The sequence below is a fragment of the Perognathus longimembris genome, chromosome 22 (genome assembly GCF_023159225.1).
Source record: "Perognathus longimembris pacificus isolate PPM17 chromosome 22, ASM2315922v1, whole genome shotgun sequence".
Classification (NCBI taxonomy): domain Eukaryota; kingdom Metazoa; phylum Chordata; class Mammalia; order Rodentia; family Heteromyidae; genus Perognathus; species Perognathus longimembris.
Genome location: NC_063182.1, coordinates 9,577,505 through 9,648,995, shown reverse-complemented (window position 1 = coordinate 9,648,995; position 71,491 = coordinate 9,577,505). Strand labels below are relative to the sequence as shown.

Below are 71,491 nucleotides of genomic sequence, written 5' to 3'. Positions count from 1 at the left end.
CTATTCAGGAGGCTGAGATCTGAGGGTTGCAGTTCAAAGCCAGCCCATCCAGGAAAATCCATGAGACTCCTACCTTCCGTTAACCAGGAGAAATCTAAAAAGTGGAGCTGGGGTTCAAGTAATAAATAGAATGCTGGCCTTGAGTGGAAAGGCTAAGGGACAGCACTCTAGCCCTGGGGGGGGGGGGGAGGGGACACCTCACAAGCTTTATTACTCCATACTGCAGTAGCATGCCCCCAAGGCCCCAAAGGACCTTCTGAGACATGCCTCAACTGGGAGGTGTTCTGTTCCGGTGAGTTTTAAGACCAGGATGCGGGTTCCATTCATCCCTAACATCATCAGCAGCTGCACACACCTGAGCTTTGGGCATGCTGCTCTCTTCTCCTCCATCCCCCCCTTCCTCTTTCCCTCCCTCCTCCTCCTGCCCTAATCCTATCAGTTCCAGTTCTCCAGGACAGATAGCCTCTGAGTATGGTCTTGAAACCAGATACCACTGCCTGCCCGGGAACTCCTTAGAGGTTCTCCGGGCCCACTCGACCCACAGAGTCAGAACTTCTGGAGGTGACAGAGAACCTGTGCTGCAGGTCATTCTGCTACATGGTACAATTGTGGTCTGCTGTTCCAGGCTTTCTCTTAAGGGTGTGACCCCCAGAGGGACATTCCTGAATCCCAGCTCCCAACATGTACTCCATGTCTGCTCTTATTCTCTCTCATCATCATCATTTGTAATGTAGATGATTGTATTTATTTAGAGTCTGTACCAGGCCAGGAGTTCTAACAAAGGGACAGTGGCACTCTACATTGTTCCTGATGTCAACCGTTCATCAGCAGAGCCTTCCTTGCTACGTTCTCCTAACCATAGCCTTCCTGCGAGCCCCTTTTCCCACTGGTTATTTGCAAGGTGAGGTCTTGTCTTATACCTGCTCGGGCTTACTTTTGCTGTCCTGTGTCATTGGGATAACAGGTGTCAGTGTGCCCCCCCATTGTGCTTTCCCCGTAGTTAGGATTGATGGGCACCCCCAGTACACCCAGCTATTGTCTGAATGTAGTCTTGCTAACCTTCTTATGTCTGAGAGGGTCTTGAACAGTAAACTAGCCTGCCATTGCCTCCCAAGAAGCTAGGATTGCAGGCTTAAGCCACCGTGCCCAGCTTCTCGAAGGTTCCTGGAGCCCCCTGTGCTGCCTTTTGCCCCTAGCTGTGAAAGACTGGGCATGAAGACCGCAAAGTTTCACATCTCACTGTCCAGGGTGAGGCTGTGGGTCCCTATATCTCAGCTTCATCTTCCTTTCTGATGCAGAGAAACCAAACAGATAAAGGGAAAGGGCAGGGGAGGAGAGTGAGGATTCCGTTTTTAAGATTTGTTGTTCATTAAGTTTGGAGAACACAATTCTGTGAGGCAGAAGCGACTCTTTTTTTTTTTTTTTTTTGGCCAGTCCTGGGCCTTGGACTCAGGGCCTGAGCACTGTCCCTGGCTTCTTCCCGCTCAAGGCTAGCACTCCGCCACTTGAGCCACAGCGCCACTTCTGGCCGTTTTCTGTATATGTGGTGCTGGGGAATCGAACCTAGGGCCTCGTGTATCCGAGGCAGGCACTCTTGCCACTAGGCTATATCCCCAGCCCAGAAGCGACTCATTCTTGACTCTATGAAGTTTTCAGATTCTCGGTAGACTCTGACTGCGTTTGCTTTTCTCACTTTTCAAGTTCAAATCCAAGCTGGGGCTCGGCACTGCTCGGAAGTCTGGCTGGGCTGTGCTGGTATCCTGGTAGCTGGTTCTTCAACTCCAGGCCTAACAGATGGCAGCAAGATCCACTTTCTGGACAGGCACAGTGGTACATGCCTATAATCCTAGCTGCTCAGGAGGCAGAGGAAGGAGGGCCATGGGTTCGAGGCCAGCCCAGGCAAAGTTAGTGAGATCCTATAAGCCATAATAAAGGTCTGTAGTCATGGCTTAAATGTTGGAGCACTTGAATCCCTGGGTTCAGTCCTCAATACCACCTTGCTGAAAGTTCACCTGCGAATCTCAGCTCAGCACTCAGTCCTATGAGTCCACTGAGCATTCAGATTCCCAGCCTTGGAAGTCTGTCACCAAGGAAAGGCAAGTCCAGTGAAACCACCCGGCCGGGCTGAGACTCGAGCGCACCTCACTGTGGGGTTGGCTAATTCCCCAGTCCTAGTGATGAAGCTCCTACTGTGTGTTCAGGGGCAGACAGGTCCCCTTTCCAGTCTCAGCAAGTCTATAACTCTCTACAACAGACTCAGTATCTCTTTTTACAGATTTGGAAACTGATGAGGAGAACTGAATTCCAGAGCTAGCAAGCAAGGTAGTCTTTGAACCCACAGTTGCCTGGCTATATTTATGCACTTACTCCAAATAGGCCTTTGGTAATGGATTTTTAAATGATAACCAGCATTCAGACATAGTGCCTGGAGCTTGTCAGTTAGGTGTTAAGACCACACTCCCCATGCCATGGTTTCTTACAGCTTCTATTATGTCACTACTTGTTGCTAATGGAAGCAGCTTGTGTCTTACTCCTACCTCCTCACCCTTGGCTCCTATCTCCACCCCAGTGCCTAGAAGGAAATCCATGGTAGATCTGCCCGTGGCAGGCATTTGGTACTCACTGATCACCCAGACTCTCTCAGAATTGAGTCTCATGTAGGCTTTGGGGGATGACATTCTAGAGGCCTGGTCCTGAGCTGTTCCTCCTGATGTCAGTCCACCCCAGGAGCCTGTACCTGAGGGTCAGTGAGAAGAGGGGTACAGTTAGTTTTGAGGATAGTCTCTCTGGGTTCGTTGATACATAACTGTCCATTGCATATTATTTTTACCTCAATACCCTGAGTCAAATAGATCAAGAGATCTGCTGAAAGCACACAACCCATTTTGTTGTTGCTACAAGAAACCTTTCAATAAAAATAAAAACTAAGCCAGGCAACCAGGGTAAATGTAGTGAAAACTCAATAGCACCGCTTCTAAACATCTGTGGATATTTCAGGTGACAGGAATTGGCTCTGTGCTGCCCTGCCAGGTGTCGTCGTTCTTAGACTTCTTGGTTTAACTGTTTTGTTTTGTTTTTATGGGTCATAGGGCTTAAATTCAGGGCCTGGGAGCTGTCCCTGAGCTCTTCAGCTCAAGGCTAGTGCTCTACCACTTTGAGCTACAGCACCACTTCCTGTTTTCTGGGTGTTAATTGGAGGTAAGAGTCTCATGAACTTCCCTGCCCAGGCTGGCTTTGAACCACAATCCTCAGATCTCAGCCTCCTGAGTAGACAGGATTGCAGGAGTGAATACCTGGCTTCTTGGTTTAACTCTTTAGACCCTGTTGTCTCACTGAGATCTCTGCATCCAAATATGGAGTAACAAACCAGGGGTCCACACCTGTAATCTTAACTACTCAAGAAGCTGAGATCTGGAATATCTCATATCAAGACCAGCTCAGGCAGAAAAGTTCACTGGACTACATATCCAAAATATCAGCAAAAATTAGGGAAAGAAGTGTGACTAAAATGGTATCACATCAGCCTAGCAAGCATGAATTCTAGAACCACACCAAAAAAAAAACAAAAAACAAAAAAAACTTCACAGGCACCCTCAACTGTACCCAGATATTGACTAAGACAAGTCTTGAAATTTTTCTTTTGTCTGATATAGCATTGGTATCTCTTGTGGTACCCTGGCACTACAAAAAAAAAAAGTCTTCAGAACTGAGTACAAGGAAGCTCAATTTCTCTGCAATCAGAGGCTGAAAATGATTGCTACAAAGCTAGAGGCCCCTACAGAAAGAGTAGTAGGTACATAGAGACTCAGATAGAGCTTTCATTTCAGGGAGAGAAGAGGACCCTAGTTTAGAGATCCAGGTCTGGATTTGAGTCTCTGGAGGCAATGCCCGGAAACATTTGGTAGGGCGGAAGCCTCCTGTCCTGTCCAGCCACAGACCAAAGATTTGGAGAAAGCCTGCTCTGTCCACTTGCTCGACACTTGCCTGACCTCAAAGGCTGTGCCTCCCTCCCACAACACCATCTGCCTTGGGTTCCAGCATCCTCTCCTCTTCCTGTCATTCCTTTCCGATTGCTCTCTGCTCCTGAATCTGTCCTGCCTCTGAGGGCCATGTGGCACCGTGGCCTGGCCCCTGCATGGCAGTTGTGGGGCAGGAAGTTGGAACCATGTTCCTGGAAACAGAGTTCCACCGCATGGCTGGACAGCAGTCCAGGCTCGGTGCCAAGAATCCTTTGTGGTACCAGAGCTCCCAAGACTCCCTCCAGCGCGCATGCCAGGAAGGAGTGGGCTGGCACGAGTGAGGAGGGGGCCAGAGGATGCTTGTGAGCTCTGCCTTCCCGGGCTGCCACGCCTTGGAGAGGGGGTGATTCCCTGGGCCTTTGGAAAGTTGCTTTAGCCACTCGAGAGAAGAGAGCAACAAGGGATAGAGATTCAGACACTTGTAGGGTCCCTGGCTTCACATTTCAAATAGTTTCTTTTCTAGGCTTGAAACACAAATTCACTTGTCATCACTTGGTTCCTAACAGAGTAAGGAGAACAAAAAATACAATGGAAAATTAGATCCTGTGTCACAAAGTCATGGGTATAAATAAAATGAAAGGCGAGCTTGACGTCAGCAGTGAGGACTGTCACATTCCACCCCACTTCCTCATCATCGAATGTTCAGCTCATGTTTCTCCCTCGGGGAGCGGAAGCTGTTCGTGTAAACAGGTGGGGCTCGGATGAGGGAGACCATGTTTCTCTCTCCCAGTCCCATGGGTGGGCTTCTCTCCCCAGACCCAGTGCTTCCGAGGTCAGAGGTGACTTTCCCAGATGTCCCCATTCTAACTCAGCTCCTGGTCTTCCACTCAGATGGACCTTGTTAGGGGCAGCCAGCTTGTCCCTTCGTCCCATTTCCTGGGATGCTGCTTTTGGGGGGGGGGGGGACATTTCTCTTCCTGAGGAGGAGAAATGAGGACACGAGAGGGAGGAGCTAAAGGTCTCCAGCATGGGAAGGGGGGGTGGTGGATGGGAACCCTGCTGCTTGCTAGAATTCAAGGTGCCGCCTGGAAGATGGAGGGCAAAGTCCATTAGTAGCACTAACTCACATTTCAAGCAAGCACAGTCTAGATTACAATCATCTGAAGTAAGCCCATGGTGAGTAATTTTATAGTACAAACATCTCCTGAAAGTTTCTTTATAAATCTAACTATTCCTCTGTTGGGTTTTCCCCCCCAACTGTTAAGCATCTTGTGCTCCAAAACCCAAAATAGATATTGTCTGATGTACAATTCAATATGCCTTGATTGTCAAAGCATGCTGAGGGATACTGAAAAACAGTGCCACGTGTGACCCGAACCAGCAAGTACCAGGAGTGACGGTCACCATGTTCTGCTTTAGTATCTTCATTCTTGGGGAAGCATTGCTGCATGTCCCTGCATACACACAAAAACATAGCCAAATGATATGCTGGGGGCATGGTTCAAACGTTAGAGCACCAGGGTAGCAATCACAAGGGCCACGAGTTCAAACTTCAGTATTGAAAATTTTAAAAAAACATACCAGATGTTAATTTTTTTTATTTTAAATCACTGCATTTAGCAGATGTTTGTGAGCTCTGCTCTGGCTGGAGACTGTTGTAGTGTTGGAATACTGAAATAAAGATCACCCCACTCCTCTGGCCATCTCCGATCTAATCAGAGAAGGACACACTTCATAGCAGCACAGCGTAAGGGAAAGAATGGCCTTTGGCATCTGTTGACGAAGTCCACCCACCCTATCTCTGCAATAAAGTTGTCTGTTTCTACGGTCTGCAAGCATTGCACGAGATGACCCATTGCAGGTGCTCTGTACATTTCCTGGGTCCTGCTAGGCCCTGCTAGATTCACACAAGCTCCTTTCCTTTCTCTCCCTGCTCCAGAGTTGCATCTGCTGCCTCAAAAGTAAACATGAACACCAGACAGAGTAGTGCACCCCTACAGTCCTAGCAGAGGTAGAAACAACATAGTCAAAAGCCAGCAAGGGCAAAAACGTGAGACCCTACCTGAAAAATGAAGAGGGGGTGCAGTGCTTGCCTAGCAAGCAGGGAACCCTGAGTTCAAATTCTAGTACCAAAAAACAAAAAACAGGGAAGAAAAGAAAGATGACAAAGAAAAAAGAAAGTAAGCATGAACTAAGAAAGAAAAATTAGTGCTCCATATATACACCAAGTAGCTCTCATTCTCACACTCCAACACACACACACACACACACACACACACACACACACACACACATACAATATTAACCCAGCCTTCCCCATAGGTGTGACTATTCCAGGGCACATATTTCAGTGTTATTTTTAGAAGTGGATTTCTGGCTTTGTTCCCCCTCAAGAAGCAGATTGAGTTGATAATGGACTGAAATGGCATTTGGCCATTTTTCCTCTCCGTGTGTACTCAGTAGAGCACAATTTAATAGCACCAGGACCTCAGGTCCTTCTCATTTCATGTCCCATTATGGCACCGAGAATGACTCTGTGGCCTGAATTCTGGGAGACCTATTTTAGAAGACGTGTTTCTATAAGGATTTCTTTGTCTTTACCAAAAGACTCTCCTGAGGAAACACTGCTCTTTAAGAACTCTGCCAGGACTGGCCCAGGGCAGAACTGCAACTGATGTTCAGGGAGGTACTTCCCCAATAACCTCTGCCATCCTTTTTTCCTGCACCACAGCAACTTCCAGAACCTTCTGGAAGTGTCCTACCTAATTTGATTTTGGGTAAGCCCCCTCCTTCCTTACATCTCAAAACTCACTCTTCCTGTAACCTTTTGTCTCCTAGAGCTCCTATCCCATAGATGCATTGGTTTGAACCCATGAGGTACAATGAAACTCATGCTAGCCAAGTGAAGGGTTTTGTGGTGTGTTGTTGTTATTGTGGTTCTTGCTTATTAAAGAACCTCTGATCGTGCTCAGTCCATTTTAGGGCTATTCTGCAGGGAAAGGGATGAAAGAAGGTAGATACTCTACTTACACGTTCAGCACTTCCTTCTCCATGCCGGGGCCTTGCTTGTACTAGGCTCATGGGCACTGCGTGTCAGAATTTCAGGAGCTTTGAAGATAGTTGTTAATCACTGCCACTATTAAATTACATTAGATTAATTTATATGTAATTACCTTAAATTATGCAGGTAGGTATATAACTAAATAATTTATGTTTAAAAAAAAGAAGGTAATTAATACTTGATCATCCCATCCTAATTAGTTTGATACTTCCTCTAAGGATGCTCCTAATGTTATTTGTGTTTGTTTGGTCTGTGTGGTGGAATATTACTGAGCTATGATAAGAATATTTTACATCACAGTACTTGGCAGACACCTCAAAACAGGACTTTGCTGCTTCTCCCACTGAGCCAGTCGTGACGTGTTTATCAGCACACTGCTATTATGATCCCCAGAAATCTCAGGAACTCATAGTCAGCTATGCGCCTCAGGTTTAGAGGAAAGATACCTTGAACCTTCCAAAAGCTCTTCTTGTGCCTTTGCCAAACCACATTACCTAGGTAACTTCTGACCCCCTCCTGCTGTCTCCCTTCCCTGGAAAGAGACAGGCACCCTCCCCCTTACACACACACACACACACACACACACACACACACACACACACACAGTGTCAATATACTCTGATGAGCCTGGCAGCACCAAAGCAAGTCTGGGAAACCTGAAGCCTAAAACAGAAAAGCAGAGCAAATAGAGTACCGCTGGCACAGTGCTCACCCTAAAACCATGTCTTGTCACCATTTGGTCCCACAAGCTGAGACCTGAGCTCTCTTCATTTCTCCGCGCTCAGCATCTTCTTGGCAGACACATAGTGAAGGACTTGGGTGAAGGACTGAGCAAGGAGGAGCGAACCTCAGGCTTTGATCTCTGGTTTTCAAAACCTTTGGCCTTTTTATGTTTTCAGAGTGAGTCAAAGGGTATCATCCTTAAAAGAATTCACAGTGATTTGCACTTTAGAGAGCCAGGGTCACGTTTATTTTAGTATTCCATACTTGTTTGAGAACAGACCATGAGAACACACACACACACAGACACACACACACACACGCACACACACACACACACACACACACACACATACACTGCTAATTTGATCATCAACAAAAGTGATCCCAAATTCAGAAACTACTCAATTACAATTTCCAACTTGACTACTTATAAAAGAGCTGAGATTAGGTCTTTCAATACCACACCTGCCACAGGTAGGTCAACACATGTGTCTGTCAAAGATTTTATCCTGAAGTCATCTGTAAATCCAGGCCTCCTCCTCCTCCTCTCCTTCCTTCTCCTCCTCCTCTCCCTCCTTCTCCTCCTCTTCTTCCACCTCCTCTTCCTCTTCCTTCTCCTCCAGCTTGCCACTTGATCCTGCTACATGGGGGCTATTTAGAGTTCTATCCTGTCCATGGGCACCATGGATTTGCTAGAAAGTCAGATTAGCGGTCGGCCTTCAACATCTTCACAGATGACACAAGAGTACAAAGAAGACAAGGCCATGGCTCACGAGGTCACATGTGATCGCTGTGTGGGGAAGGCTAGAAATTATGACGGAGCTCTGTTCATCAAACAAGAAGTTCCTGACATGGGAATCATACCATCACCCCCTAAACAATTATATTGGCTTTGGGCTTACTAATTTCTGACTAAACTGCTACATGACATTAAACCGTATTAATTTGCTGGCTAGTTGAACAGAGACAGTGAGAGAATGAAGGCCAGTAACCACATTTTGCAAAACAGCTGTTCAGCAAGTCCTTGAGCCAGACCCAAAAACTGGGAGATGAAACTCTTTCTTAGAAGAAGGCCTTGTAATGGGAGCTGGAAAATAATTTGTACCAACTCCTTCATGGCAGTTATTTCAGGAGAAATGAAGACTTTAAGAAAATCAAAGTATTGGGTTCTCAGTAAGTTGCCATTTCTCTTAGCCTTCTTTATACTTGCTGAAGCACAACAATATCACGTTGAATTTACAAGGAAGGTCAGGGTTTGCAAAGTATCCCTGTCCATTACTTCAACTGAGTCATGAGAACACACTATGGAAGAATCCTACTTCTAAACAAGTAGAAGTAAAATCTCCCCAAAAGATGAAAGAACTGTGGAAAGAGCCAATAAAAGGGCAGGGCCTGCTGGACAAGCCATCCCTCTAGTTCTCTCTCTTACTAATGCTAGGTTTCTCAATGGTACCCAGGACACCCTCCGTGGTTTTTTGTTGTTGTTGTTTTTGCCAGTCCTAGAGCTTGAACTCAGCACCTGGGCACTGCCCCTGAGCTTCTTTTGCTCAAGGCTCATGCTCTACCACTGGAGCCACAACGCCACTTATGGCTTTTTCTGTTTATGTGGTGCTGAGGAATGGAAGCCAGGTCTTCATGCAGCAAGGACTCTACTGCTAAGCCACATTCCCAGCTCCTGCTTTTGTTGGCTGCACTGTGGTTTGAAGTGAGGGCCTCGTGCTTTCTAAGCAGATATTCTGAATACCAATTGAGTCAAGTTCTATCCCAGGACCCTTGTGTGTGTGTGTGTGTGTGTGTGTGTGTGTGTGTGTGTGTGTGTGTGTGTGTTTCCAGTCCAGGCTCTTGAACTCAGGATCTGGGCACTGTCCCTGCGCTTCTTTTGCTCAAGGCTAGCACTCTACCACTTGAGCCACAGCGCCACTTCTAGCTTTTTTTGTTTATGTGGTGCTGAGGAATCAAACCCAGGGCTTCAACCGTGTTTACTGGTATTGGAAGTAGGAAATTCAAAGGGAATACCAAATTTGAGAGACACAGGGTAAAAAAAGAGAAATAACTACAAAAGCAATACTTGCAAAACTGTTTGGTGTAAGTGAACTAAACACCTGGGGGGGGAGGGAAAGGGGGGGAGGGAGGGGGGCATGAGGGACAAGGCAACAAACAGTACAAGAAATGTATCCAATGCCCAACGTATGATACTGTAACCTCTTTGTACATCAGTTTGATAATAAAAATTTGAGAAAAAAAAAGTGTTCTATAGTTAAAATGAGATCTATGACTCCATACTTCATCTTTACAAAATTATATGCAATATTGACCTCAAACAATTTATTTTTTATCTTTGTATTTTCTGTAATCTTCAATGGCTTTTAAAAGGCATGTTCTGTATTTTAAATGTCATCTGTCATGTGTTCTATTTGAGAGCCTAATTTTTGAGTAGGTTCTCTAAAATGTGTGCCCCTAATAACTATAACCCACAATGGAGAGAAGTTAAGTTATATTCATTCAGTCAGTCAGTCACTTCATAAGTATTTCTTTGCACTCCCTAGATTCAAGATACTGGACAATATAGTCATAGTACAGAGAGTCGATGTTTATGTAGTAATGTCAGTTTCTACTTTGTTATTTTTAATGCCATGTGTTCATATACTTAAACTAAATAAATACAGAGAAATCTTGAAAAATTAGAAAAAAAAAAAAACCCAGGGCTTCGTGCATGCTAGGCAAGCACTCTACCACTAAGCCACGTCCCAAGCCTGAGACCTACCATGGATTTAAGCTCAGACAGTGCTCTGTGCTTTCTCTGGTCTTTATGTGCCTGCCTCATGGTCAAAACCAATGGCAAATGGCGGCTTTGAGAAAGAAGATGGAAATGATTTTCATGTAACTTTTCCATAAGTAAGGTTAATGCTCCTTTTATCTGTCTTCTTTATTTGAGGTCCAGTCTACTTAGTTCTTTGCTCTGGTTAAAGTAAATATGGGAACCAATTCTTTGTACAAATAAGTTTTAGCCAAGAACTGTTCTGAATGGTTAGTCATTCTTTGAGCCACCCACAGGCTTGTAGCCTAGTGTTGGGGATTCAGCTTTGGCCTTGAGGGGGGAAGGGCAAGGAGAGCTATCCCAAGATGCTGCCCTTCCCCTAGCCCTGGGGCAGTGTGGAAGCAAGCCACACCTCTCTGGGTCCGGAACCAGAAGGGGTAGCTTTGTGACCAGCCCCCCAAGTTCTCACCAGCTAGCACGTGTGCTCCCCTTTTCGCGGGATTTGCCCAGGGGGTGGTATTATGGGAGTGACATTGGCCCATGAGGGGGTCTTAAGACAAGCTCGCCAGCCTATCACAGTTCTTGTCAGCATTACTATATTAACTGTTAGCCACTCCCCTATTAAACCAGATTGCTCTTGAAGCTTTCTCCGAGACTCCGTGTGCGCCTGGCTTCCTTGGTGGGTAAGGAGGGAGGAAAGGGGATCTCGTTTGGCCACATGCACCTGAGGCCTACCCTAGCTCCCCCACTCCACCTTGGCCTGCCTGCAGGTCGGGCAGCCAGGGGAGAGGGTGAGAAAGGGAGCGCAGATAAGAGAGTAAGCTTAGCATCCCCACACCAGGAGAGGTAAACCTAGCCCAGCAGCCTAGAAAGGGTAATTTACAAATTACCCCCTGTGATTTGAAAGAAGTGGCTTATTTTCTTCCTTACTCGTTGAAATCAGGGTCTTTGAATTATTAGATAGTATTGGGCTAGCTTGCCATTAGCTTTAAACCCTCCCATTTCTACAACCTCCCAATAATCAGAAATTAAGACATTTGAGTTAATAATAATTCTCATTAAATCCAAACATAATGCCAAGATGACTTGGTAGAGAAAGCTCCATGGCATGAGGAGCAATTAGATTTCAATGAATCTTTGGAGAAAAAAAGGAGAAGCTGAAGAGGGGAAAGACAGAAAGAGGGAGAGAGTGAGGGAGGAAGAGAAAGAGAGAGAAAGCAAGCATTCACAGAGTGTAAGTTGAAAACAACAGTACCACTAGTAAGTATGTTCAGCTGTTTCCTTGGCTAGAACATAGAATGAACAGACCAAGTACCTATAAGTATTTAATACTTAATAAACAGAAGGGTGATAAAATACTCATAAACAATATTGTAATAACTTGATTACTATTGTTTTTTGGAATCCTGAGAACTGAACCCAAGGCCTGTGCATTTGAAGCAAGTGATCTACCATTGAGCTTATACCCAACTTGCTAACATTTTGAAAGATTAATAACAGCGTTTCCATTTTAGATTTCATCTTAGATTACAATTCTAACATTATTAAAATGCCAGAAAATTATAAATGAGTATTTTATAAAGTTGAGTTTAATCAGATCATTCTAAGAATAAATAGTACGAAAGGTATAAATGATAAAGATATTAATGCATTTGATTTTGTAAAAATATTAAACTTTTAACGAAGTATAGTGGTTCATCCCTGTAATCCTCGCTAGTCAGAAGGATTGGAGTTTAAGACTAGACCAGGCCAAAAAAAAGGTTCACAGGACCCTCCAAACAATAAAAAGCTGGGTGCCATGGTGTGTGACTGTCAGCCCAGCTAAACAGGGGGATGGCTGTCCAAGACCTCCAGGGGAAAGCACGAGACTTGATTTTTTTTAAAGTTTTTAAACAAGACTGACAAGCCCCACACCGCCCCGTGCAGGGCTCCAGGCCGCTGTGGATCTGAGCTTGTCACCTCGTCCCCAGAGACACTGGGGACGTGTCAGCTCCTGTCCCCAAGAAGCTGCTGGTGATGTCTGGTATGGATGACCAGGACACCTCAGCCAAGGGCTGTGCTGCTTCCTTGGGCAACTTCACCAAGGCCGCCATGAACGCCATCTCCAAGACCTACAGTTATCTGACCCCTGGTCCTCTGGAAAGAGACCGAGACCCTGTTCACTAGGAATTCACTGACCACCTGGTGAAAATCCACACCAGAGTCTCGGTGCAGAGGACACAGGCTCCAGCTGTGGCTACCACATCAGATTTTTATACAAGAATAATAAAGTGAATCAAGCCTGAACAACAACAAAATTGAAAAGAGCTAGAGGTGTTGTGGCTCAGGTGGTAGAGTGCCTGCCTAGAAAGCTACGGGCCTTGAGTTCAAACTCCAGTATAAACAAATTAAACTTTTATATATCAAAATATCTACAAGTTCTTTGTCCAATACGTGGTTTTTGTTTGCTGTTTGTTTGGGCCTGGGTTCGAGCTCCGAGCTTTGCTCCTGCAAGGCAGGTGTTCTACCACTCTGGTGTGCTATGCCTTCAGCTCATTTTGGCACCGGTTATTTTGAAACAGAATCTGATTTTTAGCCTGTATCTGGACAGCAATCCTCATATTTTCACTTCCCCCTATAGCTGAAATGACAGGCATATACCACTACATCTGGCATCTTTCTACTGAGATGGCGTTGAGCAAACTTCTTGCCTAGACCGGATGGAAATCTCAGGCCTTCTGATCACAATCTCCCATGTTATCTGCGGTGGCTGGCATGAACCACTGCAACCTAGATGGGGCCTTGCTAACGTTTTTGCTCAGGTTGGCTTCAAACCACTATCCTCCCAATCTTAGCCTTCCAAGTACCTAAGATTACAGGCATAAGTAGGCACGCTCCTCTCAGGTGTGTGTTTTTTTTTTTTTTTTGGCCAGTCCTGGGCCTTGGACTCAGGGCCTGAGCACTGTCCCTGGCTTCTGCCCGCTCAAGGCTAGCACTCTGCCACTTGAGCCACAGCGCCACTTCTGGCCGTTTTCTGTATATGTGGTGCTGGGGAATCGAACCTAGGGCCTCGTGTATCCGAGGCAGGCACTCTTGCCACTAGGCTATATCCCCAGCCCAAGGTGTGTGTTTTATATGTTTTCCCAGCCTATGACTTGCTTTTTTCATTTTCTTATTTTGAAAGCAGAATTTTTTTAAATGAAATCCAGCTTATCAGTTTTGTTCTTTTATATTTAGTAGTTTTTGTATCCTGAGATGTTTTTCCTATCTCCAAGGTCACACAGATTTTCTCTAATGTTTTCTTTAAAATTTTAAAGTGCTGGCTTCTACATTTAAATCTCTGACACCTCTTAAGTTAATCATGGTCAGTGGTATGAAATTCAGTTGAAGAGATTTTTTTTCAAGCAGATATCTGGGTGTTTAAGCACCATTTTTAAAAAAAAGGATTCTTTCTCTTTAAAACATCTTGACATCTTGGTAAAAAAAAAAAAAGTCAACTGCCAGTATAAGTATATGTATAGATCATACCAAAATCCTGGATTCTCTATTTTTTTTTTTACTAACATCATGTCATTTTGATTACTAAAGATTTATCCTAAGTCTTGAACCCTCCAAGTTTGTTTTTCTTTTTCAATAATTTTACTCACATTGATAGACACATTTATCAAAATTCAGTGAAAATTTACTGTCAAGATGAATGCATTTATTATATACAAATTATACTGCCATTGTATTTTTTTTGCCAGTCTTGGGCCTTGAACTCAGGGCCTGAGCACTGTCTCTGGCTTCTTTTTGCTCAAGGCTAGCACTCTGCCACTTGAGCCACAGTGCCACTTCCGGCTGTTTTCTATATATGTGGTGCTGGGGAATCGAACCGAGGATTTCATGTATACGAGGCAAGCATTCTTGCCACTAGGCCATATTCGCAGCCCCACTGCCATTGTATTTTGAAAAACCATGGTAAGCATTCAAACGAAATCACAAACTGAGACTGTAGTAATAATTATAGTAACAATTATATAACTTTATCTACTGAATATATTATTTCTTTTGGCTGTACAGAGGTTTGAACTCAGAACCTCACACTTGCTAGGTAGGTGCTTTACCAATTGAGGCATGAGTTCAGCCCCAAATTAATGTTTGTATTTAAATGCCTGAGTTTGGTGGAGGCAAAAAGGAAAAGATCCACTCAGATCTTTAGTGGAAAAGTGCAAGTAATTGGTACAATCTTTTTTTTTTTAAATTTTTATCGTAAAGGTGATGTGCAGAGGAGTTACAGTTACATAAGTCAGGTAGTAAATATATTTCTTTTTGAACAGTGTCACCTCTTCCCTCATTTTCTCGCAGTGTTTTCCCTCCCAACTCCTCTCCCCACCCCCAAGTTGTAGAGTTCATTTTCAACATCGTGTCTAGTGAGCGTTACTGCTGACTTAGTTCACCCTTTGTTCCGCCATTTGTACTCCCCCCTCAGGGTGGAGAGCAGGGACCTCCTTGTTCACTAGGTTGGCTCGGTCACTCTGGCTAGGGAGATGGAGTCATCTGATTGGATTATAGACTCTCCCCTGTAGTGGGAGACAGCCTAGCTGATGAAAACCCCTTTACGCTGTACAGCGCAGGGAAGGATTTCCCTTTATGGAGAGAAATGCTAGGCTAAAAAGAAATATTTTAGAACAAGTGAGCAAGCAAGCACTTCCTTACATCCATGTCCCAACTCTTCAACTCCTTCCTGGAGCTCTTAAGCCACCAGCCCTGAGCAAGCAAACTCAAGTTTCCTGTATTGCTTTTCTTCCCGTCATCCCCATGAACTGGGAGAGAAAGTGCCTCTTTCTCAGCTGCAGTGGGATCCGTCTGCCATGCTGGGATCCTAAGTTCATGTAGGGAGGGGCCGGACCAAAGGCAAAAGCCGGAGTCCTAGGGACGGCCCATTCCAAACTAGGACCTACATGGGCTGGGGATATGGCCTAGTGGTAAAGTGCTCGCCTTGTATACATGAAGCCCTGGGTTCGATTCCCCAGCACCACATATATAGAAAAAGCCAGAAGTGGTGCTGTGGCTCAAGTGGCAGAGTGCTAGCCTTGAGCAAAAAGAAGCCAGTGCTCAGGCCCTGAGTCCAAGGCCCAGGACTGCAAAAAAAAAAAAACTAGGAACTACCCAGATGACAAGGGTCTGCTTTGGGAGCCCAGGGGACCAGCAGTTGTCGTCATCCACTGCATACCAATTGTCTCTTAATTTCCCACTGAAATTTGCACCAACCTCCAACCTCCACTAGTAATGTCCTAGTTGTCCTTGCATTGTTTCAAAAGACTTCATTCAGCATCTCATTCCTAAACCCTCTTGATTACTCCAGCCTAGGGATGACCCATCTCCCCCAACCCAACAATCACATTTTGGTTTCTGGTAATTCTTTTGTAATATTATTTACTTTAGCATTGTGGTTTACTCTTCATGCATTCACACCTTTTATCCTCAATAAATGATCTTACATTTCTTTATATTCCAAGTACTAGGCAGGCAAGATATGGCCAGTACTAGGCAGGATAGTCTGGTGGCTGAGAATCTGGGCTGTAGAACCTGAGACCGACAGACTGATTTGAGCTGGGAGGGTTCCATGATCTGCAACACGTTCTAAGTTCTTTAGGCTCTGTCTTCTTTTTTTTTTTTTTTTTTTTTTTGGCCAGTCCTGGGCCTTGGACTCCGGGCCTGAGCACTGTCCCTGGCTTCTTCCCGCTCAAGGCTAGCACTCTGCCACTTGAGCCACAGCGCCGCTTCTGGCCGTTTTCTGTATATGTGGTGCTGGGGAATGGAACCTAGGGCCTCGTGTATCCGAGGCAGGCACTCTTGCCACTAGGCTATATCCCCAGCCCAGGCTCTGTCTTCTTGATCTAAAAAATGAGGAGAGCCGGGCTCTGGTGGTTCACACCTGTAATCTCAGACTCAAGAATCTAAGATCTAAGGATTGTGGTTCAAAGCCAGCGCAGGCAGGAAAAATCTGTGAGACTCTTATCTCCAATTAGCCAGCAAAAAGCCAGAAGTGGCAGTATGGCTCAAGTGGTAGATCACTAGCCTTAAGCAAAAGCAGCCTAAGGACAGCTTTCAGACCCTGAGTTCAAGACCCAGGAAAGAAGGGAGGGAGGGAGGGAAAGAAGGTGGGAGAGAGGGAAAAAACAAGAGAAAGGAAAAGGAAAACGGAGGACGAACTAGCTTCTACTGCACTGGGCTTTGAGAGGGTTGGATCAGTTGTATAGCACATGCCTGACTGTGTTGTCAGTGCTGAAGAAATGTCAGCTGTGAGTATATAGGCGCTGGCAAATATCTACTGATTAAACAGCTCTAAACACGTAAGAACATTAACGTAGAGGACTGAGAGAGCAGAGCACCAGCCGGGCAAATCCCATGCCCCGGTAGCTCTGGGTAATAAGAGGGATTGTGATTGTACAGAAAAAGTCCACAAAAAGGTTTAATAACACAAATAAGTTGTGCAAGTATTATGAGTTCACTCAACAAACATTTACTGAGCACCTATTATATGTCAGGAAAATAAGGAATTTCTTGGGAATAATTAAGAGAATAAAAGCTAGGATGTGTCCAAAGTCATTCGTACCTATAAATATGACTATACACACACACACACACACACACACACACACACACACGGTTCAAGCCCCATGATACTTTAGCTGGAACCACTGTGATCGTCTCTTTCGTAGTCTACACGCCCACCATCCACCACCCACTCTGGGCTTCCTTTACTCTGCCCTGAGTAGAACTGTTCTAGTGAGTTCACTAAAATATCTGAATACATCCTTCCCTTTCTGAAAATCTTTTAGTGGCTTCCCGCCGCTGGAGTAGTCTGTCCCTCCAGGATCTCCTTACTCTATTATCTCAAACTTCCAAGAATACCAGAACATCATCTTCCCTGGAGTTTTACACGGCAAATTCCACCCTATTCAGGGGAGGGGACGCTGACAGGTGATCTAGAGTCACCTGCACATGTTCATCCCGGAGCAGCAATGGCCTCGGGCTTGATATGGTTCCTAATTCGTGGCTCCTGCAGGAACACCCAGGACTGGTTCTAGGCTGATATTTGTCCAGCTTTTTCTTGGCTGTATCTAGTCTAGTTTTTTCACTTCTAGTTTCTTCAGACATCCCAGAGCTGGGATGAGAATGTGAGGCATGCATTGCCAAGATTCCACCAACTATCTAATGGGACCAAGCGCCACTGACTACCTCCTACAGCTATAGTTGTGGCACAAGCAAGAAGAGTTAGCAGTAGGCTCCATAGATCCTGAGTGTGGTCCAAATCTCCCACCCCATTGGTCAGTGAGAAAGATCAAAGGGAAAGAGGGTGTGGCCATGTACTCCAGATCCCAGGAGGTTCTGCTGGAGCTAGGATGAGAACTATGGGCAAGAGCCTAACCCAATTCTGCTTCCTGAGGTCGGGGGGGGGCGGGGGGGGAGGCTGTCTGGGTGCACTCAGTTTTATGTGTAATGTGTCACAGAATTCTAGTTCTATGGCAGACCTGAGAGGCTGAACAGCCTCCTCTTCTGCAGCTGTCGCTCCTTCCCAACCCCTCAGCTTCAGTGAAAACAAACTAATTTTAAAATCAGCTTCAGCAAAACATAATTAGGAAGATAAATTAGCTGCACCCCAAATTGCATAATGAATGCCCAAGACGTTATTTTTCTTGGCCACCATTTTTATTCTCTATGTAACATTTTCCTATTGCTTGGCTCACAGGAGAAGGAAATATCATTGAACTTAACATCTGACCTTGATTGACCTTAATACAATGTGTACCCATAGAAGAAAATTACCATTTTTTGCTTTTGTTCTCTTCTCTTGAATTTATAGTACTGGTCTAGTGTTGAAACAAGGAAGCTGACACTCCTGAAATTAGTCAGACAACTGGTATTCAACTCTTACTGCTGGTTTCTTGCTGGACAATCATGGGCAAGTTAGATATGCGTTAAAAAAAAAAAAACAGCTGCTTCATGTCAGAAATAAAGAGGATGACCACGGCTTCAGCAATGAAATGAGAGCCACCAAATACTTACTCTATTGTTCTAAGAACTTGATACAGATTAATTCTCCTAATCTTTACTAGAACCTCATGAATTATGTTTCATTATTATATGCACATTAAAAAAAAAAAGTGGGCTTAGAGGCCGGGCACTGGTGGCTCATACCTGTAATCCTAGCTAGTCAACAGAGCTGAGATGTGAGGTTCATGGTTCAAAGCCAGCCCAGACAAAAAAAGTCTGTGAGACGCTTACCTTTAATTAACCACCAGAACACCAAAGTGGCATTATGGTTCAAAGTAGTAGAGCTCTAGCTTTGAGCGCAAAAGCTCAGGAACAGCACCCAGACCTTGAGACCCACGACCAAAAGAAAACAAAACAAAAAAATAGGCCTAGAGACACTAATTTCCTCAAAAAGATATTCTGAAAATTGGGCATGACTTTCTACATTGAAATCAAGACGCAATTGTCTGAAACATTAAATAGGTACTCAATTGGGTTTTTTCCCCCCTTTATAGACCACCCTTCCCCGCAATCAACTAGTCTTCATAAAAGCCAGCTTTTACATGGAAGCTTGCAGGTGTGGGTCTTTTACCTCGAAGACTGTAGTAACTGTATTTTATTTCAGCGTCCTTCTTTGCAGAATATCTAACCTTACCAGCTGCCCGCTGCTGGCCAGTAGACCTAGCCTGCAGTTAGGTTTTGTTCTATGTTTCTATTTGTTTGTTTGTTTGTTTTTTGCCAGTCCTAGGCCGTGAACTCAGGGCCTGAGCACTGTCCCTGGCTTCTTTTTGCTCAAGGCTAGCACTCTGCCACTTGAGCCACAGCGCCACTTCTGGCCATTTTCTGTATATGTGGTGCTGAGGAATCGAACCCAGGGCCTCATGTATACGAGGCAAGCACTCTTGCCACTAGGCCATATTCCCAGCCCTAGGTTTCTGTTTTTTAAAGCAGTTGTCAGTGTTATGTCAGGAGATCTCTTTCTTTCTCTCCCCCACCGCTTCTCTCGTATACACACACTCCAGGGTCGTCTTGAAAATGAGTCCATTTAACTCACGTTGGCACCTTCCCAAGGATGACATTCATCTTCTTTTCTTTTTCTTTATTACTTGTATTTTTGGGTGGTACTTGGGTTTGAACACAGGCTTCACATGTGCTCTTCTTCTTGAACCACACCTGCAGGTGTTTTTCCATTAGCTATTTTTGTGATAAGGACTTGTTGAGTGAGCTGAACCGGGCTATTTATGTGTCCCAAGTAGCTAAGATGGCAAGCATGTACTCGCTTTTTCTGTTGAGATGGCGTCCAAAGAAATTTTTTACCAGACTTGCTTTGAACATCTATCCTCCTAATCTTAGCCTTCTGAGTAACTAGGATTCAGAGCATGAGCCACAGTACGTGGCTAACATTTGGCCTTTGATTGAACGGAGCCCCCCTTCTGTTGCAAGGGGCAAACAGGCAGGCATTTGCCCTTGTCCTCCTTCAGACACAGGGTCTGCAGCGCTCACCAAGCTCTCTCTCTCTCTCTCTCTCTCTCTCTCTCTCTCTCTCTCTCTCTCTCTCTCTCTCTCTCTCTCTCTCTCATGCCACTGAGCAGCTAAGAGTCCCAGAAAACTAGACAGAGCTCCCCAAAGAAGCATCCACTTTAGCGGTGCAGCTCCCCACTCGACGTTGCTACTAAACAGGGTGACTGATCTAGTCCTTTTCTTAAAGACTGTGAGTCTTACATCCCGGGAAATTCCTCAGTCCTGGACAAACCAGATTGGTTTCCCTGTGTGTCACATGCAAAGATCACTCCTAGGGTGGGCCCTAGCCTGGGGAATGACGACGCTGTGCTACATCCTGTGCTGCTGCTTCAGGGCCAGGAGATAGAGCCGAGCATCCCTCCTAGTGTATTGTGGGAGGAAGTCGAGTAGGCTGCACCTAGAGAGGGGGCACTGGTGTGTGTCCAGGTCTCCAGATGGGCTATGACCTTGAGTGGTAGGTCTCTCTGCCTTGCTACTCATTCACCCAACAAATACTTAGTAAATGCCTTTGTGTGCCAGGCACCGTCCTTAGTACTGAAGACAGCTACAGCCTCAGACAGGTAGGAGCAATGTCCTTGTCCTTGGAGAACTGACAGCTAGAAGAGGACAGAGATAGAAAGCATATTGATATCTGCTATTGGGGCTGGGGGTGCAGCTCGGGGATAGAGTGCTTTTTAGTATGCACAAGGCTCTGGCTTCCATCCTGATAGAATTTCAGGGGGTGGCAATACTGCAGAGAGACTATTCACTCCATTAGCAAACCAGGCCACAGGGTCGTGAGCCATTTGGGAGAGAGCCAAGGAGCACTAGAAATGAGTCACCATGTCATCTGACCTCCCATTACCAATGCTATGATTTGGGGTCGTGTGATTCAAGGAACATACTTAACTTAATGCTTCAATTATGAAATAACTCTTTCTCGGTGAGCAACAGCTTTATGACTACAGTCCCCGTCGATGTCAAATCTGGTTCTCACACAGATGGATTGGAAATTTATCCAGTCAAATTCACCCAAACAATAGTACAAAGGTTCAGAAAAGAGAAAGGCCAAGCTCATTAGCAAATCTGACAATTTTTCATTAAACAAAATATATCTGGAGTTAGGGCCCACGTGCTAAAGCCTGATGCAGAAAAATAATTAACCAAATCAATAAATAAGTATATAAAAAGACTGATACTTATGCCTACCCTTCTCCCTGTAAAAAGCTGTAGACAATCTCAAGGAAGGCAAGGGCACATTCTAACAAATTAAGGGGCATTATTCTAGCATGCCATGCCATTCACATTCATTCACTGTGCAGATTGGTTCTGAGCACCTACTATGTGCCAAGACTATTACCCATTCACAAAGAGTGAAAGGGATTCCAGCATATTTGCCTAGATTTTAAATAACTCCTCTCCTGATAATTAAATAATAAACCTAGTGTGCACTTCTCCATTTTTTTCTCTGTTCTGGAAGGGGGAAAAAAGATGTTAGACCAGTTTGCTAACATTTTTTAAAGTTATTTCAGAAAAACAAGAACTTGTAGAGTTTTTAAAGTAACCGAAGCCAACTTCTGAGCTCACTGATGCTGAGATTTGGAGGAGGGCAATTCTCAGTCCTGGGGACGGGTGGGGTCTCCACCCCCTAAGCCAGGCAGGTAGATCCTCACCTTTCAATTAATTACCAGCAAGGAGAGGCAGAGCCTGGTGCTGGTGGCGCACACCTGCAATCCTAGATACTCAGGAGGCTGAGATATGAGGATCATGGTTCAAAGCCAGCCCGGGCTGGCTCCAATTAACCACCAAAAAAAAAAAAAGAAAAAAGAAAAAACACCCCAGAACTCTCAAGTGGTTGAGTGCTAGCTCTGAGCTGAAAAACCTCAGGAACAGCTTTCAGGCCCTAAGAAGTTTAGCCCAGGACAGGCAAAAAAAAAGAAAGGGAGGAAGGAAGGAAGGAAGGAAGGAAGGAAGGAAGGGAAGAAGGGAGGAAGGGAGGGAGGGAGGAAGGGAGGGAGGGAAGGAAGGAAGGAAGGAAGGAAGGAAGGAAGGAAGGAAGGAAGGAAGGAAGGAAGGAAGGAAGGAAGGAAGGAAGGAAAAAGGAAGAGAAATCTTTCCAAGGTATTTCCAAGGTCTTCTGGGGGTGAGTTGCCTGCAGTTGGGAGCCACGGCTTTAAGCAGTGCACTTCCGTCTCATCACGGGGACTCCTGAGCACAAGCCCAACACCCCCTCTTCCCCTCCTAGATCTGAGCCAGCAGCCCTCGGGCGGCTGGGCCAGGTCAGGTCGGGACGGATGGGCTGGGCAGGGGTGGGGCTGGGCAAGCTGGGTTTGGAGGAGCTGCAGGGGCCTCTGCCTCGGGCCTCCCCAGGAGCTGTGTGCGTCACTGGGCTGCGGCCCAGGCAGTGCCCCAGACCTGCCCTCTCCAACTGCAAATGCGCTTTGCTCACCAGGCTGAAGCAAAGCCCGGGGCTGCTGTAAGCCAGGCGGATTAAAATGATGCTCTGGTCTTCTTGAGCTTGGGCAGGCCTGATCTCCGCCCGCCTGGCCACTCCCTGCCCGTCCAGCTTCACAGAGCCCATGGTACCCAACCTCTCCACAGAGATCCCCACCAAGCACACACTATCGGCATAGAAGCAAATGTCTTCAGTTGAAGTAAAAAAAAAAAAAAAAAAAAAAGCCAGGCGAACCCAGGTCAAGCACAGCGCCTGCAGATACCTGTAACCTGGGCTGATTGATAGAGGCCAGTCACCGAAGAGCTAGCCCGGGGTGCAAAGGATGAGAGGACCCAAGTTCCATTTCTATGTATTCATTTGATACATATTTATTATATCCTTGTGATGTGTCTCTCCCTGGACTCTATAGAGACCTTCGCTTTAGCTGGACCCTTTCAGGGTTTCTAAATTCAATGTCCAGGGCTTGGCAGTGACCTAAGGGAGGGGGCGGGGCTCAGCCCCAGCGCCCATTCATGGCCAGAAGGGTTTGCAAGTCCAGTTGTGCCAGACCTTTCCAAACTTCCAAGAGAAACTGTTAAACAAGATTTTTTTTAATATGATATAGTTTCATTTCTTAAGCACAGGCAAAGGCTTAAAAAGGAAAACACAACAAGAGCCCTGTATGGATGGAAGCAAAGCAGCCTAAACGCCTTCAAGCTTGTCACCTGCGTTTCCTAAGAGGCCAAGAGGAAGAGCAGCAGTGGAGGTACTCTGTGAGGGAAGGAAGTAGCAGGTCTACCCCGTTTGCTGTGTGGGCTGCAGGAATCAACTAACCTGTCTGTGCATTATTTGCACCTGTGATAAGGCAGGTTGTAGACTTCAATGAGAGAAGGTATGTATACACCTGACCATAACAGTTCCATACATGTGAGCTCTCATTTTTACAGGCCATCTGGCCCATTCTCCCAGAATTCTTCCTTTTATAATATCACGCACTGCTTGTGCATGCCCTGAGACAGGAAGCCCATGACTTCTTAGAGAATTCCATTTGTGGGGCAACCTGCACACCTCAGTGGTTTCATCCAGTATATTCATGTACCTCGCGTGCCCCAGCCCAGGGTGGCAAACAGGTGCCCTTTACGCTGCTGCAAATGCTCCCATGCAGCCTTGATTTGGGAGATCTGCCATTTCCCAGACCTGTCCCCAAATCCTCTGATGGAGGGCTCCGCTTTCAGCTAGCTGTAGCGGGAAGGGGGGAGGTGGGGGAGAGACAGAAAAGGGAATGGGAAGAGAATAAGGAGGAGAAGGAGAAAAAGAAAGGAAGGCAGGGAGGGAGGGAAGAAGGGATAGAAGGAATGAAGGGGGAGGGGGGAGGGAAGAGATGGAAGGAGAAAAGATGAGGAATGGAAGGGAGATGAAGGAAATGAAGTACATCCCATCTCTACATCGCCATTTGCCTCCCTTACCCTCGTGATAGGCATTCCATGGTGAGCTCCAGAGCGTCGAATCCCCTTGACAAAATGTTCTGGTTTATTGTTAGCTGAAAGTAGGCCCCAAGACAAGGACTTGGTACAGATAATATGAGGAAAGTAATTTTAGAAAACAGAGGTAAAGTAGGATGGAAAGAAACAAAAAAGAATGAATAGGCTACAGCTGTCAGCAACTGGGGTTACACATTGTTGATAAGGATGTCAACGTGGAAAAACAGTTGGACGGTTGTTTTCAAGTTAAATGTGCATTTGCTCTACAAGCTAGTGATTCCACTTGGAGGAATCCACCCCAGAGAAATAAAAACACGTCCACCCACAGACTTGTATGTGTGTGAATATTTATAACAGCTGTCAACAACTGGAAACAAACCACATTTCCATGACAGGATGGATGGAGAAAGCCCGTGTGGTCTAACCACACAAGCAAAGGCTCACACGGTAGCCCTGCTGAACTCTGGGAAGTGAGGAGTTGACTTGTGACTCTAAGGTTAGACATAAAGACAGTTGCATCAAGGATGTTAATAGTAATAGTTTTTCAACTAGAAAACACAGCTATTTTTAGATAACATTGGACTTGGGGCATGTTGATATAGCATCTGAGCTTGGGACTGGGATTTAATCTGTCCCCTTGTTGTCTCAGATCACATTTGTGGGATACCAGCCTGCCCTGATTTTCCCTTCCTGCCTGGCGTAAGTGCAGGCACCTGTCTGTCTCCTAGCTCACATCTATCTCCGAGCTCCTAGTGCATTCAGTTTCCTGCATGTTGGCATCTGTGGACCTCATTTTCCTGCCATCATTGGAGGCTGTCTTCAGGTCCTTACAGTAGGGCCCTCTTTATGTGCTGACTTGTTCCTTCAAAGCCAGCGAGGGAGAAAGAACGTTCTAGAAAGATAGGCTCTGATCTTACCAACCATAGTCATGCACACAGAATCGCTTATGTCCTATTGTTTTGACAAGTGCCACCCACTCAAAGCCAATCATAAGTTCCCCTCACACTCAAAGGGAGATCAGACCAAGGTGAAAGCAGAGGTAGGGGATCCCAGGGGCCTGTCCACTCATTCTGAAGGCGCCAGTGGTCTGTGTTCTCTCCCTGTGTGAAATACAAGCACTGAAGCACGTGGTCTCCAGGAACCGCATGGCCAACAAGTGCTCCAAGCCCGGCACCGCATGGATCTCAGGTCCCACTACAATGGAGGCTCCTTGGGTGTGGTCCTCTCCATCTGCAGCTGGACTCTACAAATGGAATTACACTCCCTACACACAATGGAGTAACAGGTATTGTAAATGAGTCACTGACATTTGAGGGCAATGGGGTTTGAACTGGGGGCCTTGTGCTTGCTGGAACAAGTATTCCACCACGTGAGTCACATCCCCAACCATTGCGGCTTTTCACTTCTTTTTCAGAGATAATCTCTTGCTTTTGCCTAGAGCTGGCCTCCGACTGCAATCCCCCTACCCCTGCCTCCTAAGTAATGTGATTTACAGGTGTGTATTGCCATACCTGGCTAGACACTGTTTTGTTTTGTTTTTTAAAGCAGGTGAGAAAGTAAAACAAAGTGATGAACTTTAAAACTCCAATATAAGAACTGAAACCATAATTCCTTGCTTAGAGGTCAAGGACCAGGATTAATCCCCGATTTAAAAAAAAAATCCCATTCTGGGTCCCCCCACCCACCCAGGTAGCACAGATTTGCAGCCACTGGGAGGTTTGATCATCCTGCTTCCTGCTGCTTCCTCCTCTTCTTTGGCACATTCTCCGGCTCTTACAGTTGAAGTCGGCAGTGTTTTGGAAGAAGTAATCTTTTCAAATCTGTTGTGCGCCTCTTGAGAAAGCCCCTGGCCACAAAGACCACAGCCATAGTGCTTTGAGATGCAGTCCTCATCTACCTGGCTTCTTGCTGAAAAACTTGCATTCCATCTCAATGAAGTTCCCAAAAGACCCTGTTATTTGAAAGGTCCTATGAGCTTCCTTCCCCTTTGCTTCTCAGAGGTCCCTGTATGTGTGGATACTACGCAGATCCCTGTGCTTTCTTGAGGTTTTTGTTTTGTTTTGTTTTTGCCAGTCCTGGGGCTTGAACTCAGGGCCTGAGCACTGTCCCTGGCTTCTTTTTGCTCAAGGCTAGCACTCTGCCACTTGAGCCACAGTGCCACTTCAGGCTTTTTCTATATATGTGGTGCTGAGGAATCGAACCCAGGGCTTCATGTATACGAGGCCAGCACTCTACCACTAGGCCATATTCCCAGCCCCCTATCTTGAGGTTTTAATGAGTACTGGTATAATCACTGTCTGGCTTTTTCTAGCCAGGACTTTTCTCTGTGCCACAGTTTTATGTGTGTGTGTGTGCCAGTCTTGGGGTTTGGACTCAGAGCCTAGGTTGTTCTCCCTGAGCTTTTGGCCTCAAGGCTAGCACTCTACCACTTGAACCACAACTCCACTTCTGTTTGTTGTTGGTTTTTTGTTTTTGTTTTTGTTTTTTGCTGGTTAATTGGAAAGAAGAGTCTCATGGACTTTCCTGCCCAGGCTGGTTTCAAACCGAGGTCCTCATATCTCAGCCTCCCAGTTAAGATTACAGGCATGAGCCACCAACACCTGGCTATTATGCTACATTTCTTAAGTGAACATCTTCCATCATCTACAGATTGAGAATTTTCTGAATTGTTAGTGCTGGTTTTGGTTCACAGTTTCTTCCTCAGTGTCTGTCTGTCTCTCTCTCTCCCTCTGTGTGTGTGTGTGTGTGTGTGTGTGTGTGTGTGTCTCCTGCATTTTACTATAATCACCAACAAGAAATCAAGTGTCACCTTCAGTGTTTTGCTTGGAAATCTTCTCAGCTACATATCCAAATGCATCACTAACTTCATCTAGGTACCCTCGTAATGATTCATTAGGGCATGTCGGCTTTTTGGCCACTTACAGTTTTTAAGAGACTTAGATACACGTGTGATTTTAGAAGAATATATATCCATATGCATTAATGTATATCTATATGTATACCCATAAAAATATGTCCATATAGATGTTTAAATATTCAGAAAATTCTTATATTTGTAAAACTCCTAAGTACCCATTTGTTCCTTACTTAAGTAGTTAAATTTTTAGCAGAAAAACTGGTTTGCCTATAAATGTAGCATTAAACAAACTACAAATAACAGTGGTTGTGCCTTTCTACACACACTAGGCATGATGAATTAAACAACGTGTCAGCACTCCAGAAAGATTCAGGGGGAGACACTGATGGAAGCAGGGATGGCTGGCTATTTGGCTGAGAGCCATGGCGGCCCAGCATGTCGCTGCCCTGAGGCCCTCTAGTGGCCAAGATGGCAAAGTTCACTTTTCCTGCGCACCAAGGGAAAAACATTTTTGCTAGATGATCTCACTCAAGTTTCACTTGACTAACAAGGAAGAAAAAAAAAAAAAAAAAACAGTTCAGAAATTCTTCCTCCAACAGTCTCATTTTGAGATATTTATCTAGTCTCTGAAAAATGCTTTCTACGTCAATCTCCTTTGAACATCTTAAATAATTATAAAGTGCTTCCTTCTTGTCCCTCTGCTTTGGCCTCACATTTGTCCCTTGGAGCTGTACAGAGTAATTCTAATCTCTTTTCCACTTGAGAACACTTGAACTATTTGCAAACAGATTCTTGTCCCCCACCCCCTATGGTGTATCTTCTCCAGGACAACACAGATTGTTCCTTCAACTGTCCCTTCTTTGATCAAGTTTCCAGATTCTTCTCTCTGCCTCCAGCTTTCTCCTCCAGTTTGTCAAGAGCCTCTGATGACACAATGACTGATCTTGTTTTTGGCCTACCTGTCCACAGTAGTGCTGAGCTGGGACCACATTTCTGTCTAACCACTGTAGTGTCAGTACTCAGTCCTTCTGAGAAGGTCTGATGACCCAAAGGTCAAAGGCCATCACTTCTGGCAATTTCCCACTTGCCTTTACCTCTGTTCTCTTGAACAGAACCTACCTGAACTTGACCTGATGGCCATCAGAGAGATCAAAAAATACTCTCAAACTAGCCATCGCTGTGTCATGCCTATTCTCTTAAACTAGTCAGAAGGCTGAGATCTGAGGATCACAGTTCAAAACCAGCCCAGGTAAAGAAGTTCATAAGACTCTCCTCTCCAATTAATCACCAGAAAAGGTAGAAGTAGAGGCATGGCTGAAGTGGTAGGATGCCAGCCTTAGACAAAAAAGCCAAGGCGGAGCACAAGGCCCTGAGTTCAAGCCCCAGTTCCAGTACCAGCACCAGCACATACAAAAAAACAAACCACCACCACAACCAAAAGGCCCTTGGGAATGACGTGCTTTTGTGAGATGAAACTTGAAACTTGAGACTTAGCAGATGATCATCTTAAGTCCCATAGTTTGAGAACACGGCCTCTGATATGGCCCTCTATGGGGATGGAGGACAAATCCTGATACCAGGACATCCCTCCATAGTCAAAGGCTGTTCTTCAGTCTACTCACACCGCTCACCTAATGTACTTTCCCCTGGAGGGCGATTTTTCATCAACCTTTCATCCTGTACTCATATGCCCTGGCTCCTTTCCAGTCCTCCATAACACCCTCCATTTATGGGCCCCAAGACTGAACATTGTTTTAATGATTGATATTGGCTACAGATGAAGAATTATATCTGTGAAAATATTTCCTTTATAACATAGCTCACGCGCTCAGAGATTTATGTATGTAAGGAGTCCCTGGAGTATAACAGGTAATCTTTCAAAATTTTCTTTGTAGATCAAGTATTTGATATTTGGATACCTTTTTCCCCCATAGGGACAATGTTAGAGCTGATACTTGGGCTCCCAGCCCAGCCAGTCAGAGCCAGTTTTATCCGGAGCCATTAATGGTATCTGGATGGGTTAGAGAGTAAGAATTCTCCTGGTTTGAGAATACCCATGCAGGAAGACAGAATGGGGATTTCTTTGGCAGTTTCTCAGTGAGCACCCCCACAGAACGTTATGAAATGGGGGGGCTTTGACTTGAGTGCCTCCTCATATTCTTCTTTGGCCCTCAGATCTCAGCTTCCTGAGTCACTAGCATTACAGGCATGAGCCACCAGTGCCCTACTGTACTTGCCTTTTCATTGCTGTATATTTTAAAGTGAGAAGTAAATAGCGTGTTCATATTATTCCACTGATTTCTTTTTTCCTGCCTTATACTATGTATCATATTATTTGTGGACATTTTATATATGAATATACTATTACACATAGATATGTTCCATTCTTTCTAATACTTGGTATAATAATTCATGAGATAGTAAAATATTACAATAATTCATATCATACTATAAGGTAAATGTAGGACTTTTTACTCATTTTTCCTTTGATAGGTATTTAATTTGTTTACAATTTTTCATAATTCCCACAATATTGCAATAAACAACAAGGTTTCCAAAAATGGATCTCATAGTATGGAGTAGGATTTGGTGAGTAGAGGCGCCAGGTTAATGTAGGTGGGTTTTTCTTTTCTTTTCTTTTCTTTTTTTTGCCAGTCCTGGGGCTTGAACTCAGGGCCAGATCACTGTCTCTGGCTTCTTTTTGGTCAAGGCTAGCACTCTACCACTTGAGCCACAGAGCTACTTCTGGCTTTTTCTGTATACACGGTGCTGAGGAATCGAACCCAGGGCTTCATGCATGCTAGGCAAGCACTCTGCCACTAGGCTACATTGCCAGCCTTGTAGGTGAGTTTTTAATGAGCTAGATATTGGTGAGGCAGACGTCCTGTTTGAGACACCATGGGCAGCATGAAGATAGCCAGCATCAACTCTGACCCTTTCTCCACATGCAGCATTGGAAAGCAGCTCTGCTGCGGGTCCTGTAGTCAGATCATGCAGAGAGCAACTCTGACCCCCAGAGCTGAAATCTGCCTTGCACACCAGGAAACAAATCTATGAAGCAGGTGGGCAGGTGCTGCCCTTGGCAGCAGCTCAGGGCAATTCAACTCTGTCCAGTGCTGTCTAAAGCCTATTCCACCTCACAAGGTGGCTAAGAGTGAACACCAGAAACGACAGTCACAACTTCCAGCTACTGCCCTTCATGGCTGTATCTTAAGCCTACCTCATTTGTTGTATTTTCAGATCCTTCTTTTGGGCTTGATTTTTACTTTCCAATTTCCTCACATTTTCATTAGTATCAACCATTTGTACAAGGGGTTTTATTTTGATGTGCCCATATGTGCATGCAATGTACCTTGATCAGACTCACCCCTCCATCACTCCTCCCACCCTTTCCAAATCAATCTCAGCACACTGCTTTCCTCCATTTTCACACATGTATATCAACCATTTGAACATATTCAACCTTCTTCTCCCTCTCGCTTCTCCCTGCACCAATTTTCACTTTCTCAACTTGATAAAGATACTGTAGTACATTAAACCATCTCCTTACTGTTATGCTTCTATCACCTTTTCTAGCAACAAATATTTACCGTTTCTCAAACGTGAGATCTTTGTTGTGAATTGTGTCTCTCATATTCTAAACTGATGTCTCAAAAATGTGGAAGACAGGGGCTGGGGACATGGCCTAATGGCAAGAGTGCCTGCCTCGTATACATGAGGCCCTGGGTTCGATTCCCCAGTACCACATATACAGAAAACGGCCAGAAGTGGTGCTGTGGCTCAAGTGGCAGAGTGCTAGCCTTGAGCAAAAGGAAGCCAGGGACAGTGCTCAGTCCCTGAGTCCAAGCCCCAGGACTGGCAAAAAAAAAAAAAAAAAGTGGAAGACAAGTTCCAGCAATATAGTTGACTAAGAAGATAAGGGGCTGGGGATATGGCCTAGTGGTAGAGTGCTTGCCTCATATACATGAGGCCCTGGGTTCAATTACCCAGCACCACATATACAGAAAATGGCCAGAAGTGGCGCTGTGGCTCAAGTGGCAGAGTGCTAGCCTTGAGCAAAAGGAAGCCAGGGACAGTGCTCAGTCCCTGAGTCCAAGCCCCAGGACTGGCCAAAAAAAGAAGAAGATAAGGAAGAATTCCTCTTCAGTTACTATTACAGAGAAATGCCTGGGAAGAAATGTTATAGATAGATAGGTAGTAAGTAAATAACTGTATCTATGTAACTGTGCTATAAATATAGTTAGTTATAACTGCTTATAGTTATAACTATAGAAACGTATAGTTATATATATGCTCTTATACACACACACACACACACACACACACACACACACACACACACACACACACTGAGAGATTAGGAATTGTCTAGAACCCAGACACAAAGAGAAGTGAGTCTGTTGTGATAGAACATGTAATGGCACTGCAGTCTTTGCAGGATTTGGACCCACTGCAAGCCCTAGGGGTTCCTGGGCTTTTAACACTTTTTCAAGCTAATAAAAGGTTGTCTCTGGTATAAGCAAGGAAGGCAACTGGAATTGAGCATTCTGTATCACCTGACTTCCTGGAGGCTGGCAAAAACAGGATCACACAAGCTCCCTCAGCCCTCAGGCCATAGAAATGGAAGGAAGGCCACTCTGAAAACTCTGAATCTGCAGCCTGTGCCATGCAATGCATGACCCTGAATTTGCACTGTGAGGTTAAAAGTACCAAGCTGAGAAGATACATCAAAGCTGATTGAGGGCTGCAGAGCCCTGTAGTAATGGCCTCGGGATGGCACAACCTAACAAGCCAACCAAGGCAGACAGATGCTCACCAGGGGAACCTAGCTCATAATGAAAACATAATAATACTTTTAAAAGTAAAAAAACAACAACCATGAGCAGTAAACACCTTGGAAATCAGATCCTGAAATGCAGTGAGAAATTAGCCCCCAGGTAGTAGAGAAACTGATCGATCTATTGATAATTACAAACTGTGTTTTAAATGATCTGTAAGAGGAAAAAAAATCAAAACCTGATTTTTTTAAAAGAGGAAAACATGTCAAAAGAAACAAGCTGGGCTGGGATGTAGCTCAGTGGCAAAGTGTTTGCCTAGCAAGTGCAACGTCCTGGGTTCGATCCCCAGTTCCAAAAATATAAAAGACAAAAAAAAAAAAAAAGAAAGAAAGAAGTTGTGTCTGCTGGTACAAAACTATAATCCCGGCTATCAGGGAGGCTGAAGCAGAAGCTGCCCTTGAGCCTATGGAAAGAATGAACAGAAAATAGTAGCTATGCAGGGTGCTGGTAGCTCAGGCCTGTAATCCTAGCTCCCCAGAAGGCTGGGATCTAGAGAACAGTCTGAGTTAAAGCCAACTACAGCAGAGTAGTCCAAGAGACACCATCTCCAAAATAACCAGCACCAAAATCTGGACCAGGGTGGGGAAGGTGGCTGGCTTAGTGGTAGAGTGCTTGCCTAGCGTGCATGAAGCCCTGGGTTCAATTCCTCAGCACCACATACACAGAAAAAGCCAGAAGTGGCACTTGGCGCTGTGGTTCAAGCGGTAGAGTGCTAGCCTTGAGCAAAAAAAAAAAGCCAGGAACAGTGCTCAGGCCCTGAGTCCAAGTCCCAGGATTGGAAAAACAAAAATCTGGACTGGAGGCATAGCTCAAGAGGTAGAGCACCAACCCAGCAAGCAAGCCCAGAAAGCACAAGCCTCCGAGTTGAAACAAAAAAGATAGCAAGTAAGTAATATTTGAAGTAAAATGATTGAGACTTATTTTCAGAATCATCAAGATAGTAATTCTTAGTCTGATAAGCACGCTGAATTACATCAACTGCTGTCTAACCAACCATCCCAGACTTTAGTGGGTTAAGATAACTTCATCCACTTTCTCTCCCAGTTCTGCGGCTAGTCAATATGGCTGTGTCTCAGCCGAGAAGTTCCCTCAGTCCTTCCATATTTGTGGCCAGCTGGCAGATGTGGCCAGTGGGTAGTGGCCTTGTTCCCATCAGCTGTCTCAGATGCCAAGGGAAGGAGAAGAGCCTGGGTCCCAGGCCTTCCTACACAGAGCACTCTGCCTCTTGGCGGCCATGACCCCTGCAGCCAGGCCAGCCTTGCAATGACTGATGGCCGGTTCTCACGGAATGTTTTGCAACTGCGTTTTCAAATACCCTGTTGTGTAGTACATTCTTCCCTATTACACAGATGTGACAGATGTTGACCAACTTCGGGTCAACAGGCAAGTTGGAGTCATTTTGATTATGGGCCTGACATTTCTTTGGCACAACTAAGTGTTAGTTTTCTCTCTGACCACCATATTTCCCTCCATATTCAATTCCAATTAACTAAATTTTTTGTTTTGTTTTGTTTTTTGAATGATCAAGTATGATTTATTAAGGACAAATGGTAGAAAAAAATGTTTAACTGATAACCATGATATCCACAGATAGGTTCCTTTAGAATTATATGTAAAGAGAGACTGTTAGTAAATGTTTGCTTTATTTTTCTGTGGAATTAAGCACTAGTCTATAGTTACAGTTAATTATTTTTTCTCTAGTGCCTTCCAAATGTTAGCACGGTTAATATCACCTTATCAGTAATAAGCTAGGTCCCAGTGGTTATGTCCATATCTAGGTTGTAGGTGATCAGGAACTCTTTTAATTGATTCCTTTAGATTTCAGTTCTTGGTTATATCTCCAAATTCTAAAGAGCTGAGAGGCTCCTGCTGTCCCCACGAAGAAATTAACGGCAAACAGACTCCAATTTTTAGGTATAATTACAAGTGAATATCTTGACCAGATAAATCCTGTAGCCATCAAAACACTGGACTGAGCTGTGCTGAGTTGATCTGCAGGTCTGGCCATGTCAGCCAATCCAGCCAACACCAACCCCCATTTCATAATTGGAGCCCAGAAAAAAACTGTCCGGGGACCTGCCGGGTGGTTGTTGTACAAAGGCCTCAGTTTCTCGGGCAGCATCAGCTCCGCTTTATCGAGGACCGGGTGGTAGGTGGCCCGCAGGCCTCGGGCGCCGGCAACGGAAAGGCACAGCGAAAGCCACAGCGCCCGCCTCTGCCCTAGTGCGCCCTTCACTCTGCTCAGCCGAGCCTCGGCGAGCCACCCAGCTGCCAGCACCGGGAGAAGGCTGAGGGGGCTGTTGTTTTGGGTTTTTTTGCCAGTCCTGGGGCTTGAACTCAGGGCCTGGGCACTGTCCCTGGCTTCTTTTTTGCTCAAGGCTAGCACTTTACCACTTGAGCCACAGCACCACTCTGGCTTTTTCTGTATGTGTGGTGCTGAGGAATCGAACCCAGGGCTTCATGCATTCAAGGCAAGCTCTCTATCACTAAGCCATATTCCCAGCCCCTAACTAATATTTTTTTTATTGCTTTAGTCAGTGTTCAAATTTGTGCTCATAGGACTGTAATACAAAGTCCTTTAGGTTATGGTGAATATTCAACAGAATCAACAAGAATTATCCTTATGTGGTATTTTAGATTAGTCGATGGAAACAGGAGAGATGGATCTGGTTTATAGGAAATGACAGTAGATAAAAAAAATTAAAATGCTGAGCAGTGAAGAGGAGACTGTAACAAATTTTCTCCTGTTTTGCTTTCTTAAAACATGAAAATTTTCTCAGCCAGAAAGTAGAAGCTAGATGATCATCGGTTTTTCACTAAGTCAACTCAACATAGAGTCCTTGATGCAAATTGAAAAGAAATATGGAGGTTCTATAAATAATAGTCACAATAGATGCTAGAATGAGAACATCTGGCCACTTGTGTTCTGGAAATAATTTGCTCTAGAAAGGACTCTCTGGCTAATCACCCACACACTACTGCTCTATTCAAAATACACAAGGTAATAGGAAAAAAATCCCTGAAGGACAAGAAAGAAAAGTGTCACTTTCCCCTGAGAACATTTAGACTAAAGAGTGAAGGACACCTTCAGAAATAAGACTTATGTCTATTGAAACTTCAAACTTAATAGATATATTTAATGACTGAATTTTCAAAAAGGGAAAACTAGATACATAACTATACACAGTACACAGGTAAAAATGAAGTGGAAGGCTCGGTGCCGGGGGCTCACACCTATAATCCCGGTTACTCGAGAGGCTCAAGTCTCAAAATTGAGGTTGAAAGCCAATCTGATTCAAAGTCTGTGAGACTCTTAATTACAATAAACTACCAAGAGAAGCCAGAAGTGGAGCAGTGGCTCAAGTAGCAGAATGCTAGCCTTGAGCAAAAGATGCTCAGAGACAGCCTTGAGCTCAAGCCCCAGGACCCACAAAATAAAAAAATACAGACAATGGACAATTAATGCAACAAGGAGTAGAGAAACCCATCATCTATTGGTTACTACAAAGTATGTTTTAAATGATCTAAAGAGAAAAGTTAAGCCTCCATCCCATTTGTGAATAGACCACTGGACATGGGCTCTCTCCCACCTTGAGACACTGTCTGCTCTTGACATTCAAGCTGGCTGCATCTGTGCATCCTCTCCTCCCAGACGAGGCTCCCCTGGTACCCGCCCATGCGAGCTATGAATTTGGTACTTATTTCCCCTCCACATGAAAGTCACATGGAAGCACTTTCTGTTTAAAATGATGGAGAAAAAAAACGATGCCCCTCTTGTCTCCTCACAAGTAAGATGAGAAACAGAAACACAGGCAGCACGGCTGCAATCTGGAGACCCTTCTGTCTCAAACCACAATACATAAAGACCGAAGACAATGAGGGGATCCTGACCCTGGCAGAGTAGAGAAAGGCGACATGTAGGAACCTGGTGGGATTGAAATCAAGGAGCCAAACTGATCTTGTTCTGCATCATCTCTGAAAAAGCTCAGGCTTCCACACTAGCTGGGGAAGGCAACGGATGAACACCCAGAGTCTATTATCCGTTTGACGGGCACTTTTGGGGTACGAGAGATCACATGGTGAGACAAGATGCCAGAGCTTAGAAAGGAGCAATGGTGTCCTTTATAACAACCCTCTCACAAGAACCTACCAGAAACTGCATTGATTCCTTCCAAGAACAGCACCTTCATAGACCTTCTTATTTCCCACTAAGCCTTGCCTCCTAAACGGTCCCATCATCTATTTTATTAACTTAAAATTTATGTTTGAGACAGGATCCTGCTCTTTAGCCCAGTCTTGCCTCAACTCACAATCCTCCTACCACAGTCTTCCACGTTAGAATGACAGATGTGCACTACCACACCCAGCTCGGGAGATATCTAACATCACCATGCTGGGAACTAAGCTTCCGATGTAAGGACATGGGGTAGATACTTTGAAACCCCAGCAGGGAAATGTGAGACGTTTTGATCATCACCACACACCAAAGTGATGTGGAGAGAATACATGTTTGGGTGGGGGAGTGAATCAGAAAGTGTCTAATGGCTGGTGGAGGGGTTCCATCCCAGGGTAAAACTGCACAAGTCCTCATCTCAGCTGCAAAACACCAGCGGCGAGGCTTCTACTGTACAGAGGCACGAAGCACAGAGTTCAGTGGCTCACTGGGAACCATGATGGTGGCAGCCTCTGCTGCCACATCTTGGCTCTCGGGCTTGTGTCTTCTTCCTGTGGAGGAGAGGCCACGAGACAGGAAGTGATTTCTTATCAACAGTGCAGACACTACAGGTCAGTATTTGTGAGCACCAGTGAGTGGGGCTTGCTACAGTTCTGAGGAAAGAAAGGCCAACCTACAACCCGCACCAGGCCCCAACCTGGCAAAGGAGAGGAGGGACTCCTGAGATGTCCCGGACACAAGGATCATGTTGGTCAACTACCCTTCTATAGTAGTGGACTTGCTGGAAAGTAACCAATTGGAAAGGAAAAGCTTGGGATTGGAGGTGTGGCTTAGGGGGTAGACTGCCAGCCAATGAGTGAACGCATCAAATATCAAGTTTGAATCTTGGTCTCAGTTAAACAAATAAAGAAATGAAAAGATGTTCTTTTCCAACTCAGCAACTCCTGGAATCCCTGTGTTCTAACTCATCTAGTGTGTGTGTGTGTATAAAGGGGTTCCATCTACTTTTTTTCTTTTTCTGCCAGTTCTGGAGCTTGAACTCAGGGTCTGGAAGCTGCCCTTGAGCCACAGCTTCACTTCCAGCCTTTTGGTGGTTAATAGTAGAGGAAGGTCACATGGACTTCCTTCTCCAGCTGGATCTAAACCACAACCCTCAGATCTCAGCCTCCTGAGTAGTTAGGATTCCAGGTATGAGACACCAGCACCCAGCCTCCATCTATCTTTTTATCCCTTGAAAACTGTTGGTTCTTTCCTAAACTCTTTCTTGTAGCATGAGACCTATTACATGTAGCTGAACATAGCTAGCTCACATTGCAATCATTTTATCTAGAAATCTCTCAAGGGGCTGGGGATATAGCCTAGTGGCGAGAGTGCCTGCCTCGGATACACGAGGCCCTAGGTTCGATTCCCCAGCACCACATATACAGAAAACGGCCAGAAGCGGCGCTGTGGCTCAAGTGGCGGAGTGCTAGCCTTGAGCGGGAAGAAGCCAGGGACAGTGCTCAGGCCCTGAGTCCAAGGCCCAGGACTGGCCAAAAAAAAAAAAAAAAAAAAAATAGAAATCTCTCAAGACAAATCCAAATAATTTTAATACTTATTCCAACTCCCAAGTTGTCATCCCTGTTTAACACAGACACCTTTTTTTTTTGTCGTGGGGTTCGAACTCAGGGCCTGAGTGCTATCCCTGAGCTTTTTGGCTCAAGGCTAACACTCTACTCCTTTGAGCCACAGCACCTCTTCTGGTTTCTGGAGGTTAACTGGATATAAGAGATTTTCCTGCCCATGCTGGCTTCAAACTGTGATCCCAGATCTCAGCTTCCTAAGGTTACAGGCGTGAGCCATGGTCGCCAGGCCTACAGCCAACCATTTCCTTTCCAACTCCTCTCCCAGATTTCTTGTGTTTTCCAAACCAGAAGCCGTTTGTTTTTCTTGTGTCCCAAGACTGACACTAGTTTCTCCTTCCAAGTAGATATCAATATCTGATACCAAAAACTATTGTCACAAAATGCCACATGGCAAACGTTCCAAAAGTCAGTGGCATCCAATAACAATCCCGTATAGTCTCACGGATCTTAGGAGTCAGCTGAGATGGCGACTCAAGCCTGCTCAGTTGGGCACCTCTGCTGCTTCAGGTAGAGCTTGGCCAGGACAGACTGGCTTGGTTCTCTGTGTTACTCATCCTCCTCCTTGAACCAATGGGCTGGCACTGGTGTGTTTTGTTGTCTCCACGGCATAGATGTTAGAGAACACGCCCACCCATACATGTGCTTCCCCGACCTCTGCTTGCAACCTATCTGCTAACTTCCCATTGGAACCATGGCCAGGCTAAGAATCCAGAACAAGGAAGTCAGCCACTCCCCCACATGAGTGGGAGAAGGAAGGAGAAGAGTCAGTGTTTTTGAACAACATGCTCATCTATCATTTACACCGTTGGGGACTTTTAGATCACCTCCAGAGAGGAAAAGTCATCATGTACAGAGGATTATGAATGAGAATGACAAGACCCCTCAAGAGCAATATTAGAAGCTAGAAGACCACAGTATGTCTTCCAGATTCTGAATGAGATGATTTTGTACCTAGAATTCTATATCCATCTAAATGTCAGTCCCTTACAAGCTAGAATAAGGACATTCGAGACACATAGAGTTTTGATTCATTCACTTCCCCAAAGCCTTTCATCAGGAATCTCCTGGAGAATAAGATCATTCAAAAGGGAAAACTAAACCAAGGGAGAGGAAGATGGGAAATAGGAAATCCAACCTAGGAGAGAGATGAAGAAAATTGCCAATATGATCATATGTGAAATGTCCCCAGGACCAATTTGGAACACATAGATGAAAGGACACATTGTGCCCCCTATGGTGTGAGAATCTTAATTCTATGAAAAAAATACTTAAGATGCTACTGTAGAGAGTAGCAAAATACAGCCTAGGTATGATGAACAACTAAGTAAATGTAAAAATAACACAATTATTAACCAGATATTTTCATAGAGATACTGTCTATAAAAGGACATGCAAGCTGAGTATTTTTTCAGCTATAAACACTATTTTGTATCATGATGGTCATTAAAAACTATGTTAGAACCATAGAAGAGAAATCTTTATCTAATAGAAAAATCAATAGGTAATATCCAAAGTCAGTAAATCAGGAGAAGGTAATGTAACGTATATTAGTTTAGCGATATGGAAGAAATGAAAGGAGTTAGTTCTGAAAAATAGAGGTAGAAATTATGAGGCTATCAGGTGCCATTGGCTCACACCTGTAATCCTGCTACTCAGGAGGCTGAGATCTGAGGATAATGGTTCAAAGCCAGTCTGGGCAGGAAACCCCATGAGTCTCTTATTTCCAATTAACCACCTAAAGGCCGGAAGTGTTGCTGGACACCAGTGGCTCATGCTTATAAGCTTAGCTACTCAGAAGGCTAAGATCTAAGGATCACAGTTCAAAGCTAGCCTAGGCAGGAAAGTCCGTGAGACTCTCTCCAATAAACTACTCAGAAAAAGCCAGGAATGGTGCTATCCAATTTTTAATTTATAGAGTTGACATTGATGCTTTGTTCCAGGTATCAAAATAACTATGAAGCTGGGTATGAGCATATGTGCCTTTAGTCTCAGCTATGTTGGAGGGCAAGATAAAAGAATCATTTGAGCATAGGAACTCACGACTAGGCTGAGCAACTCAGAGCTATCTCAAACAGAACAAAACAAAACAAAACATGATGAATATTGTGCAGTGTTCAGTGACTATAAAACAGAGCTGCGCAGAATTAGTCTGTGGTTTGATTCTCACAACTCTGCAGAGCAAATTGACCATGAGGTCAATGAAGCTGAAGCTCACGACCACTTGCTGAGTGGACCTGGTAGGGGTCCTAGCCATATGTTCATGCAATCATACAGTTTCGTTAACTCTGCTAGAAAATGACCTTTTGTTACGATCACTCCAACATGCAATTCCTCAGACTTCTTCTTGTGCATTATTATTGGTCCCATGAGCACTGAATATACACTTTATACCCAATTCACACCCACAAGTGGGTATTTTGTTTAAAATAGGCTCCTCAAGAACTGGGTGTGGTAAAGAACAACTGTCTGTAATCCCAGCAATAGAGAGACTGAGGCAGAAGGAGCTACATTGTATCTAGCCTGGACTATATAGGAAGGATCTCTCTCTCTCTCTCTCTCTCTCTCTCTCTCTCTCTCTCTCTCTCTCTGTGTCTGTCTGTCTGTCTCTCAAAAAAAAGGAACAGAAAGTTATAAAAACAGATATTTTCAGCAAGACATAATATATGTACACCTGAAATACCATAGTGAAACAGTTTGGTGCAATTCATACACACTTGAAAAAGAATGACAGGAAAGTAAAGCAGTCTGGAATGAGAAGGTTGGGTACCAGATGGAGGGGGGGGCTAATGAAGAGGGTGAATGAGAATGAATGTGGTGGATGTAGTTTATTTGCACAGAGGAAAGTAGAATAATGAGACGTGCTGAAATTGGTTTTTGGAGTTTTGTTTTTGTTTTTGTTTTTGCCAGTCCTGGGGCTTGGACTCAGGGCCTGAGCACTGTCCCTGGCTTCTTTTTGCTCAAGGCTAGCACTCTACTACTTGAGCTACAGCTCCACTTCTGGATTTTTCTATATATGTGGTGTTGAGGAATCGAACCCAGGGCTTCATGTATGCAAGGCAAGCACTCTACCACTAGGCCATATTCCCAGCCCCTTGAAATTGGTTTTTGAAGAAGGGGGTATAGGATGAAGGAGAGTAATGGAGGGGGGTGAGTTTGACCAATAAGCATTGTACACATGTGTAAAAATATCACAATGAAACCCCCCTTGCACCTCCCTCTAACATACGACAATAAAAAGAAAATCCACACACTCCAGTTTGCCTGTCTATCCTTCCAAATGCAGTGTTACCTCCCCACCCCCCAGTAAAACCCAGAGGCCCACAGGGATTGTGGTCAGCCCAAAGCACAGTGTGCTTTTATTTTCTATGCTCCAGACTGTGAAAGCAAACTTCATCTCAGTGTGAAAACAGAAGAGCAATGGGAGGAGATCAGGGAAAACACAAGGCCATCAACGAAAGAAAGAAAGAAAACATGCTGAAAAAAATCAATTTCACAGCAATATTTCTTTTTCTCGTTTCCATGAACTAAGATGGAGGACAAGGAGCAGGCTTCACTGATGGGTATGCCAAAGTCAAACAACAAAAAGGGTGGTGACATGATGCCAACTCGTGCCCCATGAAAGACTATATTCTGTAATGCTGAAGGCAGTGTGAAGGTCACGGACAGTAACCCACAGTCCAAGAAAAACAAATGCCATTCCAGCCAAAGGAGAAGAACCCAGCTAAATAACTCTGACTCATAGCAGCACCATTTCCAGCAAATTGCTGCCAAACAGGAGGCCATTGCGCCCTCCAGTGGGCACAGCTAGACCCTGCCTCAAGCTGGCCCTAACCTTGACTCCCCTCGGGTTGAAGGGAACCTGAGCAAATAAACCTACTGGAGGGGAAAAAACCCACTTCCAAGCCTGGCGATGTGATCGATCACTCAAGCTGTGATAAGGCTAGTGAGAAAAATGTTCTTTTACCCATAACCATCCTGGCCACCTACAGAGTGTGCCTAGAATTCTAGATTCCTTCACAGTCTTAGTAAAGATCCCCTCAAGGCTGTCTGAAGCAGATCTCAGATTGATTCCTGTCATCTTTCTACTTTGTGACTGTTGAAATTTTCCTTAACAAAGTGGTTTTGAAAAGTCCTCAAACGATTGCAACTTTGTTCCACTAGTGAATATCCATGCACCTCTCCTTCTTCCCCTACTAACGATGTGTTTTAAATCATGAAGTCCCTTCCGTGATAAGCTAGGAAGGAAACCGTTGGTAATTTTTATGAACAGATTTCACATCTCATACTTGAACAGGGAAATACACTATTCATACAGAATTTTGACTCTGATATTCAAAACTATGTAGATGAATGGAATCAGCATGAGGTTAACATCTGGCTAACAGCAAGAATGTTATGTTTGGAACTTTTTAGCCTGATGTCTCCTGTTGCTTACCGGGAAATGGATTATGATTAGGACCTGAGATGAAGAGCAAGTCCAGGATCACAGAGGCAAAATGAGAACTTAATACCAACTGGGCAAAGAGACCAAGTTACTTGGGCTCAAGTAGATGTTTAGCAATGAGCTAACAGTGTTTTAATCTACTAGCACCTGGCAGAGCCTCCATGTATCAGAACCTTGTGTACCTCCCTGTATCCAGCTGCCCTAACCATTCCCTATGGCCAAAGCCACCCACCACCAGTACCATGAGGGCATTGGCCAACTTCAAGGTGAGCCTGAGCCAGATGTCCCTGGCTCATGCCTGTAATCCTAGCTACTCAGGAGGCTGAGGATCACAGTTCAAAGCCAGCCCAGTCAGAAAAATCCATGAGACTCTTACATGCAATTAACCAGTGAAAAGCCAGAAGTGGAGGAATGGTGCAAGTGGTAGAGCACCAGCCTTGAGCAAAAATGCTAAGCATTTCAAGCCCCAGTTCCAGCACACATGCATGCGCACATGTGTGCACACACACGCACGTGCACAATGAACCTTAGGGTACCCCAGTTCAGACACTGAAGTCTGGGATTTCTCTCACAGCAATGTCTGTGATGACATGGAAAACATTAAGGCAATCACATGTATATAAGTATACAATACACAAGGGCTGGGCTATTACCACTTTTGAGCTCCCTTTAGAGGCAACACAATTAAAGCTCTTTCCTGTGGAGGATGGGGATGAGGTACAAGTAGAAAGGGAAGTTCTTGGTCATGTGGTAACTGATGTAACCATAGCAACTGTGAGGGCAATAACAATTATGGTTTAAAAAGTGGAGAATTCCATATGGAATAATAGAAGACCTCAAATAGCAAAAGCAATCCTTAGCAGGAAGAACAGTGCTGGAGGAATATCAATACCAACCTTCAAACTCTACTATAATGCCATAGTCATAAAAAAAAAAAAACAGCTTGGTACTGCACATGAACAAGCCTGAGGACCAGTGGAATAGAACTGAAGACCCAGAAATGAACCCAAAGATCCTAATCTTTGATAAGGGAGCCAAAAACACTACATGGAAGAAAGATAGCCTCTTCAACAAATAGTGCTGGCAGAATTGGCTACACACATGCAGAAAACTGAAGGTGGATCCTTATATCACCCTGCACCAGAATCAACTCCAAATGGATCAAATACCTCAATGTAAGATCAGATACCCTGAAAATATTACAGAAAAGAAGAGGGGGAACACTAGGGTTCCTTGGCACAAGTCAAAATTTTCTTAATAAAGACCCAAAAACACAACAAATCAAAGAAAGGTTGGATAAGTGGGACTGCATTAAACTGCAGGGCTTCTGTGTGGAAAGGATATAGGCTAGCAAGATAAATAGAAAGTCCTCATATTGGGAGGAGATCTTCACTGGCCACACAACAGACAAGGACCTCATATCTAAAATATACTTAGAGCTCAAAATATTAAACTTTGCGGAAACAAACCCTCAAAGAAACAACAACCCCCCCCCAAAAAAAAGAAACAACAACCCCATTAATAAGTGGACTAAAGACTTAAAAAGAGACTTCTCTGAAGAGGAAATAAGAATGACTAATAGAGAAGTGGCACTCTGGCTCAAGTGGTAGAGTGCTAGCCTTGAGCAAAAAAATAACTAATAGACACATGAAAAGATGTTCAACATCTTTGGCCATAAAAAAATGGAAATAAAAACAAAATTGAGATTCCACTTCACCTGAGATACAATGGCCATTGTCTAGAAGAATAACAATGGATGTTGGTGGGAGTGTAAATTTGTTCAACCACTCTGGAAAGCAGTATGGAGGTTCCTCAAAACACTAAACATAGAGCTTACCCAGCAATCCCACCCCTGGGCATTTACCCAAATGACCACAAACAAGGCAACACTAAAGCTGCCAGCATAACTATGTTCATTGCAGCATTATTTATCACAGCCAAGATATGGAATCAACTCAGATGCCCCTCAGTAGATCAGTGGATAAAGAAAATGCAGTATATATTCACAATGGAATTCTATGCTTCCATCAGAAAAATGGCATTGCCCCACTTGTAAGGAAATGGAAACAGTTGGGGAAAATCATATTAAGTGAAGTAAGCCAGACCCAAAGAAACATAGGCTGTCTGCTTGGTTTTCTTCATTTGTAATAATTAGTATATGTCTAGGATAGTTTTAGCAGAGGATCACAATAGCTCAATAGCTATGTCTATCTGACTCTATAAAATGATGCTAATTGAAATTAACTACAAGATATAGAAACAAGATGGCTTTATTAGTTTGTTTTAATATATTGTATGCAGTTCTTTCTCTTTTTTTTCTTTCACTTTTTTCCTTTGGTTTACCCCCTGTTGTCACTTGTTTATTTCAGTACTCTTTCTATTGTATATAAGTGTATCTGATTTGAGAATGGGAAGGGGAATCATGGAAATGGTGAGACAAAGGACAAAGGGTGGACCAATGCAACAGTGATACTCACAAGACACTGTGTTGGAAATGAACTTTACAACTTGGTGGGATGTGAGTCGGGAGAGGGTAAGCAGGGAAAAAATGAGGAAGGGAGTAAAAATGCTCAACAAGAACTATACTCATTTCCTTATTTATGTAATTGTAACCCCTCTGTACATCACCTTTGCAAGAAATAAATAAATAATGTGTTAAGAAGTGGAGAATTCATTGGCTTTTGCTAACTGCTTTGGAAGTTTCAAAACGAGAAAACAAGAGTTAGCCTCGCCAACGATCAAGTCAAATGCAGTGTGAACTTGAGGAGATCCCTGTGGTAATACTGAAAAGAACGTGATCACCTGCAGGTGCAAGGAATATGCCCTGGAAAAATGAAGCTACTGAGTTAGCCATCAGGTGACAGCCATAAAAGAGACAGACTGGCAACCCCCCAAAAAGCTTCCTATTTCAGCATTGGGGCCCAGACAGGAAAAGCTAAGATCTTAAGACCTAGGATGGGGCAGACACATCCCCAAATATTGAGCAAGTAGATTCATTTGGATTCTGATCCGCCTTCCCTTTGCTAGAAATCAGCCTCACCCTGCTTGCACACCCTAAACACGCCTTGCCTGAATCTTGTCCTGCAGAGGCATCCTTGTCTTCCTCCGGTTCTCTTTCTTCCACTCATTGCCTCCAGACTGAGACATCATCAAGTTTGGGCTCAAGCAGGTGCAGAACTGCTCCTCAGCAAATGGCTAATTCACACGGGCTGTCGGATGAGAACAGAAATGGAAAAGCTGGATAACAGAAAATATGGACATGGAAGCACTGGCCCTTGATTGAAACTCGATGTTCTGGCAAGGATCCTGGAGCACATACTACAAGGACAGTTCCTTGAGGCTTGAAAAACAACAAGAAGAACAAAAATGGTCTGCAATAAATCAGTCCAGATGCTGGGATCTGCCCGGAAGAGCACCGAGGAAGGAGTCCGGAAGCTCAGCTACATGGAAATAGGGGAATGGATCATTTTCTTATTTTGATTATTTATTTATGACAGATCTGAGAAAGTGTGTTCATTAGGAATTCATAGATGCAAGTGTAATTAATACTGCCACAAGCATGTGTGTGTGTGTGTGTGTGTGTGTGTGTGTGTGTTACTAGGGTGTTGAATTCAGGGTCTCATGCTTGCTAGATAGGCACTTCACTAGCCCTGTATGTCTTGCTAGTATAGTGTCTTGTATGTATGTCTGTGCTACCCTGGACCTCAGCTGCCTATTTATGCTTCCCATGTAGCTAGGATAACCAGGCATGCCACTACATTTAACTATTGACTGAGATGGGGTCCTGTGGTTATGCTGGGGCTAGCCTCAAACTTCAATCCTACAGACCTGAGACACCAGCACTTGGCTTATATTTCTTTTTTTTAATGTTTAAGGAGGGGCTGGGAATACGGCCTACTAGCAAGAGTGCTTGCCTCGTATACATGAAGGCCTGGGTTTGATTCCCAAGCACCACATATATAGAAAATGGCCAGAAGTGGCGCTGTGGCTCAAGTGGCAGAGTGCTAGCCTTGAGCAAAAAAGAAGCCAGGGACAGTGCTCAGGCCCTGAGTCCAAGGCCCAAGACAGGCAAAAAAAAAGAAAAAAAAATGTTTGAGGAACCACACATAGACACCACTTTACAAAACTGAATTCCATCAAGTGCTTTGATTTGTGTCATCATCATCAAAGGACATATACTGGTAAATAAGGTACAGTTTGGATAGCAGTGCCTTTACAGTAACTTTAACATTTTATAGTGGCAAAATACATAGAATATAACATTTATAGGGCTGAGAGCATGGTTCAAGTGGTAAAGCAATTGCACAGCATGTGAGTGCTTGCCTCCTATACATGAAACCCTGGGTTCAATTCCTCAGCACCACATATACAGAAAACGGCCAGAAGTGGCACTGTGGCTCAAGTGGTAGAGTCCTAGCCTTGAGCAAAAAGAAGCCAGGGACAGTGTTCAGACCCTGAGTCCAAGCCCAGGACTGGCAAAAACAAAAAAGAAAGAAAGAAAAGAAAAAACATAAAACTATTGCCGTTGTGCTCATTTAACTGTACAATTCTGCATCATTAGCAAATTCACATCATTGTACAACCATCATCACCCATAGATTTTTAGAATTTTCTCATCATCTCAAACTGAAATTCCCCATGAATTTCTTTCCCTATGAATTTCATTTTTTGCATTGCTTGCAATCTTATTTTTTAAATATTTTTTATGGGTCTTGGAATGTGGCCTAGTGGTAGAGTGCTTGCCTCGTGTACATGAAGCCCTGAGTTCGATTCCTCAGCACCACATATATAGAAAAGGCCAGAAGTGGCGCTGTGGCTCAAGTGGTAGAGTGCTACCCTTGAGCAAAAAGAAGCCAGGGGCAGTGCTCAGTTCCTGAGTTCAAGCCACAGACTGGCAAAAATAAATAAATAAATAAATATTTTTATTATCTTTAAGTAGTTACACAAAGAAGAGCAAGCATTCAAGAAAGCAGTTTACAAACAGTACCTCGTGATCAATGCCACCCCTGGAATCACGCAATGTTTTAACATTTGGTCAGTCCTGTGTCTGTCGTTTAGCATAATGTTTTCAAGTTTCATCCATTGCATAGCCTCTATTAGAATCTCATTCCCTTAAAAGATGACCAACGTGAGGGGAGGGGTGACTGTGTCCAAAAAGAAATGTACTCTTTACCTAACCTATGCATCTGTAACCCCATTGGACATCATCTTTACAGTAACAATAAAAAAAACTTAAAACGAACAACATTCCACTGTATGTTTCCCATATTTTTTCAACCATTCACCTGTTGTGCACTTGGGTTGGTTTTGTTTTTGTTTTTGTTTTTGTTTTTGTTTTTTTTTGGCCAGTCCTGGGCCTTGGACTCAGGGCCTGAGCACTGTCCCTGGCTTCTTCCCGCTCAAGGCTAGCACTCTGCCACTTGAGCCACAGCGCCGCTTCTGGCCGTTTTCTGTATATGTGGTGCTGGGGAATCGAACCTAGGGCCTCGTGTATCCGAGGCAGGCACTCTTGCCACTAGGCCATATCCCCAGCCCCTTGGGTTGTTTTTATCTTTTCATTTTTGGACATTGGTGTGCAAGTATCTGGTTGGGTGCTTGCTTTCACTCTGGGAGGGGGGATGTGCTTAGAAATGGAACAGCCACATCACACAGGAGTACTATGTTTAATTCAAGCGGTGCGATTATACATTGCCACCAGCAGCGCATAGGATTCCAGGTCCTTGCCCCAACTTGCCATTTCTTCATTTCTTTTCTTTTTCTTTCTTTCTCTCTTATAAATAGCATCCTAACAGGTGTGACAGATTTGGGAATACCACATCGTCACCTTTCCACCCTCTTTTTCCGTTTGAAATGTCAAATGTATATTTGTAGACTGATAGTATTTGGTAACTCACCAAATACGAGTCCCCAGTCTTTTCTCCCTGTATATTTAAGTCTTGTGCTCACTGCTTCTTTCTTCTGGGTCTAATCTGCTGTTATATCCATCCAGGGTATTTTTAGCCTTGACTATCATACTTTTATCTCTTGAAGCTTGAATTTAATCTTTCTCAAATCCTCAATTTCTCATCATAATGATGCTCTTTCATCCTGTGGATAGGGGACATATTTCAAATATTGCTGTCAATATTCTTGTCTGCTAATCCCATATTCTCTGTCATTTTGGGGTCTGAGTATTATAGCCAATTTTTCTCTTTACTGTTGTTTATGTTTTCTTGTTTCTACATATGTATACTAAGTGTTAATCTGAATTCTAGATATTGTAAATTTTATATTGATGGGAACTGGGTTCTGTTATATTTCTTTAAATATTGTTGAACATCTACTTGTAGATTCATTTAATCCCCTTATGGTATGCTCTTAGGTTTCCTTACATTTTCGAGCAGAAGTTTCTGTGTGTGTGCAAGTACTGGGACTTGAGCTCAAGGCCTTGCATTCTTGCTTTGCCTCCTCTTATCCCCAGGTTGGCACTCTACCACCTGAGCCATACCTCCACTTTCAGCTTTTTGCTGACTAGAGATAAGAGTCTAGAGCATTTGTCTGCTTGGGCTAGCTTTTAACTGCAACCCTCAGATCTGTCTCCTAAGTAGCGAGGATGACAGGCCTGAGCCATCAGCACCTTTTTGATCCCGTTAGCTTTGACTCTATCAGCCAGAATACTGCACATACTTGCTGAAACCACAGGTGATGGAGAGTGTTGCATCTCCAGCATATAGCAACGGTTCAGGAAGCATGATGTAGGTGAATTGGCCCATCTCACTATTACTTCCCATGATAACCTAAAATTTTGTATTTTCTAACCCTACCAGCTTACTTCTGTCGAATTAATACTTCTCCTTTTCAGGTAGAAAAGTACCTTTCCACCAGGGAAAACGGCAGAACTTCCACCCCATTGAAGGCTATAATGACCATCTGTAAATGTCAACACCTCATTACTGCAGATCACCCAGCAAAGACAGGTGTGAACTATACTAAAAAGAGTAACTGAGTCTGATTACCATGAGAGTTAAGGCTGCTGTACACACATGTGCAGTGTGCAGGGGTGACTCTGTCTGGAACACCAGGAATTCACTCCGACAATGATTGACGACTCCGTGACGGGGATGGTGCATGAGCAAGGGCAGCGATCACAGCCTCACAAAGGCAGTGAAGGCTCAGTCCCTCGGGGAATGAAAGTCTGGTCATCCATCAGGAGGCCATCCAGACCTGCCGAGCAACTGCTGAGGGCAAGAGTAATTGATGTGGCTCTTCCCCTAAGTATTCATGAGATTGTCCTATCAAACTGGAAGTGTATTATTGGCATATTTGTCTTCCCTTATATGCATGATGGCAAAACTCAAAGCATATCACTCTGCCAGGTTTCTTATTTTTCACTCTACTCATAAGCACCCTTGATGGAAATTGTTCAAGTTGATGAGATATTATGGAATCATTAAAGTTCTCAGATGGATACAGTAGACACTATCCCAAAGACAGGAAAATAAGGCACAATATTGTCCCAAGGTCAGGAAGGTCATTATTGCTTTAAGACATCAACCGTGGCAACTGCTAATTCATGGACATCATTTTCTCCCTTCACTTACGCAAACCCTCCGTTTCCATTGCCACAAATTGTATCGTCTTCAGATACTTCAAGATCTTCATTTTATCCATTTGTGCATCTAATAAATGATATTGAGACAATACCTATTGAAAGGGATAGGGAGGGCTGGGAATATGGCCTAGTGGTAGAGTGCTTGCCTTGTATACATGAAGCCCTGGGTTCAATTCCCCACCACCACATATATAGAAAAAGCCAGAAGTGGCGCTGTGGCTCAAGTGGCAGAGTGCTAGCCTTGAGCAAAAAGAAGCCAGGGACAGTGCTCAGGCCCTGAGTCCAAGCCCCAGGACTGGCAAAGAAAAAGAAAAAGAAAAAAGAAACATAAAGGGATAGGGATTCAATTCTCCTTCCACACTTTCTCTTTTGAAACTCATGTTCCTCCTGTTCCTCAGAGCTGCCCATCCTGATCTTCCTCCCAGGCCTGGCCCACTAACTCCTCCACCTTACAATATTTCCTATGTCCCTTAGGGAAGATACATGTTTCTGTTTCCTAGTGTGCCTCACAGAGACCTCTGTTCTCATTGCAGTGAATTCCACAAGGATTTCCTAAGGCATTCATTTAGGCTGGGAAGGCAAAAAGAGTAAAGAGTAAAGTCCCAGTCACTTGGCTGGGTAAAGCTGAATTTGAGAACACATTTTAAAGCTTTGCTGTAACGCATCTTGAAATGCATCATTCTCAATTTTGAAATCCATTGCAACTCCTTATGAAGACACAGTCACAGTGAACACTGTACGTCAATAGGGATTTGTGGGGAAGTAGGGATTTGTGGGGAAGGAAAAGAGAAAGCAACAGAGGGATTTTCTAAACAAAATGTACGCACTTCTGAAATACCATGGTGAAAGATATTAGTGTAATTAATATACTGAATGGCAGCCAATAGTCAGCAGCCTGAAATTTTAAATGTATTTTCACATGCTTGAAATTATTTCTCACCCATTCTACATACCTTTTTCATCCACACGCCTTGGACTTTAGAATACACTTTTGGGGCCCATGATAGGCCTAATTCACTAGTGTGGCCTCTCTAGAAGAGAACGGACATTTCCCATCATCCTAATTTCCTGCTTAGTGGATATTTCTCGTTAGTGGAGCAAGCTGACACCTAGGAGTTAGCCTTCCAACATTCCCTCAGTTGCTGTATCGAATCTGTGAATAAGCCCTGGATATTTTGTCTTCCAAACATCTCTCATTTCTTCCAAAGCCTCCCTTGTCTACGCTCCCAAGTTTGCCTGAACTCTCATAACTTCCTTGCTCATCTCTCCACAATCCATTCTTCAGTGTGTAGCCAGTGATTTTTCTCAATTAGGGGAAAAGCATTCAGTCTTGCACCATTAAATATGATGTCACCTGTAGTTTTTCAGATGCCCTTTTTACTCAGTTAAGGCAGTCTTTTCTATTCTGAGATTGCTGAGATCTTCTGTCTTGAAAGGATGTTGAATTCCTTCCAATGCTTTTGATATGAGAACTTACAGGAATTCCGTCTCACACCTTGCTACTGAAGGGAACTAGCTGAATGGGAAATAGAGTCAGAAGGACAAAGGAAGATTATATTGTCTGAAATACTATACTGTGGCCCAGTGAATGAGGTCATGTGGAGGCCATTGTCTGTCTCTGTTGATTCCATTATTTAAAGGCAATCTGGTACATTGTGTATCCTTCGAAGCCGTTGATCCAAGCTCTACCTGTAGCTGACAACTGGCACCCATTCTCCAACTCACAGAGGCCATCTGGGGGTTTCCTAGAAAGACCCAGCTTGTCTCCATCCCCTCCCCCCCCACCTACCTTGCTGTCCCTGTGACAAACTGCAATTAAGACATTTTCAACATGAGACTGGGGGTCAGATGATCCATTGTTCACTCGCAGTCTTTGTAATTAGCTATTAAGCTTCAGGTACCAAACCTCCACTGCAGATCTACTCAGAGAACAATTCATGAAACTTGACTTTCTCATTAGAAAATCACAGTTTCCCTAACCTTTCAGTCAGGCCATAGATGCCATGTGAGGAATGTCACCTTGTCATTTGTGATCTCAGCCATGTCCCTTTATTTTCATCACACAGAATTTGGCATTACTTTAAAATACCTTCTGATTTTACAGACACAGTTTGAGGACAAAATATTTGTCATGTAAAAATTAAAGATACTATGCAATAACAAAGGCAATAAAATCCCATTCTATCAGGTTTGGACAATTTTCTTTTTTTTTCAAATTTTTATTATCAAACTGATGTACAGAGAGGTTACAGTTTCATATGTTAGGCATTGGATACATTTAGGATTGTTGTTTTTTTTTTATTAATTGGACATGAATTTTTTTACAAGGTGTTGTGCATAGAGGGTGCAGTTACATAGTAGGGCAGTGTGTACATTTCTTATGATATCTTACGACCTGTTTTTCTATCCCTTGTCTAGGTCAGGTTGACATATATGCAATATACAATGTATCAAGAACATATACAGTATTCACAGACTTGGTCTCTACTGTCTCTCCGTCTCCCTTTGTTAACAGTCATATATCAGGGAGATCATGCCCCTTTGTTTTCTGTGTTCTAGGCTTGTCTCACTCAACATTATTTGTTCGAGTTCTGACCATTTCCCTGCGAATAACAGTATTTCACCATTCCTAATCGCTATGTAGTATTCCATTGTGTATAAGTACCATATTTTTTGGATCCATTCGTCTGTGGAGGGGCATCTGGGTTGTTTCCATATTTTAGCTATTGTGAATTGTGCCGCGATAAACATGGAAGTACAAATGCCTTTTTGATATCTTGGATTTTGCTGTTTAGGATAGATGCCTAGGAGTGGTATGGCTGGGTCATAAGGTAGGTCTATATTGAGCTTTTTGAGAAACCTCCATACTGTTCTCCAAAGTGGTTGTACTAATTTGCACTCCCACCAGCAATGGAGAAGGGTTCCTCTTTACCCACAGCCCCTCCAGCATTTGTTGTTTCCTGAGTTCAGAGTATAGGCCATTCTAACTGGGGTGAGGTGGTATCTCAGGGTTGTTTTTATTTGCATTTCCTTTACTAGCAGGGATGTTGAGCATTTCCTCATATGTTTCTTTGCCGTTTTTTTTTTTTTTTTTTTTTTTTGGCCAGTCCTGGGCCTTGGACTCAGGGCCTGAGCACTGTCCCTGGCTTCTTCCCGCTCAAGGCTAGCACTCTGCCACTTGAGCCACAGCGCCATTTCTGGCCGTTTTCTGTATATGTGGTGCTGGGGAATCGAACCTAGGGCCTCGTGTATCCGAGGCAGGCACTCTTGCCACTAGGCTATATCCCCAGCCCTCTTTGCCGTTTTTATATCTTCTCTTGTGAAGTCTCTCTTTAGCTCTTTTGCCCATTTCCTAATAGGTTTATTGGGCTTGGAGGGGCTTAGTTTTTTGAGTTCTCTGTAGATGACCGATATCAGGCCTTTGTCTGTTGCTGTGCTGGTAAATATCCTTTCCCATATCGTTGGCTGTCTTTCTATTTTGGTGGCTATGTCCTTAGCTGTGCAGAAACTTTTTAATTTGTAGTAGTCCCATTTGTCGAGTCTTTCCCCTATTTGTTGTGCCCCTGGGACTCTGTTCAGGAAGCTCCTTCCTGTGCCTATAAGTTCTAGTGTCTTTCCTACTCTGTCCTTCAGTAGTTTCAAGGATTCAGGTCTGATATTGAGGTCCTTGATCCATTTTGAGTTGATCTTGGTGCATGGTGATAGGCTTGGGTCTACTTTGAGTTTTCTGCATATGGCTGCCCAGTTCTCCCAGCACCAGTAGTTGAAGAGGCTATGTTTATTCCATTGTATGTCTTTAGCTCCTTTGTCGAATATCAGTTGGCTGTAAGAGTGCGGTTTTATTTCTGGGTCTTCAGTTCTAATCCATTGGTCTTCCGATCTGTTTTTATACCAATACCATGCTGTTTTTGTTATGATGGCCTTGTAGTAGAGCTTGAAGTCAGGTATTGTGATACCTCCTGCACTGCTTTTTTTGCCTAGAATTGCTTTGGCTATTCTAGGTTTTTTGCTGTTCCATATGAATTTATGGATTGGTTTCTCTATTTCAGTGAAGAATGTGGCTGGGATTTTGATAGGTATTGCATTGAATTTGTATAACAATTTGGGCAATATGGCCATTTTCACTATATTGATTCTGCCTACCCATGAGCATGGGAGGTCTTTCCATCTCCTTGTGTCTTCTTTGATTTCCCTTATTAGATTTTTGTAGTTTTCATTGAATAGGTCCGTCACGTCCTTGGTTAAGTTGATCCCTAGGTACTTTATTCTTTTTTTGGCTACTGTAAATGGAATTGTTTCCATAATTTCCTTTTCTGTTTGTCTATTGCTGGTGTACAGAAAAGCTGCTGACTTTTGTGGGTTGATTTTGTATCCTGCTATTTTGCCAAATTGGTTTATTAGGTGTAGGAGTTTGGGTACTGAGTTTTTTGGGTCCATCAGATATAAGATCATGTCGTCTGCGAATAGGGATAACTTGATTTCTTCCTTGCCGATGTGGATCCCTTTGATGTCCTCCTCTTGCCTTATTGCTATGGCTAGGGATTCCAGCACTATGTTGAACAGAAGTGGGGAGAGTGGGCATCCTTGTCTTGTTCCTGAGTTTAGGGGGAATGATTTAAGTTTCTCTCCATTTAATATGATATTAGCAGTTGGTCTGTTGTATATGGCTTTTATTGTTTTGAGGAATGTTCCATCTATTCCTGTTCTCTCCAAAGCTTTTAATAGGTATGGATGTTGTATTTTGTCAAAGGCTTTTTGGGCATCGACTGAGATAACAATGTGATTCTTGATTTTAGTTCTGTTTATGTGGTGAATTACGTTGATTGATTTACGGATGTTGAACCATCCTTGTGACTGAGGGATGAAGCCTACTTGGTCATGATGTATGATTTTCTTGATCAGTTTCTGGATCCTATTAGCTAATATTTTATTGAGGAGCTTTGCATCTGTGTTCATTAGTGATATTGGTCTGTAGTTCTCTTTTTTTGTTGGATCTTTGCCTGGTTTGGGAATGAGTATGATATTAGCTTCGTAGAATGAGATTGGGATTTCTCCCTCCGTTTCTATTTCGCGGAAGAGTTTGAGGAGTATTGGAATTAGCTCCTCACTAAAGGTTTTGTAGAATTCGTTGGTGAATCCATCTGGGCCTGGACTTTTCTTAGTAGGGAGGTTGTTGATTACCTCCTGTATCTCACCGTAAGTTAGTGGTTTATTTAGTTGATTTCTTTCTTCTTGGTTCAGTTTGGGCAGTTTGTACTTCTCTAAGAATTGATCCATTTCTGTAAAATTATTGTTTTTTGCTGAGTAGAGGTTTTGGAAATAGCTCCTTATGATTGTTTGAATATCGTGTGTACTTGTTGTAATTTTTCCTGTGGAGTCCCTGATTTTACGAATATGAGTCTCTTCTCTTCTTTTTTTTTGTAAGTCTTGCAAGGGGTCTGTCAATTTTGTTTATTTTCTCAAAGAACCAGCTTTTAGTCTTATTTATTTGTTGAATGGTCTTTCTATTTTCAATCAGATTTATCTCTTCTTTAATCTTTGTGATCTCTCCCCTCCTAGTCGTTTTAGATTCTGTCATTTCTTGTTTCTCCAGTTGTTTTAGTTTCATCGTGAGGGTATTCACCTGTTCTGCTTCCATTCTTTTAATGTGGGTGCTGAGTGCAATGATCTTGCCCCTCAGTACTGCCTTAGCTGTGTCCCATAGGTTTCTTTGTGATGTGTTTTCTTTGTCATTGTGGCTTATGAATTCGTTGATTTCATCTTTAATTTGATCTGTGGCCCAAGTGTTGGATAGCAGCGTGGGGTTTAGCCTCCAAGAGTGTGTATAGGCTCTGTGGTATCCTTTGTTGTTGAGGGTTACCTTTAATCCACTGTGATCAGATATAATACATGGGATGACGTCAATACTTTTGTATTTGCTGAGGTTCTTTGTGTGGGCTATGACGTGGTCTATTTTGGAATATGATCCATGGGCTGCTGAAAAGAAGGTGTATTGGGTCTCTGTAGGGTGAAAGGTTCTATATAGGTCTGTTAGATCCATTTGGGAAATGGTGTTATTTAGGTCCTCAGCTCCCTTACTAATCCTCTGGGTGTTGGATCTGTCTCTTGGAGAGATAGGAGTATTAAAGTCACCCACTATGATTGTGTTTGCGTCTATCTTGCTCTGTAATTCTTTGAGAATTTGCTTGACATATGTCGGGCCTCTTTTGTTTGGTGAGTATACATTTATCACCGTGATTTCTTGATTCTGGATTTTTCCTTGTATTAATATGTAGTGTCCTTCTTTGTCTTTTTGAGTGGACTTTAAAGAGAAGTCCAGCTTGTCTGAGATCAGGATGGCTACACCTGCCGTTTTGGTGGATGCATTTGCTTGGTAGATCTTGCTCCATCCTTTCACTCGAAGCCTGTTTTTGTCCCTTGCTGTAAGGTGGGTCTCTTGTAGACAGCAGATGTCAACTTTTTGTTTGCGAATCCATTCTGCCAGTCTGCTCCTCTTTATCGGGGAGTTTAAACCATTTATATTTAAAGAGATCAAGGATAAGGGTGTTTTTTCTCCTTCCATTTTCTTGGTGGGCTGTTTTTTCTTCTTTTTTTTTTTTTCTTGTCTTTAGTGAGCTTGTGTTTCTGCTGGACTTTGGCTATTGAAGTTTCTTTCTGATTCTGTCTGTGTGTCTTTTACGATCTCTGTTGGGTGGGGTTCCCCTCTTAATATTCGCCGTAGGGCTGGTTTTTTATTCACATACTCCTTTAGCTCCTCTTTGGTGTGGAAAGATCTGGTTCTCCCTTCGAATGTGAACTCCAATTTCACTGGATATTTGATCCGAGGGTGTAAATTGTTATTCTGGAGTACTTGGATGGTGTTCTTCCACTCACTTCGAGCTTGGTAAGTTTGTGTGGATAAGTCGGATGTTATTCGAATCCTCTTCCCATTGAAAAAAGTTTCCTTCTTCGCTTTGGCTGAATTCAGAATTTTCTCTTTAATCTTGAGGTCTGTAGTCTTATATATTATGTGCCTTGGGGTGGCTTTCCTGGGGTCTGGCCTGCCAGGTGTCCTATAGACTTCGGTTACCTGGATGGGGTCCCCTGTGAGATTGGGGAAGTTTTCTGCAATAACTTTATTGAGAACATGATTAAGCCCTCTGCTCTGATATTCGGCTCCTTCTTCTATTCCAATTATGCGCAGATTATATCTCTTGTCTTTGTTCATTAGTTCCTGGATTAGTCTTCCCTGAAGCTTCACCTTTTCTTGGAGTGTGGTCATTTTCTGGTTGTTGTCAGCTGCTTCATCGTCCAGGCGAGAGATTCTGGATTCTATATGGTCTACTCTTTGTGTTATGGTTTCAATTGCGGAGTTTATGGATGTCAGAGAGCTATTTATGGTTGTCATATCAGCTCTGATCGTGGAGATTTCTTCCTTTAAAGAGTTGTATTTAAAATCTATTTTTTCATGCATTTCAATTCTCAGGATGTGGAGATTTTCTTTAAAGGCAGCTTGCATTGTATCCATTTTTGCTTCCATTTCTTTAAAGCAGGCTTGCATTGTACCCAGTTTTGCTTCCATTTCTTTCTTGGCTTCCTGGGTGTCCTTCCAGATTTCCGCTCTAAATTCCTGGAATTGTTTTCTGATTTCATTTCTGACGCTTTCGATCATTCCTGTTAACATGGCCTCATTTGCTTTTTTAGTCTCCATCTCCTCTTCAGTCGTGCTGCTTTTTGGAGCTGGCGAGTTGGCTTGCCCTTTGATGAACTGAGTTACGTTTCTTTGTGATTTGCGCATCTGGAGATCTGGATGGCTTCTCAGGTTTGGTTTGTAGCTCTTCCCTCCCTCCTGTGTAGACGTGTCTACGGCAGCAGGTGCTGCCGCTGTGGCCCCGCCCACCAGTGCAGGGTACACGCCTACCAGAGCGGGCGTTGTCGCCGGGGGTCCCGCCCTCCTGTGCGCTGTGCGTCCACTGCAACAGGCACTTCGGCGGGATATGCCTCCCAGAGCAAGTCCTGGGTTGTTGGGTTGTGCTTGCGCCCTCCCACGAGTCTGTTGGGGGGGGGGCGGTATGTGTGGGGTCCAGTGGGATGGACTGTCCGGGTGTGGCTTGGCACCTTCAAACCTCACCTCTGCTGTGAGTGGGGGATGTGATCAGGCTCAGGTGACCCTGCTGGGCTGGTATTGCCCACCAGCGCCTGTGGTTTTAGTTGTAAGAGTCTGCGAGGTCCAGGCGCCTCGGGTGGGGTTTGCACAACCGGCCCTCTCCCGGCCCCTGTTGGGAAGGGGGCGGGGCCGGTTCTGCCAGTTCAGGAACCTGTGGGGTGTTGGTGCTGCTGGGCCCTTCCCCTCAGGTTTGGACAATTTTCAAACCCTTACTCTCTTAGCCATCTTTCCATTGTACCACAGAGTCACCTTCTTGGTCATCTTTCTACATGAATGATGCTCAAACTTCAGGATCCATGGTATCAGTTGCAAGTGTTTTGGGGCGAGTTCCTGGGCCCTTAGATTTAATTCCACAGCTCTAGAAGTTCTCAAAGTGATTCAGATCCAAATGGCTCATGATCAGCTCTCACTGCTAACCTCTAATACTATTCCTGGAGCTGCCAGTAACAGGGGAGCATTAGGTAATATAGAAGGTTCTGGGTTCCATCCCAGCATTTTCTCTCTCTTTTTTTTTTAAAGTATTGGAGTTAAAACAACAACAACAAAAACGTCTTTTTCCCCAAGTCCTGGGGCCTGAGTTGTCCCTAAATTTTTTTCTCTAGTCTAGTACTGTACCACTTGAGCCTCAGCTCCACTTTTGGATTCTTCTGGTGGTTAACTGCAGATAAGATTCTCATGGACTCTTCTGCCAGGCTGGGCTTTGCACCACAATCCTCAGGTCTCAGCCTCTTGAGTACTTAGGATTACAGGTGTAAGCCACCAAGGCCCAGCTACAGTCCTTAGGTTTGCATTAGCTTCTTCTTACAAGCTCATTATTTCTCTCTAGGGAGAGCTACCACTGGTAGCCAGTCGCTTTTGCAAGCACATGTCTCCAGCTATCATCCCTTCTTTAGTTCAATCTGAAAATTCTTGAAGAGCCCAAAGTGTCTGGCTTTCCCTCCTGGTGGTCAAAGAGCCAGCACTCATGGGCCCACGCGGCCAGAATGGAATGGGGCTTTTCCTCAGCAAAGATGATTGCTGCAAATCAGAAGTGAGAGCAAAGAAAAACAAGATGTCCTTCACCCTCTGAACCGTGAGCCAAGCAAGCCAATGAAATAGCAACCATGGGCTCCACTGTGAAGGTCTTGGTTGTTTTTTGTTTTTGTTTTTTAGCTGACAATGACCTATATGCCCTGCTATCTGTTTTCAAAGAAAAATGCCCTATATTTCTTCTTTTCAAGGAGTGCTGAGTACATTGATCTTAAGTTCCTTCAAGTTGGCCTCTAAATTATTTTACTATGGTTCAATGTCAGGCAATCTATCAGATTGTGAAAGTGGAAGTACTTAATGAAAAATATTTGAAATAAATTCAGAACTGTACTAACATTTAATTTATACTTCCAAATAAAAGCTTTTCTTACATTTCTATTCACTAATATGATTTACTGTATTATTCTTCTCCAGAACTCAGAGCGATGAGACCTTTTTCCTCTTGTTACAAATAGTTCTCCATTTGAATGTGACCCAGAGTTTCCATTTCCCCCATAAATTACATATTTATAGCACACAGGAATAGCAAATATTGTGTGTCTCTAAATGTACTGCTTTGGGCCAACCCCAGTGGCTCACACCTATAATCCTAGCTACTCAGAAGGCTATGATCTGAGGATCCCAGTTCGAAGCCAGCTCAAGACTCTTATCTCCAATTAGCCACCAAAGAGCTGAAAGCAGAGTTGTGGCTCAAGTGATAAAGCATTAGCCTTGAGTGAAAAAGCTCAGGGACAGCACCCAAGCCCTAAGTTCAAGCCCCAGTAAAGGCACAGAAAGGAAAAAAAGAAAGGAAGGCGGGAGAGAGGGAGGGAGGGAGGGAGGGGAGAGAAGGAAGAAATGTACCCACTGCCTTACGTATGAAACTGTAACCCCTCTGTACATCACTTTGACAATGAATAATTATTCAGAAAAAAAATTCATCAGTCAACGTTATCCCTGGGTTACCCTTAACCCAGGGTTCTCTTGACAGCCCATGTATGTGAACTAAGAAACAAGTAAGTTGATATTTTGTTTCTTCATATTGCTAAATGCTTTCACAGGGATTGTGTATTATTCAAGAATAAATTCCTTTGTCCTGTAAAAAAAAAAAAAAGGAGGGAAGGAGAGAAGGAAGGAAGGGAGGGAAGGAGGGAGGGAGGGAGGGAGGAAGGAAGGAAGGAAGGAAGGAAGGAAGGAAGGAAGGAAGGAAGGAAGGAAGGACAAACGGAACTATGTTTAAAACATAGAGAAAATGACCCTGATGATGTAGCTAGCGCAGAGCAAGGACACTAGAACGCTTGTTCTGAACCTCAGTTCCTGGTCCTGCCTACTCAAACAGAAGCCTACTGTTGTCTCTGTGTTCTGGGGTGGGAAGGGACTGTGGGGACCTATGGGGAGAGAAGGTGGCTGAAAAAACAGGCATTGACAGCATGATTGTTGGAAAAGCTGGGGTAAGTCTCTTCTTCCTTTCTGTTTCTTCTGCTCATTTCTGTAGATCAGCATAATATGAAATTATTATAAACACTGATGGCCAGATGCAGGTAGTTAGTTAGGAGGCTGAGATCTGAGGATCACAGTTCAAAGTCAGCCTAAGCAGAAAAGTCTGGAAGACTCTTATTTCTAATTAACCAACAAAAAGTTACAAGTGGAGTTGTGGCTCAAGTGGTAGAGCACCAGCCTTGAACCGAAAAGCTAAGGGTCAGTGCCCTGGTCCAGAGTTCAAGCCCAACATCAGCACAAAATAATAATGACAAATAATAACAAAAAAATAGAGAAAGAATTGATTAAGGTAACACACATAAACTCCCACCACCATGGCTTTTCATATGGAGTCATCAATAAGTGATTCTTTGTGTTCCTGAGGGGGTTATAAAGCAAGACAAAGGTGTCTTCTATTCCCTGTAGCCTTCTTTCCTTCCTAATTTACCCTTTTGGAAGCTGAGCACAGCTAAATTCTCTACTTGGGAAATGGGGTATCTTTCCAGCATGGAGTCAAGGGTCTGTCAGGTATCACTTCAGGAAGTCACATTATCGGCTTCCAACATCTTAGCTCATGTAAAGGAAAAATCAACAACCAAGGCTTAACTGCAAATGCTAACAGTGCTCCCACAGCCTTTAACAGTTCTCTAATACTTAGCTCCGGTTCCAGTGCCCTGAGAGCTGGGTCAGCTGATACAGCTTAGAGACAAACAGTCCGCTAGAATAAGGCCCGGATACTCTGGGTCAGGCTGTCCTCCCAGTCATCAGCCTAGCGCCTTCCAGGGTTTTGGTATATTCGTGAACACACACATCCCACACAAGGCACTGTTTTAGGGGACTGCGGTCTACTTCTGGCCTACTCCAATCTACACTCCAATTGCAAGATGGAAGAATTCTCAGCTGCTGTTTATAAATAATTCATCATACTTCCCAGCTCCTCTGTCTTGGGTACTCGGCAGGCATTTTATGCAATTCATTTGGCTTCATCCTCATAACCACCCAGCAGACCTAGGAACTATTAATACCTCCATTCTATAGACACAGCCTATAGAAACAAAGCCAAATAACGTATGAAGATCTGGGATGATTAGTGACTTGCCTAATATTCCACCATCACGAAGTTTTCCTCATTACTAAGGAAACCTAGCATAGGGCCTGAGGTAGGTTTGAACCAGCTCACCACTGTTCTATAGACAAAGCTACAAAACTCAGTCTAAGCTAAAAAACCTGTTACAAATATTTCCATTCCTTCCTCTTTTTTTTTCCAGTCTTGGGGCTTGAACTCAGGATCTGAGCACTGTCCCTGGCTTCTTTTTGCTCAAGGCTAGCACTCCACCACTTGAGCCACAGCGTCACTCTGGCCTTTTCTGTTTATGTGGTGCTGAGGAATCAAGCCCAGGGCTTCATGCATGCTAGTCAAGCACTCTACCACTAAGCCACATTCCCAGCCCAAGTATTCCCATTTCACAAACAGAAGTGGCGAAAGGGAAGCTGAGCCCAAGGCCTGGAGCCTGTGCCAAGTGCCATCACAGGGACTTCCCTGTGGCTGGGCAGCTCTCAGCCCATCCCGCTTCCGAATTCTCCCAGGAACCCAGACTGAAAATGTATGTGTTACAAGACTCCCCTTTCCTCTAGTCCAGCCTCTGGCAACCACCATCCTATCTTGTGACTTCTCTTGGGACCTCATGCAATGTTTCAGTTTGGTTTTGGTGGGGGCAAGGGGAGAGGTGTACCAGGGATTGAACCCAAGATATGTTCATCCATGCCCTACACTTTCAGACATGTTCTTAATATTGAGCTTCCCATGCTGCCAAGTCGTTTCTGACACCCACACCTTGTGTCTGGCTTTATAGAGGCAGAGAGGGAGGATATGTAAAATGTGAGATCTGATTCCTGCCACTGAGCTGGTAAGGCAGGGCCAGGTTCTACTAAGCAATTGTTAGGAGCCTGACAACAGAATTTCGGGTGAAGGAGAGATCCTTAGAAAACTGTGTGCTGTGTGGGGTTTTCCTAAGGGTGGGGACTCAAAGGATGAGTAAGTCTGGTTGGTCAGAAAGGAAGATTTTACTGGGTCATTCCAACTTGACCCAACTAAAGCCACAAAAGGCAACCTGGAATTCTGCAAGCTGCTCTGGAGACAACACGAAAACCCTAGATCTGTGACTCCAGCGTCTGCTTGACCCCCCTCCCTCCAAGCGACCTTCACACAGGTAATTGGGTTTGTTTTTTTTCTCCCACATCCAAAAGAAAAAAAAAATGATGTTCTTTCTAAGGATCTCAGAAAATAGGTGTATTGTGCAAGTGTGTCCTTTTCCTTTGGCAAAATGTGCTTTTGTACAAACTTTGGAAACTTCTATGGAATATCCCACCTCCCAAGGTCAGGTCTGGTCGACCCCGGGTTTTAGTTGGAGAGATGGCTTCCGGAGCTGCAGTGAAGCCGGCAGATGCCCAGTCGAGCCTATCCCAGTCCTGGAGCCAGTTCTCTCCATGCAGGCTCTGCTCTCTCCGTCCAAGAGACTTCCTGGAAGACCTGCCATTCATATTTGCTTCACCTTTTCTCCAGATGTCTAAACCATAAGCATCCTTTGGAACAGAAGAAACGCGGTAAACTTAATAGTTAACCTTCCCGTTGCCAAATTATCCCTTTTGAAGTTTTTAATTCTGAAACCATTCATGGTATGGGAAAGGGAAACTCCATTAAGTGGGGTTTGCAACTTTATAGTGCGGGGAGGGGGGGCGGGAATCAGATTAAAATGTAAGGGGCTGGGTTTCCAGAAGTGTAGCTCACTCATTAAACGTATGCTTGGAATGCACACGGCCCTGGGTTTGATTATTAGCCTCCCCCTCCCCAAAATAAATAAATTACTTGAATCAAAGCGGGTGAAATGGCTTGCACTTACAGTGTGCAGTACGTTCTTGTTCCAAGGGAACTGCACTCGGCTGCTCACTGTCAGGGGACTGGCTGGCCCGTGACCTCGCGGGCACACGCTGCCTGCCAGCCCGCTGGTCACGTGGTCTGTGTTGGCCAATGAGGCGTGAGCGGAGCGGTCGGCAGGATGCTCCAAGCGCAGCCCCGAGCTCGGCCGGCCGCTTCCCGACGACAAGTATTCGGCTTGGACCCGGCCATGATGCGAGTCCCGGCATCCCTTCGGGAGCCAGTAACACGAGTCAGGACGCCAGCCAGCACCAGCACACCGGTGAGCACGCCTCGGAAAGCTGGCTCTTTCCGCCTAGATGTGGAAACTAAGGAAAGCGTGGGACCCGAGCCGCTGGCCTTCGCCCTGGGAGCCGCGGAGGCGCCGGCGTCGCCACCCGAGCGTCGCCTGCGTCCCGGCGGCGCGCCCTGAGCAGCCCTGCGCGCTCCCGTCAGCGAGCCGCGCGGGCCGTGGCTGGGGCGGGGGGGTGGGGGGCGCAGCCGTCGCCGTGTGACGTCACCGGCCTCGGCCCTGAGCGGGGGCGCGCCGCGCTCGCAGCTCGGGACGCGGGCCTTCAGGTCTCGGAAGGTTAACGCGAAGCGGTGCGAAGCGCCGCGGTCGCCTTGTAAGCATCCCCAAACCATCGCGTCCCTTTGTTTTGTTTCATGGTGACACACGGGGCTCTCGGCCGCCGCCCCCCCCCCTCGCGCCCGGACCGCGCGTCCCCGCCCCACTCCGCAGCCCGGACGCGGGAATTGAGGGTTGTGTCTTGAAGCGGGAAGCCGAGGTTTCCCACCGCGCCAAGATGTCTGCGTGCGGGGAGCCTGGAGGGGGTGCGGGAACCCAGCCCCGCGGGCCGCCCGGGGCGATGGAGGGCGTAGCGGTGAGCGGGGGACCCGCCGCGGCGACTCCGCTGGAGCGTGGAGGAGGGGGGCGTGGCGGGCCGGGCCGGGCTCCAGCGCGGGGTGCCTCGGCGGGGACGCGGGTGGGCCGGGCCGGGCCGGGCTCCAGCGCGGGGTGCCTCGGCGGGGACGCGGGGTGGGCCGGGCCGGGCCGGGCTCCAGCGCGGGGTGCCTCGGCGGGGACGCGGGGTGGGCCGGGCCGGGCCGGGCTCCAGCGCGGGGTGCCCCGGCGGGGACGCGGGGACCCCCCTCCCAGGCTGCGCGGTGCCCGCGATCGGGCGCCCCGCGCCTGTTCTTTGGTGCGCAGATGCGGTCCCGGGGCGCCCCGCCTCCGCCCCTTCCCCGCCGGGACCCCTCCACAGATTCCCCTTTGGTCTCGAAGCCCGCGCGCCCAGTTCGCTCTCCCAGAGCCAAGCCCTCTCCCTGCGGCCGGGCCCCGCGCCCTGCGCTGAGCTCCTTCTCTTGGTGGTACTTTGTAGGCGTTTTCCTAGCCAGAGGCCAGACTGAGGCTCAGATCCCCGCTCTCCCCTCCCCCAGGGTGCTCGAACAAAAGGATCCCGGGACCCTCCCCAAAACCCGGCGGGGCGAGGTTTTCCCTCTCCTTGGAGGAAGCACAGAGTGCGGGCCGCGGGTGGGACTCCGCCTTCCCGCAGCTAGGGTAGAAATCGCCTAATAAATCGACATCAATGGGGGGGGGGGGGCTTGTGAAACCGTGATTTGAGACCCCGGGTCCAGAGTCCAGGAATCCAACGTTAGAGCTCGCTATTCTCCCCCCTATGCCAAGTAAAGAGGCCTGGGGAAGGGCCGTGTACTTGCAGGCAGCGCTTCGGGGTAGTCCCAGCTGTCTTGGGGGACAGACAGGAGGTGCTGCACGTTTGAACAGACAGGGCATCCCTGGCACAGGTTGGGCATGGTTGAACACTGCCCGAGACCTTGTTTTTGGAGGGGTTTGGGAAGAGTAACTGTGACGCCCCCTGGTCAGGATAAACAAGTCCCCCTCGCCCCACTGTTACTTTGGGTTCCTAGTTTTAAAGTTGATTGGAAAGTGAGTGCAGCCCTAAATATCTCTGTTCTAAGAGCGCAGGCGCAAAGTGAGAGGAGAGAGGCGCCAGCTTCCATCAGCCCTAGAGAATGCATCTCGTCGGTTGCTTCTTACAATTCTTTCTGTATTTTTTATATATTACTTATTACTAGTAAACATTTTTGTGGGGGAGGGGCAAAATAGCTTGAAGCAACTGACAAAGAAAGTACAAGACGTTGTGCAAAGGAAAAAATACATGAGTCCAAACTTAGTTAATCCTCAATTTTAAAAATGTTTTGAAGTGAGGCACCTGTAATCCTAGATACTCAGTTTAGATCTGAAGATCTCCATTCAAAGCCTATCAGTCAGCCAGCCAGCCTAGGCTGACAGATACCTGAGACTCAAATCTCAGGAACTAGAGGCATGCAAGGCTTAAGTGACAGAACCAACTTGGGGGGAGGGGGTAGGTAGCCAGTCCTTGAAGACCAGAGATCAAGCCCCAGTACCAGAAACAATAGAAAGAAACGTGAGTTACAAGACCTTTAAAAGGACAACTTTAAATTTCTCTTAATTCACCTTAAACATTTCTACAAATGCATGAAATGGATCCCACTTTTTTTTTTTTTTAGAGATCAGGTGTATTTGAAATAAAAGTCCATTCTAGGGTAGAATACTCTGCAATTTTATTTTATTTTCTTCTTTTTTTTTTTTTTGCCAGTCCTAGGGCTTGAACTCGGGGCCTGAGTACTGTTCCAGGCTTCTTTTTGCTCAAGGCTAGCACTCTACCACTTGAGCCACAGTGCTACTTCCAGTTTTTTCTATATATGTGGTGCTGAGGAATCAAACCCAGGGTTTCATGTATATGAGGCAAGCACTTTACCACTAGGCCATATTCCCAGCCCCAATTTTCATTTTTGAAATGCATTAAGAGAGAGAATTTTGCTCCCTTTTCTCTAATGGTAAGAATAGGTAAGAGTTTGCCCTGTAACAGGGAATATCTCTGTTTTAGTCCAGTAAATTTTTTAGAGCCTTATATAAATAACTCTTTTCTAAATGCTTTCATACTTAACCCTCTAGTCCCCAGCCTAGATGTTTTTACTTTTGAACCCCGTGCAAGCCTTGAGGCCCATGATTCCAGACTCTAATTCCAGAACTAATAGGTTAACAGAGATAGACAGGTGTTAGGTAAATGAGTTGTGGTCTCCTTGGCACTTCAGATGTCAAGGTGAATTATTTGTTTCAATTATTCTGCTTTGGTTTAAGTCACTCATTGATGAAGTTGGTGAAAATGCATTTGAGTGTTTCCACGTAAACACTAAATTTTATATTAGTGTTAATTTCTCAAGTAAAATCCAATCTCAGTCAACACATACTTTAGTGTTCTGCCTAGTTAATCCAACTAGAGTGAAACAGCTGTAATTTATTTATTTTCTTTGTTAGGACATTGCCTGGTTCTTTGGAAGTTACCCTTTCTGGTATGTTTTCTGTGTATGAGCCTATTAAACAATAAAATAAATTTCTGTGGGTGGCTTATAAGATGACTATATTGATAGAGAGATGTATTAAATTAATATGGATCTGAAGTAAAAGTCTACTTCAGAGCAGAATACTTTATATAATTTTCATTTTAAAAAATGTATTGAGGGCTGGGAATATGGCCTAGTGGCAGAGCGCTTGCCTTGTATACATGAAGCCCTGGGTTCAATTCCTCAGCACCACAGATATAGAAAAAGCCAGAAGTGGTACTGTGGCTCAAGTGGAAGAGTGCTAGCCTTGAGCAGAAAGAAGCCAGGGACAGTGCTCAGACCCTGAGTCCAAGTCCCAGGACTGGCAAAAAAAAAAAAAAAATAACTTTTTTTAATGTCTGACAGGGCTGGCAGTATAGCCCAGTGGCAGAGCACTTGCCTAGCACGTATGGGAACTAGGGTCAGTCCCCAACATTATAACAAATCAATCATAGAGATAAGGGTTTCTCTGCCCTTTAGCTAATGGTAGAAAGAGTTAAGTTTAATAACAGGTGCTGGCAGCTCATCTTGTAACTCTAGCTACTCAGAAGGCTGAGATCTGAGGATCTTGGTTGGAAGCCAGCCAGTCAAACAAACCCATGAGACTCTTATCTCCAACTAACCAGCAAAAAGCTGGTCCCATAAGACCTTTGTGCCAGGAAGCTACACCATTTCCTCCCCTTCTCCAGAGTGGACATGGTGTGATGGAATCCACTCTCATAAAGGAATACTGAGCTGACCTCTCCCAAATGTATCAGAATTACTGTTGGAAACATCTCTTTCCCTACCAGGTGGTGAGGTTCTCAAAGCAGACACTGGTGATCGTGTTGGGAATGCTTGGCCACAGGCACCTATGAGACTCTGAAGTAGGCATGCAGTTGGGTGGAATAAATGGATGAAAGCAAAATAATCACATCCATGGACACCTTTGGGGTAGTTTGAAAAACGTTCAAGAAAAATTAAGGCAGTGAGTGGGTATTGCGGTACGTGCCTGTAATCCAGCTACTTGGCAGGTCAAAGTAGGAAAGTTGCAGTCTGAGGTCTGTAATCTTCTACATAATAGATAGTTCAGCTAGTTTTAATTTTAACGGAAACTACTAGAAGGCTTGGTCACATTTTTCACTGGGAATATGCGAGTGTGCCTTCTTGCCTTCCATTTCAGCTTCAGCTTGGCTTTGCTTAGTGGGAGGAGAAAAAATGAATTTTTAATTATAGCATTTTCCTGAATAAAAGTGGTGTGTGTCTTGCCACCCCTTTTTCTGGCCATTGCGGTGCTTCCTAAGTTATCTTGCCCATGGCTCTAGAGGGCAGCTTGTCTTCTTCCTATCCGTTCGTGAGAGCTCGTGGTGTGTTCTGGGTTTCTCCGGCTCAGCACTCTGCAGTTCCATGAACTCAGGGGCTTGCAGAGCCCGGCAGGCCATGAGGGCAGTGGCCATGGACTGGAGATAGGGAATTTGCGTGCGGTGGAGGCCTGAGAAGATGAGGCAGGTGTGTACCGTGCTGCCTTCCATCGGTGAGGCCTCCAACAGAGAAGGGCGGCCAGGCAGAGCGCGCTCCTCTGCCGTCCTCAGGGGGGCAGCACTGCACCGGCCCACAGTCCTGGTGAGCTAGCCCTTAAGATCAAAGGATGAAGACATCAAACTCAGTGCTTGTCACTGTGTCCACCTTGACTCCATAACAGATGGCATTCCCATTTTAAAACTGAGGATTTAAAAGAGACCCAGAGACATCTCACAGAGAGACATCAGCAATGACTCTCAGACTTAGGCACAGGATAGAGAATCTGTCCTGCACATTTTAAGCCCTAGCTGGTGCTCTACCACTTGACCCATGCCTCCAGCCAGGCTCTTTTGTAGTTATTTTGGAGGCTAACTTTGACCTGTGACCCTCCAGATCGTAGCTTTTGGGGTAACTAAAATGACAGGTATGAGCTACCAGCAAAAAAAAAAAAAAAAAAATCTTTCTAGAAGGAGGTCAATAGCCTCTCATCCCACCTGCTCGTAGGTTTTTCACTTCAGCAATGTAACAAATCTGTGGAAAAATATAGATCTCAATTTCTAGAGACCTTTCACTTACCATGACTAACCATATTTAAGTCAATACTTGTATATCAGAAGATACATTAATAGCCATTTTTATGTCAGAAGAACTCTATGCCTGGGTGCTTTCCCTGAGCTTTTTTTTTTTTCTCTCAAGGCTGGCTCTCAACCACTTGAGCCAAAACTCCATTCCAGGTTTTTGGAGGGTTATTGGAGTCTCAGAGACTTTCCCCGCCCCAGATGGCTTCAGAGATCCTTAAATCTCAGCCTCCTGAGTAGCTAGGATTGCAGGCATGAGCCACCTGCATGTGGAAAGGCTCCCCCCCCCCCCGTGATTCATTTTCTTTTTAAATGTAGAATGTCTGTTAAATGGCATGCCTGATAAGTGAACTTGCTATGGGAAAAACAAATTAGGCTGAGAAAATCATAATGCATTTGTAACAAGACTATTAGCAGTTGAATTCAAAGCTTACTCTCAATACTGTTACTCCTGCAGCTCATTTTTCCTGGGCCCATCTTTGTCTTAAGTCAATCCCAGCGGCTTTTAACCAGAGAGGTTCTAGAACTTGATCACAGCCTCTGCTGTTGGCTCAGAATCGACTGGCCAGAGCTGGCATTACTAGCTGTCTGAGCCTGGTCCCCCAATTGGTCTTATATTCTTTTTTTTTTTTTTTGAGGCAAGTTTGTCTAGAGTCCTACATTTGGTTTCTCGTGGACTTATTGCCCCTTTTGTAAATAGATTATTGCAGTGGTGAGTTCTCTTCGTAATGGAGAAGACTAGGCAATGACCCTTTTCACATTAGTTCCTTTAACTCAAATGCTTGTTAGACAAAGCAATACACTATTCGTTTTCTTTTCCTTCTTTCCTTGGAAGCATTGAGCAAGCTCTCTATCTTCCAGATATATTAGAGGGGCTGCTTAGTTGGATCAAGCAACAAAGACCACTGATGCTTTATGTCTTCCGGGCCTGGGTAAGGTGCAGAAGTCAGGCAATGGTGGCTCGTGCCTGTAATCCCACCTAATGGGGGGCTGAAATCTAAGGATCCCAGGGAAGTCTCCAAGAGACCCTTATCCACAGTTCACCGGCCAAAAGCGGGAAGTGAAGCTGTGGCTCAAGTGATAGAGCAGACACACACACACACACACACACACACACACACACACACACACACACACACACACACACACACACACACACACACACACACACACACACACACACACACACACACACACACACACACACACACACACACACACACACACACACACACACACACACACACACACACACACACACACACACACGGGGAGGGGGGAGGCAGGCAGACAGAGAGCCCTGCACCTGTGTATTCCTGGTGTCTGTCCACGGCTGCTTGGTTTTTACTGGAGTGTCGGTGGTCCGCTGACCGGTTGGTTACCCGAGCTGTGTGTATCCAACGGAAGTGATTGATGATTCCTCCTCCATCCCCACCCCTCGCCCGCAGCAGATCCCGAGGAAGGAATGAGGAGTGAGGAGCAGGCGGTGATCATGGAGGAGAGCGAGGGGCCGGACGACGAGGCAGCGCAGGGCGGCCCGTGCCCCGGGCTGGCGCCGGCTCCTCCGGGCCACCTCGGGGCTCCGTACTCCGAGGCCTGGGGCTACTTCCACCTGGCCCCCGCGCGCCCCGGGCAGCCCTCGGGCCGCTGGGCCACCTGCCGGCTGTGCGGGGAGCAGGTGGGCCACGGCCCGGGCCTGCAGGCGGGGACGCCTGCGCTGTGGAGGCACCTGAGGAGCGCGCACCGGCGGGAGCTGGAGAAGAGCGGCGCCCGGAGCTCGCCGCCCGGGGCCGCCGAGGGCGACTGGGCGCGCCTGCTGGAGCAGATGGGCGCCCTGGCCGTGCGCGGCAGCCGGCGCGAGCGCGAGCTGGAGCGGCGCGAGGCGGCCGTGGAGCGGGCCGAGCGGGCCCTGGAGCAGCGGCGGCGCGCGCTGCAGGACGACGAACGCGCCCTGGAGCAGCGGCGGCGCGCGCTGCAGGACGACGAACGCGCCCTGGAGCGCCGGGGGCGCGCGCTGCTGGCGGAGCGGGAGCTGCTGCAGGCGCGGCTGCTGGAGCAGAGTCGCCACGAGGGCGCCCCGGCGTGTGCCAGCGGGCCGCCCCTGCCGCTCAAAGACGAACCGGAAGGAGACGGGGCCATCCTCACCAAGGTCCTGCTGTGAGGGCGTGGCCGCGGCCACCGACCCCGCCCTCGCTCCCGCACCGAGCCGCCCACGGGCCCGCCGCGGTGCGCGGCCCTTCGGAGGACCAGAGCGCCGGACGGACGGCGCCGCGGGGAAGCCCATGCCCCCGTGTCGGGGCTCAGGGGGCAGGTGACCGGAACCTTCTCCGGGGCGCGCCGGGACGGCCCCCAGCCTCCCTCCGCTGGCTTCTTTCGCGGGTTCAGACCCAAGGGCAGGTGTAGCGCATCTCCCCTCCCTCTCCTCCCAAGCAAAATATGGCCCCGTTGCTCCTGTCACGAAGAAGAGCAGCTCCCTCCCCGTCCTCAGACCTCAGGATCCGAGCAGATCTCCCCGCCCTTCCTCTCCTCGTCCTCCCCAGCGCGGCTTGCGCTGCGCTGCCCGCCCAGGACCAGCTTCCTCCATGGTTTGCTCCTGCACCGCAGGTCACCCTCCTGAGCAGTATTAGACTTTCCAGGCCACCACAGCCCCTGAAAGAGAAAATAGGAACTTTCCCCCACCTTCCCCTCCCCCATCCTCTCTTTCATTGGAATCCCTCCTTTGGGAGGTGGAATGTGCCTTTCCTCCAAAGAATTGCGTTTCCTGGTGCGTAGGGTTCACCTTCCCCCTCAGCCTGCTCAGTCTCACTAAACAGAAAAAATACTGGATGTCAGTGGCTCACACCTGGAACCTCAGCAAGTCAGGAGGTTGGGAGAGATCCGAGGATTGTGGTTTGAAGCCAGCCCAGGCAGGAAAAGTGTGGGACTCTTGCCTCCACTAAACTACCCCCCAAAAAAGCTGGAAGTGGAGCTCTGTCTCAAATGGTAGAGTGT

At 45.3% G+C, this 71,491-nt stretch overlaps 1 protein-coding gene, 1 long non-coding RNA gene and 1 other non-coding gene across 7 annotated transcripts in view; all 3 read left to right on the top strand.

Annotated features, from left to right (window-relative positions):
- Positions 1-3,164, top strand: part of LOC125340014 — a 19,703-nt gene extending 16,539 nt beyond the window's left edge. Inside the window, exon 3 of the long non-coding RNA XR_007208666.1 lies at positions 3,113-3,164. This is a non-coding gene — a long non-coding RNA (uncharacterized LOC125340014). The remainder of the gene's footprint in view (positions 1-3,112) is intronic.
- Positions 3,165-53,320: 50,156 nt separating this feature from the next.
- Zbed3 (zinc finger BED-type containing 3) lies at positions 53,321-70,712 on the top strand. 5 transcript variants are annotated; one of them, XM_048331192.1, is made up of 3 exons: positions 53,321-53,328; positions 63,818-63,877; positions 69,949-70,712. In XM_048331192.1, the coding sequence occupies exon 3, from the start codon at positions 69,966-69,968 to the stop codon at positions 70,659-70,661; it is 696 nt and encodes a 231-aa protein (XP_048187149.1). In that variant the 5' UTR covers positions 53,321-53,328; positions 63,818-63,877; positions 69,949-69,965; the 3' UTR covers positions 70,662-70,712. The 5 variants fall into 5 exon arrangements, with proteins under 5 accessions (XP_048187149.1, XP_048187151.1, XP_048187152.1 ...); XM_048331194.1 differs by having other exon boundaries at positions 53,324-53,328; positions 69,952-70,712; XM_048331195.1 differs by lacking the exons at positions 53,321-53,328; positions 63,818-63,877 and adding an exon at positions 63,163-63,276.
- Positions 67,887-68,022, top strand: LOC125340261. Its single transcript, XR_007208737.1, has one exon. It is a non-coding gene; the product is annotated as a small nucleolar RNA SNORA47 (small nucleolar RNA).
- Positions 70,713-71,491: the final 779 nt, after the last annotated feature.

Coding starts and splice junctions, on each gene's coding strand:
- Zbed3 (XM_048331192.1), top strand. CDS start 69,966: ATGAGGAGTGAGGAGCAGGCGGTGATCATGGAGGAGAGCGAGGGGCCG.